General features: G+C 44.0%; 2 protein-coding genes across 6 annotated transcripts; one reads left to right on the top strand and one right to left on the bottom strand.

Moving 5' to 3' along the window:
• Nucleotides 1-14717: 14717 nt before the first annotated feature.
• On the bottom strand, nucleotides 14718-23723 carry LOC131592925 (thioredoxin-like protein 1). The gene is made up of 8 exons (XM_058864857.1): nucleotides 23524-23723; nucleotides 22091-22187; nucleotides 21206-21379; nucleotides 20598-20720; nucleotides 20085-20154; nucleotides 17745-17917; nucleotides 16082-16186; nucleotides 14718-14910 (listed from the first exon to the last, which is right to left on the bottom strand). Exons 1-8 carry the CDS (start codon nucleotides 23619-23621, stop codon nucleotides 14881-14883), a joined length of 870 nt encoding a protein of 289 aa, XP_058720840.1. The 5' UTR covers nucleotides 23622-23723; the 3' UTR covers nucleotides 14718-14880.
• Nucleotides 23724-25258: 1535 nt separating this feature from the next.
• LOC131592923 (WD repeat-containing protein 7) lies at nucleotides 25259-68417 on the top strand. 5 transcript variants are annotated; one of them, XM_058864851.1, is made up of 28 exons: nucleotides 25259-25541; nucleotides 31326-31494; nucleotides 32126-32232; nucleotides 35435-35513; nucleotides 35655-35829; nucleotides 36418-36494; nucleotides 37704-37823; nucleotides 38319-38464; nucleotides 39111-39213; nucleotides 39964-40105; nucleotides 41962-42204; nucleotides 43072-43292; nucleotides 44751-44946; nucleotides 46820-47034; nucleotides 48408-49138; nucleotides 49704-49786; nucleotides 50966-51037; nucleotides 52260-52378; nucleotides 53287-53410; nucleotides 54753-54866; nucleotides 55543-55764; nucleotides 56459-56645; nucleotides 57410-57527; nucleotides 58374-58523; nucleotides 58595-58677; nucleotides 59833-59932; nucleotides 67590-67739; nucleotides 68134-68417. In XM_058864851.1, exons 2-28 carry the CDS (start codon nucleotides 31339-31341, stop codon nucleotides 68335-68337), a joined length of 4437 nt encoding a protein of 1478 aa, XP_058720834.1. In that variant the 5' UTR covers nucleotides 25259-25541; nucleotides 31326-31338; the 3' UTR covers nucleotides 68338-68417. The 5 variants fall into 5 exon arrangements, with proteins under 5 accessions (XP_058720834.1, XP_058720837.1, XP_058720836.1 ...); XM_058864853.1 differs by having other exon boundaries at nucleotides 25262-25541; nucleotides 67635-67739; XM_058864852.1 differs by lacking the exon at nucleotides 25259-25541 and adding an exon at nucleotides 25840-26172.
• Nucleotides 68418-71524: the final 3107 nt, after the last annotated feature.

Genomic DNA, 71524 nt, shown 5'->3' with positions numbered 1-71524 from the left:
AAGGGAAAAAAAGGAAAAAGAATCGGAATTTTTTCCATGTTTTCAGTGCCTGGCTTTTTGTTATAAAGCTTCGTTTGTCCAGTGGTTTTTTGCTATGGAATCCGACGGTAGGAAAAGCGGGAAAAACGGGAAAAGTGGGAAAAAAATGAGGGGTGGGAGGGGGGAAATGAGGGGAAAAAATAGGAAAAATAAATTTATTTGGAGTATTTTTGGTGGGATTTATGGTTTTTTGGGAGGGGGGAAAATGGGGGGAAAAATGGGAATTTTTGTGGGTTTTTGGGGAAAAAATTGGGGGAAAATGGGAGGAAATTGGGGGAAAAAATGGGAAAAATTGGGAAAAAATGGGGAAAAATTGGGGGAAAATTGGGGAAAAATGAGGGGAAAATTGGGGAAAAAATTGGGGAAAAAATTGGGAAAAAATGGGGGGAAAATTGGGAAAAAAATGGAAAAAATTGGGGGAAAATTGGGAAAAAAATGGGGGGAAAATGGAAAAAAAATTGGGAAAAAATTGGGGAAAATTGGGGTGAAAATTGGGAAAAAAAAGGGAAAAAAATGGGGAAAAATGGGGGAAGAAATGAAAAAAATTGGGGAAAAAATGGAAAAAATTGGGGGGAAATTGGGAAAAAAATGGGGGAAAATGGAAAAAAATTGGGGAAAAATGGGGGGAAAATGAGAGGAAAAATGTGGGAAAAATTGGGAAAAAAAATTGGGGAAAAATGGGGAAAAAATTGGGGAAAAATGGGAAAAAAATTGAAGAAAAAATTGGGGAAAAAATTGGGAAAAATTGGGGAAAAATGGGAAAAAAATGGAAAAAAATGGGGGAAAAAATTGGGGGGGAAAATGGGAAAAAAAATTGGGGGAAAATGGAAAAAAAAGCGGAATTGAAGTGGGAAAAATAAATTTATTTGGAGTATTTTTGGTGGGATTTATGGTTTTTTGGGAGGGGGGAAAAATGGGAATAAGCACAAAAAAATGGGAATTTTTGTGGGTTTTTGGGGGGGAAAAAAACAAAAAAAAAGGGGGAGAAATTGGGAAAAAAATGGAAAAAATTTGGGGAAAAAATGGGGGGAAAATTGGGGAAAAATAAGGAAAAATTGGGAAAAAAATGGGGGGAAAATTGGGGAAAAAATGGAAAAAAATTGGGGGAAAATTGGGGAGAAACGGGAAAAAATTGGGGAAAAAATTGGGGAAAAGTGAGAAAAAATTGGGGAAAATTGGGTAAAAATAGGGAAAAAAATTGGGGAAAAAATTGGGGAAAAATGGGAAAAAAATTGAAGAAAAAATTGGGGAAAAATAGGGAAAAAAAAATAGGGGGAAAATTGGGAAAAAACTGCGGAAAAATGGGGGGAAAATGGAAAAAAAAAGCGGAATTGAAACGGGAAAAATAAATTTATTTGGATTATTTTTGGTGGGATTTATGGTTTTTTGGGAGGGGGGGAAAAATGGGCATTTTTGTGGTTTTTTGGGGAAAAGCAGGGGGAAAATTGGGGAAAAATGAGGGAAAAAAGGGGGAAAAATGGGGAAAAAACAAAAAAAATGGGGGGAAAAATGGGAAAAAATGGGAAAAATTGGGAAAAAATGTGGGGAAAAATTGGGGGAAAATTGGGAAAAAAATTGGGGAAAAATGGGGTGAAAATTGGGAAAAAATAGGGAAAAAAATTGGGGGAAAAATTGGGAAAGAAATGGGGAAAAAAAAGAGGAAAAAATTGGGGGAAAATGAAGGGAAAATTGGGGAAAAAATAGGGAAAAATGGGGGAAAAATAAAAAAAATGGGGGGAAAAAATGGAAAAATTTGGGAAAAAATTGGGGGAAAAATGGGAAAAAATTGGGGAAAGTGGGAAAAAAAAGGGGAATTGAAGCAGGAAAAATAAATATATTTGGATTATTTTTGGTGGGATTCATGTGTTTTTGGGAGGGGGAAAAATGTGAAAAAGAAAAAAAAAAGGAGGAATGTTTGTGCGGTTTTTGGGAAAAATGGGGGGAAAAATTGGGGGAAAAATGGGGGGGAAATTGGGGGGAAAATTGGGAAAAAATTGGGGGAAAATGGGGGGGGAACTGGGGGGAAAATGGGGGAAAAATGGAAAAAATGGGGAAAAAATTGGGGAAAAATTGAAGAAAAGGAAAAAATTGGGGGAAAATGGGAAAAAAATGGGAGAAAATTTGGGAAAAAATGGAAAAAAATATGGAAAAATGGGGGGGAAAATGGGGAAAAAAATGGAAAAAATTAGGGAAAAATTGGGGGAAAAATGGAAAAAAATATGGAAAAATTGGGGGAAAATGGGGAAAAATAAAAAAAAATTGGGGAAAAATTGGGGAAAAATGGGGAAAAATAAAAATTTGGGAGAAAATGGGGAAAAAATGGGAGGAGAAAATTGGGGAAAAATGTGGGAAAAAAATTGGGAAAAAAAGAAAAAAAAGGGAAAATTTTCCAACGGGAAAACATCCAAAAAAAACAAAAAAAAAAAAAAAGGGAAAAAAGCTGGAAAAAACAGGAAAAAAAAGGGAAAAATGTTGGAAAAAATCCACTAAAAATGCAAATAAAAAGAATAAAAAGAAATAAAAAGAATAAAAGAATAAAAGACTGGAATTGCAGAAAAATGACAGTTACACTTTGTTCCCAATGTGTGGCTGAGTGCCTCGATTTTTTCCATGGTTTTTTGGTGTAATTCCTGAGTTGTAGATTTGTCCGCTCGGGAGTTGGGAATTCCGGGAATTCCCGGGAATTTTTCCCATTCCCAGCCCCCCGTAGTTCATGTCCATGAGCGTTCTTGTAGCAATAAATGTGGCATTTTTCTAAGCTCGGCAATGTCGTTATTCCAGGGGTTTTTTGGGAATTCTGGAGGGGGAGGGAGGCGTGGGAAGGGTCTGCGCTCGGAATTCCGTGGGAATTTGGGAATCTTCTCCTTTTCCAGCCCAAAATCTGGGAATTTTCCCCTCTTCCAGCCCGAAAATCTGGGGATTTTCTCCTTTTCCGGCCCAAAACCCTGGAATTTTCTCCTTTTCCAGTTCTAAAATCTGGGAATTTCACAATTTTCCAGCCCAAAACCTGGGAATTTTCCCTTTTCCAGCCCTAAAATCTGGAAATTTTCCCTTTTCCAGCCCAAAATCCCACAAAAACTGGAATTTTCTCTTTTTAAGCCCTAAAATCTGGGAATTTTCTCATTTTCCAGCACTAAAATCTGGGAATTTTCCCATTTTCCAGCCCTAAAATCCAGGAATTTCCCCTTTTCCAGCACTAAAATCTGGGAATTTCACAATTTTCCAACGCAAAATCTGGGAATGTTCCCTTTTCCAGCCCTAAAATCTGGAAATTTTCCCTTTTCCAGCCCAAAATCCCACAAAAACTGGAATTTTCTCTTTTTAAGCCCTAAAATCTGGGAATTTTCTCATTTTCCAGCACTAAAATCTGGGAATTTTCCCATTTTCCAGCCCTAAAATCCAGGAATTTCCCCTTTTCCAGCACTAAAATCTGGGAATTTCACAATTTTCCAACGCAAAATCTGGGAATGTTCCCTTTTCCGGCCCAAAATCGGGGAATGTTCCCCTTTCCAGCACAAAAATCTGGGAATTTCCCCTTTTCCAGCCCTAAAATCCAGGAATTTTCCCCTTTCCAGACCCAAAATCCACAAAACCTGGAGTTTTCCCATTTTCCAGCCCGAAAATCTGGGAATTTTCACCTTTTCCAGTCCAAAATCTGGGAATGTTCCCTTTTCCAGCACTAAAATCTGGGAATGTTCCCTTTTCCAGCACTAAAATCTGGGAATGTTCCCTTTTCCAGGCCAAAATCCAGGAATTTTCCCCTTTTCCAGCCCTTAAATCCGAGAATTTTCACCTTTTCCATCCAAAATCCCACAAAACCTGGAATTTTCCCATTTTTCAGCCTTAAAATCCAGGAATTTTCCCTTCCCCCCCCAGAAAAAGAGGGAATTTAGCTGGGAATATTTAAAAAATTCCAAAGTTTTGAATCCTTCCAATTGGATTTGACCTTTCCTTGCTTCAGTATTCCCAAAAAATCCTGGTTTTTATTCCCAGAGTTTATTCCCATATTCCCGGGATCCTGAGGGGGAATAAACCTGGGAATATTCACGAGATAATTCCAGGGAATAAGGAAATAAATCTGGGAATATTCCCGGGATAATTCCAGGGAATCAGGAAATAAATCTGGGAATATTCCAGGGATCCTGGCAGGGAATAAAGAAATAAATCTGGGAATAAACAAATTAATTTGGGAATATTCCCGGGATCCTGGCAGGGAACAAAGAAATAAATCTGGGAATATTCCTGGAATAATTCCAGGAAATAAAGAAATAAATCTGGGAATATTCCTGGAATAATTCCGGGGAATAAACCTGGGAATATTCCCGGGATAATTCCAGGGAATAAAGAAATAAATCTGGGAATATTCCCGGGATCCTGAGGGGAAATAAACATGGGAATATTCCCGGGATCCTGGCAGGGAATAAAGAAATAAATCTGGGAATATTCCTGGAATAATTCCGGGGAATAAACCTGGGAATATTCCCGGGATAATTCCAGGGAATAAAGAAATAAACCTGAAAATAAAGAAATAATTCTGGGAATATTCCCGGGATCCTGGCCCTTGGAATAAAGAAATAAATCTGGGAATATTCCCAGGATAATTCCAGGGAATCAGGAAATAAACCTGGGAATAAACAAATAAATTTGGGAATATTCCCGGGATTCTGGCCCTTGGAATTTTGGGAATAGCAGCTCTGCCCTATCCCACAGCGCCATCTAGCGTGACCCAAGGAGCAAAAATCCTTGGATTTGGCGCAATTCCCAAATTCCCAGCAGCTCTTCCCGAGCCCCTTCGCACCTTGGAAACGCTTCCAGAAGTTCTCAGGGAATTCCCAGCTGGATCCCGGTGAAGATTCCCAAAAGAGCCGGAGGGAGATTCCCGAATTATCCCGAATTTCCAGTTTCCATCCGCCAGGATTTGTTCCACTCCCCCAATTCCGGGATTCCCGGATTCCTTTGGCTTTGGAATTCCCAAAGTTCCCAGGAACGAGGGAATAAAAGAAGGGAAGAAAAATGTTATGGAATTATTCCTAATGGAAGGGAAAGGGAATCAGACAACAAAACAAATCCAGGAAAAATCTGGGAGGAGCAAGGAGGGAAATTGGGGAGAAAAAACACCGGGAATTGCCAAAAATAATCCAGGAAAATTCTGGGAGGAGCAAGGAGGGAAATTGGGGAGAACAACAGGGGAAAAAAACCGGGAATGGCCAAAAATAACCCAGGAAAATTCTGGGAGGAGCAAGGAGGGAAACTGGGGAAAACAGGGAAAAAACCGGGTAACAACTCCAAAAATAATCCATGAAAATTCTGGGAGGTGCAAGGAGGGACATTGGGGAGAACAACAGGGAAAAAACCGGGAAACAACTCCATAAAATTCCAGAGGAAAAATCCCCAAAGCGACGCCCAGTGAGTCATGAAACAGCAAATACCAAAGTGTTCCCAACACCAGCAGCATTATCCATGGGGAAAATCAATATCAATATCAATATCGATATCAATACCAATATCAATATCAATATCACTATCAGTATCCATACCAATATCAATATCAATACCAATATCAGTATCAACATCAATATCAATATCAATACTGATATCAATATCAATATCAATATCAATACCAATATCAATACCAATATCAGTATCAATATCAATACCAATATCAGTATCAATACCAACATCAGTATCAATACCAATTTCAATATCAATACCAATACCAATATCAATCTCAATGTCAATATCGATATCAATATCAATACCAATATCAATACCAACATCAATATCAGTATCAATATCAATACCAATATCAATATCAATATCAATACCAATCTCAATACCAATATCAATATCAACACCAATATCAATATCAATATCATTCCCAATACCAATACCAATATCAATATCAATATCAATACAAATATCAATATCAATACCAAAATCAATATCAATACCAACCTCAATCTCAATCTCAATCTCAATATCAATACCAGTATCAATACCAATATCAATACCAATATCAATATCAACACCAATATCAATATCAATATCATTCCCAATACCAATATCAATATTAATATTAGTATCAATACCAATATCAATATCAATACCAATATCAATACCAATAACAATATCAATACCAATAGCAATACCAATATCAATACCAATACCAATATCAGTATCAATACCAACATCAGTATCAATACCAATAGCAATATGAATACCAGTATCAATATCAATATCAATATCAATACCAATAGCAATATGAATACCAATAGCAATACCAGTATCAATATCAATATCAATACCAATATCAATACCAATATCAGTATCAATATCAGTATCAATACCAATATCAATACCAATCTCAATCTCAATATCAATATCAATACCAATATCAATACCAATCTCAATATCAATATCAGTATCAATATCAATAACAATATCAATATCAGTATCAATACCAATACCAATATCAATACCAATACCAATACCAATATCAATATCAATACCAATACCAATATCAGTATCAATATCAGTATCAATACCAATATCAATCTCAATATCAATATCAATACCAATATCAATACCAATCTCAATATCAATATCAATACCAATAGCAATACCAAAAGCAATACCAATACCAATATCAATATCAATACCAATATCAATACCAATACCAGTATCAATACCAGTATCAATACCAATATCAATACCAATAACAATATCAATACCAGAATCAATATCCATATCAATACCAATATCAATATCAATACCAATATCAATAGCAATAGCAATATCAATAGCAATATCAATAGCAATAACAATACCAATGTCAATACCAATACCAATATCAATACCAATATCAATACCAATACCAATATCAGTATCAATACCAACATCAGTATCAACACCAATTTCAATATCAATACCAATATCAATACCAATATCAATAGCAATAGCAATACCAATAGCAATATCAATACCAATATCAATACCAATACAAATATCAATATCAATAACAATATCAATACCAATACCAATACCAATACCAATACCAATATCAATAGCAATAGCAATATCAATACCAATACCAGTATCAATATCAAAACCAGTATCAATATCAATACCAATACCAATATCAGTAACAATACCAACATCAGTATCAATACCAATAGCAATATGAATACCAGTATCGATATCAATAGCAATATCAATATTAATACCAATATCAATACCAATAGCAATATCAATACCAATATAAATATTAATATCAATATCAATACCAATATCAGTATCAATACCAATAGCAATATGAATACCAATACCAATACCAATATCAATAGCAATATCTATATCAATACCAATATCAATACCAATATCAATACCAATATCAATATCAATATCAACACCAATATCAATATCAATATCATTCCCAATACCAATACCAATATCAATATCAATACAAATATCAATATCAATACCAAAACCAATAACAATATCAATACCAATAGCAATACCAATATCAATACCAATACTAATATCAGTATCAATACCAACATCAGTATCAATACCAATAGCAATATGAATACCAGTATCAATATCAATATCAATATCAATACCAATATCAATATCAATACCAATAGCAATATCAATACCAATAGCAATATCAATACCAATAGCAATACCAGTATCAATATCAATATCAATACTAATATCAATACCAATATCAGTATCAATATCAGTATCAATACCAATATCAATATCAATCTCAATCTCAATATCAATACCAATATCAATACCAATAGCAATACCAATGGCAATACCAATAGCAATACCAATAGCAATACCAATACCAATACCAATATCAATATCAATACCAATATCAATACCAATATCAGTATCAATATCAGTATCAATACCAATATCAATACCAATCTCAATCTCAATATCAGTATCAATACCAATATCAATACCAATCTCAATATCAATATCAGTATCAATATCAATACCAATATCAATACCGATATCAATATCAATATCAATACCAATATCATTACCAATACCAATAGCAATATCAATATCAGTACCAATACAAATATCAATATCAATATCAATACCAATATCAATAGCAATACCAATATCAATATCAATAGCAAGAGCAATATCAATAGCAATAACTATATCAATATCAATACCAATACCAATATCATTATCAATACCAATAGCAATAGCAATACCAATAGCAATAGCAATACCAATAGCAATATCAATACCAATACAAATATCAATATCAATAACAATATCAATACCAATACCAATATCAATACCAATTGCAATATGAATACCAATACCAATACCAGTATCAATATCAATACCAATATCAATACAAATATCAATACCAATATCAATATTAATATCAATATCAATACCAATATCAGTATCAATACCAATGCAATATGAATACCAATACCAATACCAATATCAATATCAATATCTATATCAATACCAATTTCAATACCAATATCAATACCAATAGCAGTATCGATAGCAATATCAATACCAATACCAATATCAATACCAATATCAATACCAATATCAATACCAATACCAATCTCAATCTCAATATCAATCTCAATACCAATATCAATATCGATATCGATATCAATATCAATACCAATCTCAATATCAATATCAATACCAGTATCAATATCAATGTCAATACCAATATCAATATCAATATCAACACCAATATCAATATCAATACCAATATCATTACCAATACCAATACCAATATCAATATCAGTATCAGTACCAATATCAATACCAATATCAATATCAATACCAATCTCAATCTCAATCTCAATATCAGTATCAATACCAGTATCAATACCAATTCAATAGCAATATCAATATCAATACCAATATCAATATCAATACCAGTATCAATACCAATATCAATACCAATAACAATATCAATACCAGAATCAATATCAATACCAATATCAATATCAATACCAGTATCAATACCAATATCAATACCAATAACAATATCAATACCAGAATCAATATCAATACCAATATCAATATCAATACCCATATCAATATCAATACCAATATCAATACCAATATCAATACCAATATCAATACCAATATCAATACCAATATCAATATCAATACCAATACCAGTATCAATACCAATAGCAATATCAATACCAATACCTATACCAATATCAATATCAATATCTATATCAATATCAATACCAATACCAATAGCAATACCAATAGCAGTATCAATAGCAATATCAATACCAATATCAATATCAATAGAAACATCAGTATCAATACCAATAACAATATCAATAGCTATATCAATAGCAATATCAATACCAATATCAATACCAATACCAGTGTCAATATCAATGTCAATATCAATACCAATATCAATATCAATACCAATACCAATAACAATTGCAATATGAATACCAATACCAATACCAGTATCAATATCAATATCAATACCAATATCAATTTTAATATCAATATCAATACCGATATCAATACCAATAGCAGTATCAATACCAATAGCAATATCAATATCAATACCAATACCAATATCAATATCAATATCAATACCGATATCAATACCAATATCAATATCAATATCAATATCAATATCAATACCAATATCAATACCAATATCAATATCAATATCAATACCGATATCAATACCGACATCATCAATCAGGATAAATTCAGAGGAAAACTTGGGGGGAAAACCAGAATAAAATCAGGGGGAAAAAATCAGGGAAAAATCAGGAAAAAATCTGCGAAAAATCAGGGGAAAATCTGCGAAAAATCAGGGAAAAATCATGAAAAAATCAGGTAAAAATCTGGAAAAATCAGGGAAAATATGGGAAAAATCTGGGAAAAATATGAGAAAATGGGATAAAATCATGAAAAATCAGGGAAAAAAAAAGATCAGGAGAGAATCAGGAAAAATTGGGGGGAAAAGGGGGGAAAAAAGACAAAAAAAAAAAAACAGGAACCCCCCTCCAGCTGTTCTCAAATATTATCCATCAGGATAAATTCAAGGGAAAAACTGGGGGGTGGGTGGAAATCTGGATAAAAATAAGAGAAAAAAAAAAAATCAGGAAAAAATAAGAAAAAATCGGGGCGGGGGGGGGAGGAAATGGGATAAAATCAGGAAAAAATATGGAGAAAATCAGGAAAAAATATGGAGAAAATCAGGAAAAAATATGGAGAAAATCAGGAAAAATCAGGGAAAAAAAAAAAAAAAAAAAAAAAAAAAACAAGAAAAAGAATCAGGGGGAAATCAGGAAAAAAATGAGGGAAAATGGGGAATAAGGGGGGAAAAGCAGGAAAAACCAAACCGTTCTCCATCTGAACATAATGACTGAATGTCCAAGCGGGATAAGCACCACACGAGCGGCCCGTACCTGCTCTCCACACGCGGCTCCCGATGGCGGCGGCTCCCTCAGGGCACGGCCGGAGCCCTCGGGGAGTGGCCCCTGCAGGGCCGAGATCCAGCGGCGCTCCGGTCTCCACCTCCGGGCACAGAGAGCCGAGGGAGGCGGCGGAATCATCGGGGGAACCGGGAGGCGGCTCCGGTTCCTTCAGGACAGTCCAAAGGTGTTTCCTGAGGGTCGGGATCCGCTCAGGATCGGGGTCCCCTCAGAGTTTCCCGCCTTTTTCTCAGGCTCATTCTCCTCTCAGGCTCAGGGTCCCCTCAGGTTGGGATCCCCCCAGGCTCGGGATCCCCTCAGGATCGGGTCCCCTCAGGGCTTCCCGCCTTTTTCTCAGGCTTCGGATCCCCTCAGGACAATCCAGATGTTTCCTCAGGCTCGGGTCCCCTCAGGCTCGGGGTCCCCTCAGGCCCGGGATCCCCTCAGGCTCTGGGGGTCCCCTCAGGCTCTGGGGGTCCCCTCAGGCTCTGGGGGTCCCCTCAGGCTCGGGCTCCCCTCAGGACAGTCCAAAGGTGTTTCCTGAGGCTCGGCAATCCCTCAGGACAATCCTCAGGCTCGGGATAACCTCAAATCAGTTCAGAGACGTTTCCTCAGGCTCGGGATCCCCTCAGGATCGGGTCCCCTCAGGGCTTCCCGCCTTTTTCTCAGGCTTCGGATCCCCTCAGGACAATCCAGAGATGTTTCCTCAGGCTCGGGTCCCCTCAGGCTCGGGGTCCCCTCAGGCTCGGGATCCCCTCAGGCCCGGGGTCCCCTCAGGCTCGGGATCCCCTCAGGGTTTCCCGCCTTTTTCTCAGGCTCGGGCTCCCCTCAGGCTCGGGCTCCCCTCAGGCTCGGGGTCCCTTCAAGGCAGTCCAGAGATGTTTCCTCAGGCTCGGGGTCCCCTCAGGCTCGGAATCTCCTCAGGCTCGGGTCCCCTCAGGATCGGGGTCCCCTCAGCGCTTCCCGCCTTTTTCTCAGGCTGGGGATCCCCTCAGGACAATCCAGAGACGTTTCCTCAGGCTCGGGGTCTCCTCAGTCTCGGGATCCCCTCAGGCTCGGGGTCTCCTCAGGACAATCCAGAGACGTTTCCTTAGGTTCTGGGGTCCCTTAGGGTTTCCCACCTTTTTCTCAGGCTCGGGATCCCCTCAGGACAATCCAGAGACGTTTCCTCAGGCTCGGGGTCCCCTCAGGCTCGTGGTCCGCTCAGGCTCGGGGTTCTCTCAGGCTCGGGTCCCCTCAGGACAATCCAGAGACGTTTCCTCAGGTTCGGGGGTCCCTCAGGGTTTCCCGCCCTTTTCTCAGGCTCATTCTCCTCTCAGGCTCTTTCTCCCCTCAGGCTCATTCTCCCCTCAGGCTCGGGATCCCCTCAGGCTCGGGATCCCCTCAGGCTCGGGGTCCCCTCAGGCTCGGGGTCCCCTCAGGCTCGGGGTCCCCTCAGGACAATCCAGAGACGTTTCCTCAGGCTCGGGGTCCCCTCAGGCTCGGGGTCCTCTCAGGCTCGGGGCCCCTCAGGCTCGGGGTCTCCTCAGGCTCGGGATCTTCTCAGGACAATCCAGAGATATTTCCTAAGGTTCGGGGTCCCCTCAGGGCTTCCTGCCCTTTTCTCAAGCTCGGGTCCCCTCAGGCTCGGGTTCCCTCAGCGCTTCCCGCCTTTTTCTCAAGCTCGGGTCCCCTCAGGCTCGGGTCCCCTCAGGCTCGGGTCCCTTCAGCACTTCCCGCCTTTTTCTCAGGCTCGGGTCCCCTCAGGACAGTCCAGAGACGTTTCCTCAGGTTCGGGGGTCCCTCAGGGTTTCCACCCTTTTCTCAGACTTGGGATCCCTCAGGCTCAGGGAAAATTTGGGAATTAGAGCCAGGAAAAAAACACCCAAAAATTCCAGAAAAAACAAAACAAAACAAAGCAAAACAAAACAAAACAAAACAAAATAAAACAAAAAACCCAAATAAACAAAAAAGTCACAAACAAGAAGAAATCCCAAAAAATTTCCTCAGGTTTTCCAGCCTTTCCCTCAGGCCCAGTGTCTCCTCAGACTCGGGGTCCCCTCAGGGTTTCCCGCCCTTTTCTCAGGCTCGGGGTCCCTCAGGCTCGGGGAAAATTTGGGAATAAAAGCCAGGAAAAACTTCCCAAAAATTCCAGAAAAAAACAAAAAAAATTAAAAGAAAACCAAAATAAACACAAAAACTCCACAAAACAAACAAAAAAGTCACAAACAAGAAAAAAATCCCCCAAAATTTCCTCAGGTTTTCCAGCCTTTCCCTTAGGCTCGGGGTCCCCTCAGGCTCAGGGAGAATTTGGGAATTAGAGCCGGAAAAACTTCCCAAAAATCCCAGAAAAAACAAAAAAAAATTTTAAAAAAACCCCAAAATAAACACAAAAACTCCACAAAACAAACAAAAAAGTCACAAAGAAGAAGAAAATCCCCCAAAATTTCCTCAGGTTTTCCAGCCTTTCCCTCGGGGAAAAACGGGGAATTAGAGCCTGGAAAAATTCCCAAAATTCCAGAATAAGAACAAAAAATTCCTGAAATCTCCCCAGAACCCCTTAGGAATTCCAGGGAATGTTCCTCAGGGTTTCCCGTTTTTTCCAAGGCTCGGGGTCCCCTCAGGATGGGAAAAGGAAAGGAAAGGAAAGGAAAGGAAAGGAAAGGAAAGGAAAGGAAAGGAAAGGAAAGGAAAGGAAAGGAAAGGAAAGGAAAGGAAAGGAAAGGAAAGGAAAGGAAAGGAAAGGAAAGGAAAGGAAAGGAAAGGAAAGGAAAGGAAAGGAAAGGAAAGGAAAGGAAAGGAAAGGAAAGGAAAGGAAAGGGAAAAGGAAAGGGAAAAGAAGAAAAGGCAGTGAAAATTAAAATAAAAATAATTAAAATAAAACAAAAATTAAATTATAATAAAAACTAAAATAAAAAATAAAATATACAAAAAATAAAATATAATAAGTATACAAAAAATAAGAATAAAATAAAATTTAAAAAGGAAAATAAATAAAAAAGTAAAAAATAAAGTCAAATAAAAAAATAAAATAATTTTAAAAATTTTTAAAAATTAAAAAATTACCAAGAAAATTAAATACAAAAAATTAAAACCAAAATTTAAAAAACTAAATAGAAACAAATATAGAAAAATAAAACAAATTTAAAATAATATAACATATTTTATGCATGATATAGAAATTAATATATAATTAATATTGAGTAATGTATATATAATATATATTATTTATTATGTTATATTTATTGTATAATATATAAATAAAATTTTATTTTTAAATTTTATTTCGTTTTATGTTGTTTTGCTTTATTTTTTTTCTTTTTTTATTATTATTTCTTTATTTATTTTTTCTTTATTTTTTGTTTTATTTTTCATTTTATTTTTTAATTCTTCAATTTTATTTAAATTTAAATTTTTTTCTTTATTTTTTATATTTACATTTTAAATATTTATAGTTTTTTTGATTTAGATTTCATTCTATTTTTTTATTAAATTTCTTGTATTTTTTTTTCCATTTTATTTTATGTTTGGTTTTAAATTATTTTATTTTAAATTTTTAATATTTTATTTTGTTTTATTTTATTTTATTTTTAATTTTATTTTATTTTTATTTTGTTTTGTTTAAGTTTTATTTTATTTTATTTTATTTTATTTTTGTTATGTTTTATTTTTTTATTTCTATTTTGCTTTATTTTATTTTATTTTGCTTTATTTTATTTTATTTTATTTTATTTTATTTTATTTTATTTTATTTTATTTTATTTATTTTATTATTTTTTATTTGCTACGCTGTCCCCGCCAGGGGGCGCTGCGAGCCCGGGAATGTGGCCCTGGGAATTCGGGAATTCGGGAATTCCACATTTCCCATCCCAAAACCTCTGGAATTCTGCATTTTCCATCCCAAAACCTCTGGAATTCCTCTGGAATTCCACATTTCCCATCCCAAAACCTCTGGAATTCCTCTGGAATTCCACATTTTCCATCCCAAAACCTCTGGAATTCCACATTTCCCATCCCAAAACCTCTGGAATTCCTCTGGAATTCCACATTTTCCATCCCAAAACCTCTGGAATTCCACATTTCCCATCCCAAAACCTCTGGAATTCCACATTTCTCCATGTTTTCATGGGAATATCCCGGATTTCTCCGTGTTTTTGTGGGAATAACGATCCAAAAAAACTCCCCCACCTGGAATTCCAATGGAATAAAAGAGCCACAATTCCTGGAATAACCAAATTCCACCTGGCAAAAAATTGGGAATTTTATTTACAAATCCAGGGAAAAGATTCCAGATTTCTTGGGAATGGCGGGAATTCCAAGTGAGAGTCTCTGGGATGGCCGAGCCGTTCTCCAGGAGTCGGAAAAGTGGGAATTTCGGAGCGGGATAAGGATTCCATTCCTAGTGGCTCTCTCCTTTCTTCCCAACTACCTGGAAATGGGATCAAAAAAAAAACGGGAATGAAAATTCCAAGCTGGGAATTGGGAATTCCAACCTTTGGGAAGCTGGGATTGAGATTCCTGATCCCAGAAATCCATGGAATTCTGATCCCTGAAACCCAAAAAAAGATTCCCAATCCCAGATTCCCAATCCCAGATTCCCAAAATCCAATCCCAGATTCCCAATCCCAGATTCTCAATCCCAGATTCCCAAAATCCAATCCCAGATTCCCAATCCCAGATTCCCAACCCCAGATTCCCAAAATCCAATCCCAGATTCCCAACCCCAGATTCCCAAAATCCAATCCCAGATTCCCAACCCCAGATTCCCAAAATCCAATCCCAGATTCCCAACCCCAGATTCCCAAAATCCAATCCCAGATTCCCAATCCCAGATTCTCAATCCCAGATTCCCAATCCCAGATTCCCAAAATCCAAATCCAGATTCCCACAATCCAATCCCAGATTCCCAAATCCAGATTCCCAATCCCAGATTCCCAAAATCCAATCCCAGATTCCCAATCCCAGATTCCCAATTCCAGATTCCCAATCCCAGATTCCCAAAATCCAAATCCAGATTCCCAATCCCAGATTCCCAATCCCAGATTCCCAAAATCCAATCCCAGATTCCCAATCCCAGATTCCCAATCCCAGATTCCCAATCCCAGATTCCCAATCCCAGATTCTCAATCCCAGATTCCCAAAATCCAATCCCAGATTCCCAATCCCAGATTCCCAAAATCCAAATCCAGATTCCCAATCCCAGATTCCCAAAATCCAATCCCAGATTCCCAAAATCCAATCCCAGATTCCCAATCCCAGATTCCCAATCCCAGATTCTCAATCCCAGATTCTCAATCCCAGATTCCCAAAATCCAATCCCAGATTCCCAATCCCAGATTCTCAATCCCAGATTCCCAAAATCCAATCCCAGATTCCTACAATCCAATCCCACATTCCCAATCCCACATTCCCAATCCCACATTCCCAATCCCAGATTCCCAAAATCCAAATCCAGATTCCCAAATCCAGATTCCCAATCCCAGATTCCCAATCCCAGATTCCCCTGGTGTTTCCAGTTTTTCCCATGGTTTTTGACCACATCCAGATTCAAATTCCGGGAATTCCGGGAGAACATTCCCAGTTTTCCCGGGATCACTCACTCGTTTGAAGTCGTTCATGTTGGTGGCCTGCACCGGGGTTCCGATGAAGGTGAAGTACGAGATGATCGTCGTCTCCTCGTCGCCGTGGTTGGATTGCACAAACAGCTGGAAAAAATCCATGGAAAATTCTGGAATTTCATCCACAGCAAAGAAAAGATTTTCCCCCTCCTCGTTCCCATCTTTTTTTTGGGAATGTTGGGATTTTCCCAGTTAAAAATTCCTACACGCAGGGAGCAAAAGCAGGGATGAGAAATGGAATTCCCATGGATTTATCCCGGGATTCTGGGCTGGAGGAGATCATGGAGATCATGGAGACCAAGCCATGACCTCACATCCATGGATGGTGATGAAGAATGGAATTCCCATGGATTTATCCCGGGATTCTGGGCTGGAGGAGATCATGGAGATCATGGAGACCAAGCCATGACCTCACTCCTCACACCCAGGGATGGTGATGGAGATGAGACCTGGAATTCCCATGGATTTATCCCAGGATTCTGGAAGAGATCATGGAGACCAAGCCATGACCTCACTCCTCACACCCAGGGATGGTGACTCCACCATCTCCTCAGGAAGGACATTCCAGATGTTCATCACCCTTTCCATGGAGAACTTCTGCCTGACTTCCAACCTCAACTTCTCCTGGTGCAGCTTCAGGCTGTGTCCTCTCCTTCTGTCAGTGCTGTCTGGTGAAGGAGACCAATCCTCACCTGACCAAAACCTCCTTGAGTTCCTCCAGGATGAACATCTCCAGATGTTCCTCACAGGGTTTGTGTCCCCATCTCTGGTGAAGGAGAGCTCTCCTGACCAGCCCAGGATGTCCCTGGAGCTCTCCTGACCAGCCCAGAAGGTCCCAGAAGGTCCCAGGATGTTCCTGGAGCTCTCCTGACCATCCCAGGAGATTCCAGAAGGTCCCAGGATGGCTCTGGAGCTTTCCTGACCAGCCCAAGATGTTCTTGGAGCTTTCCTGACCAGCCCAGGATGTTCCTGGAGCTCTCCTGACCACCTAAGGATGTTTCTGGACCTCTCCTGACCAGCTCAGAAGGTCCCAGAATGTTCCTGGAGCTCTCCTGACCATCCCAGGATGTTCCTGGAGCTCTCCTGCCCAGCCAGATGGTCCCAGAAGGTCCCAGGATGGCTCTGGAGCTCTCCTGATCAGCCCAGGATGTCCCTGGAGCTCTCCTGACCAGCCCAGAAGATCCCAGAAGGTCCCAGGATGTTCCTGGAGCTCTCCTGCCCAGCCCAGGATGGCTCTGGAGCTCTCCTGACCAGCCCAGGATGTCCCAGGCAGTCCCAGGATGTTCCTGGAGCTCTCCTGATCAGCCCAGGATGCTCCTGGAGCTCTTCTGCCCAGCCCAGAAGATCCCAGAAGGTCCCAGGATGTTCCTGGAGCTCTCCTGACCACCTCAGGATGTCCCTGGACCTCTTCTGACCAGCCCAAGATGTCCCTGGAGCTCTCCTGCCCAGACCAGGATGTCCCAGAAGGTCCCAGAAGATCCCAGAAGGTCCCAGGATGTTCCTGGACCTCTCCTGATCATCCCAGGATGTTCCTGGAGCTCTCCTGCCCAGCCCAGGATGTCAGAGGAGCTCTCCTGCCCAGCCCAGAAGATCCCAGAAGATCCCAGGCGGTCCCAGGAGCTGTGTGGTGTCCCCAGGCACTCACGGTGACGCTGTTGACGTTCTGGAACTTGACGTAGCGCAGTTGGATGACGCCGTCCTCGCGGATGTCCTCGGGGCCCAGCTGCAGCGCCTGCGTGGGCTCGCTGCGCTCCGCCTCCTCAAAGTCCATGGAGCGAGGGAGGTTGATGAAGATCTTGATCAGCTTGGGGCCCTGGCCTGCAGGAACAACCCAGAAACGCTTTGGGGATCATTCTAGAAATGTTTATAGGAGGAACAACCCAGAAATGGTTTGGGGGAACAATCCAGAAATGTTTTATCTGTGGAACAATCCAGAAATGGTTCCTGGATCAATCCAGAAATGGTTTGTGGATCATTCTAGAAATTGTTTATTTGTGGAACAACCCAGAAATGGTTTGGGGGAACAATCCAGAAATGTTTTATCTGTGGAACAATCCAGAAATGGTTCCTGGATCAATCCAGAAATGGTTTCTGGATCATTCTAGAAATGTTTATCGGTGGAACAATCCAGAAATGGTTTGGGGATCGATCCAGAAATGTTTTATCTGTGGATCAATCCAGAAATGTTTTATCTGTGTAACAATCCAGAAATGTTTTATTTGTGGATCAATCCAGAAATGTTTTATTTGTGGATCAGCCCAGAAATGTTTTATTTGTGTATCAATCTAGAAATGTTTTATTTGTGTATCAATCTAGAAATGTTTTATTTGTGTATCAATCTATAAATATTCCTATTTCTGTACCAATCTGGAAATGCTCCTGTTTGTGCAGCAAACTGCAATAAATAATTGTATTTGTTTAGTTTTGTGTTAATCCAAAATAAACACTTCAATTTGGGGATCAAATGATAATAAATGTTTCTATTTGTGCAGCCAGCTGTAATCAATGCTTTGTGTACCTACAATAAATACTTAAAACTACAGAATAATATAAATAATAATTAATTATTATTTATTATATATTTATATATTATAATAATAATATAAATAATAGAAATAATACAAATAATAGAAATAATACAAATAATAAAAAATATAAATAATATAAAAAAAATAAGTAATACAAATAATATAAATAATAAAATAATTTAAATAATATAATAATACAAATAATAGAAATAATAGAAAAAATAGAAATAATAGAAATAATAAAAATATAAATAATATAAATAATATAAATAATATAAGTAATATAAATAATAGAAATAATAGAAATAATGAAATAATAGAAATAATACAAATAATATAAGTAATATAAATAATATAAATAATAAAAATAATAAAATAAAATAAATAATATAAAAATATAAATAATATAAATAATATGAATATTATAAATAATATTTAAAAAATAATAATAAATAATAAAAACGACAATAAATACTTTTGTGTATCAAACTTTAAATATTTCTATTTGTGTATCAATTAATAAAGATTTTGTGCATCAATCTAGAATTAATCTTTAATTGTACATTTATCTCTAATAAAGTGTATCAAACTCTAATAAATAGTTTTGTGTATCCATCTATAATAAATACTTTATTTGTTTATCAATCAATATTTTTATTTGTGTGTGAGATTAAATATTTCTCTAATATAAATATTTATGTATCAAGCTATAATTAATATTTAATGTATCAAACTGCAATAAATTTTATATCAAGCTATAATTAATGCTTTTATTTGCATATCAAGCTAGAATAAACACTTCTATTTGGGTATCAATCTATAATATTTTATTTGTGCATTAATCTATAATAAATATTTTGTGTATTAATCTATAATAAATACTTTTATTTGTGTATTAATTTATAATAAATACCTTTATTTGTGTATTAATCTGTAATAAATACCTTTGTGTATTAATTTATAATAAATGCTTTTATTTGTGTATTAATCTGTAATAAATACCTTTATTTGTGTATTAATTTATAATAAATGCTTTTATTTGTGTATCAATCTATAATAAATACCTTTATTTGTGTATCAATCTATAATAAATACCTTTATTTGTGTATTAATTTATAATAAATGAATTTATTTGTGCATTAATCTATAATAAATACATTTATTTGTGTATTAATCTATAATAAATGCCTTTATTTGTGTATCAATCTATAATAAATGCTTTTATTTGTGTATCAATCTATAATAAATGCTTTTATTTGTGTATCAATCTATATTACTTTGGGCACCAACCTACAATAAATAATTTATTTGTGTATTGAGCTAAACACAGATGTAAAAATTATAAATAAATATAATTTGTGTGTAAAATAAATATTTTATTTCTGTATCTAACTACAATTTGTGTATTAATCCATGATTTTGGGACAGTACAGAATAATTCTGTGTGGAAAACTCACCATTGTCTGGCCCCTGAAGTTTCATGGAGTAGAGTTTGACAGGCTGGCTGAAAGCGACGGTGATCAGCAGCTGGGGAGAGAAAAATCAAAATTATACCTGGATTCCTGATCTGGAACCAGGAAAAATCAAAATTATACCAGGATTCCTGATCTGGAACCAGGAAAAATCAAAATTATACCAGGATTCCTGATCTGGAACCAGGAAAAAGCAAAATTGCACCTGGGATCTTCCTCTGGAACCAGGAAATTGGGATAAAAAGGAGGAAAAATCCCAATTACACTGGAATTCCTCCTTTGGAACCAGGAAATGGGGATAAAAAGGAGGAAAAATCCCAATTACACTGGAATTCCTCCTTTGGAACCAAGAAAAAACCCAGGAAATCAGCACAAGAGAGCTCAGCAGTAACGAGATTTCTCCTTTCCCCCCATCCCAAAGCTCCTGAGCCTTTCTTTTCCAGGAACAGGAGCTGAATTTTCCCCTGGAATTGTGGATTTTACACCTCTGGATCTCACCTGCTCGTCACAGTCGGACTCCAGGTAAGAGGAATCCTTGCGCAGACAATTCTCGAAGCCGTGCTCGTCGCTCTCGTTCAGGCACTCACAGCCGGCCTTGTTGATGAAAGGCAGCAAATCCATCTAAAAACACAGAATTTTTAATATTTTTGATAAAAATAAATCTCAAAATTTCAGTTTTTCATTTTTTCTATAATGGAAATGCAGCAAATCCATCTAAAAACAGAGAATTTTTAATATTTTTAATAAAAATAAATCTCAAAATTTCAATTTTTCATTTTTTCTGGAATGGAAGGGCAGCAAATCCATCTGGGGACAGAGCTGGGAAAACTGGGATGGCTCAGGACCTTCATCACAAAACTCTCATCACTGGGAAGATTTCCATTTTTAATGAAAATACATGGAAATATTTCAATTTTTCATTTTTTCTGCAATGGAAATGCAGCAGATCCAGCTGGGGACAGAGAATTTTTAATATTTTTTAATGAAAATACATCTCAATATTTCAATTTTTCTGGAATAGGAACAGGAAAAATCCAATTATTTGACCTACAGGATGTTATAAACTCAGGTTTTTTAAACTCCACAATTTTTCTGGTAAAACTCACATATCCTTTGGGAATGTCTGTGTCTTCACTGTTTCCAGGGTCATTTTCCAGGTGTTGTTTGATTTTATCCTCCAAACCCACGGCATCTGCTCCCTGGTACTGATCAATCCTCACTTTATTCCGGAAAAACAGGAACGTGGGAGTTGCTGAGATGTTGTTGGTGGCAGCTGTGCCCTGGGAGAAGAAAAAGATCCTCACTTTAGTCAGCTCCCAAATCACCCCACTGATAAATCCATTTATTCCCCTTTTAATAATAAAATAAAAATCAATTTATTCCCCTTTTAATAATAAAATAAAAATCAATTTATTCCCCTTTTAATAATAAAATAAAAATCCATTTATTCCCCTTTTAATAATAAAATAAAAATCCATTTATTCCCCTTTTTGCCTTTGTGCTTCAAAAACTCCACCCACTCCACCTCTAAAAAGTCTTTTTTCTGTTTCTTTCTTTCTGCTGCATCTCTTTTGTATTTTGCTTTTTATTCTTGGATTTCTCAGCCTCCTTTGGACTGAATTCTTTTGGGATCCTTAATTATTGTTCTCTAAATTAACTTTTTCACCCAGTGATTTAAAAAACTTTCTAATTTACACACTTAGACTTTTAGCTTTTTCTATCTAACTTTGTTTTCATGTATCACCATGAAAACACGCTCATGAATTTCACATTATATGAAATTCAGTGTTTTTCTAGATCTTATAATTAAATATCAGAAACAAGGGCACACACTCTGCATTCCAGACTCCGACAATATTTGGCTTTTAAATCCCGCTCGCGCCGTGTTCGATTAATTGAAGTAATTAATTAATTAATGAGCTTTTGGTGAAAAAGGAAGGAATATTCTCTGGGAGGATTCCACTTCCCTGCTTTTCCAAACCCTTCCAAACCTGGCACTGGTGCACATCCACCTCCAGGAATGTTGCTTGTGGGTATTTGTTGCTCAGGGCGCTGAAGGCGGGAGCGATTCGCAAGCAAGGCCCACACCTGAGGAAAAAATAAATTACACTTCTTAAAAATCTTTATTTTTATTTTTTATTATTTTATTATTTTTTATATTTTTAATTATTTTTAATTTTTTAATTTTTCTTATTTTATTTTTATTTTTTCTTATTTTATTTTATTTTTTCTTATTTTATTTTATTTTTTCTTATTTTATTTTTAATTTTTATTATTTTATTTTTAATTTTTATTATTTTATTTTTATTTTTCATAATTTTATTTTTCACTGCCCGCTCCAAACCTGAGCATCGCTGCTCTTCCCAATTTCAAAAATAACTTTTCTACCCGGCTGCCAGCCGGAGATGCAATGAATAAATGATATTTAGGAATCTGCAACTTATTGCCTTTACTTGAAGCATTTTTACCTCCTCAATAAGAGAACAAAATAATATTATCACCAAAAATTTGTATCATAAATCCATGCTACCTCCTGGAAAAAAATTCTATTTAAACATAACTTAAATATTTAATGATCAACACGTATCAAAGCTTTAGGCATCATAAAAATCTCCTCACAATAAATCTTATTTACACCTGTAACCTGTTATCCCCACATTAACTTAAATATTTAATGGTCAACACATATCAAAGCTTTAGGGATAATAAAAAATCTCCTCACAATAATCTCATTTACACCTGTAACCTGTTAGCCCCATATTTATTTGGCCCTGGGATGACAGAGCTGGTTTATTTGGATTTAATCGCACTGCCTTGGCCGAAAATGTGTATTTTTTATTTATTCCGTGTCAGCAAAAGTGTAGGAAGTGCTCAGCTGCAGCAATTCCTGTAAAGGGAGTTTCTCATTGGGAAACAGAAACGCAAAGTGAAATAAAAAACCCCACAACTAAAGAGGCAGACAATAATGAGGAGCCCTCGACATTAGCACAATTCTCCCTAATTTCACAGATTAACGCGAATAATTCAGATGTTGGGGTGACAAATTCATCCCGATTTCAGGTGGAAAAGGGATGAGCCGCTCATCCTGGACAAACGAGGAGCGGATCCAGCCAAGTTTTATGAGGGTAAAAGATGTTTTCCCAAGTTTTTAGGTGTTTTTAGTGCTGTCCGTGCCTTGTTTCCCAACTTTACGCTTTAAAGCAGCGCAGCTCCCGCTCCCTCGGAGCGCCTGAGGGCTGGAGGCTCCACAGGGCAGCGGCTTCAGGGGAAAAACCGGGAATTTATTCCAAAAACCGGGAATACCGACAAGAATCCAAGCACCCTGTGCTGCCATCGCGGTGACGCGTTCCGGAGCGCCCCGGAGAACCGCGAATAAAAGCCCGGCACCACCGCAGCCCTTCCCCGAGGCACCCCCCTCACTCACCCCCTCATGGTGAACTTCACCACGGCCAGGCGGGAACCGGCGGCGCTCAGCTCGGGCTGGAACTCGGTGTCGTTGGCGATCACCTTGACGCCCGCCATGGCCGCGGGCCCCGGTGGCGGTGCCCGGTGCGATGTGCAGCGTCACGGCGGGCAGGACGCCCGGCATGCACCGCTGGGACGAGCGCAGGCGCTCCCTCACGGCCGCCATCTTAGGGCGGGGCCACCGGCCGCCATTTTGAGTAGGGGTGAGGGCGCGGCCGCCATCTTGGGAAAGGGCGAGCGCGGGAATTCCGTGAGGGGAGAGGCGCCTTTAAACTTTAACATCAACATTTAGTACTGTTATAGATACATTTTATATTGTTGGCTTTTCGCAAATATTAAAATGAATGTTATGTGTATAAGAATGAGAAATTTTTGTTGTGTTAATATAGTTTTATTTCTGTTATTGATGAAATTTAGAAATAGTATAATACATATATGTTAGGCTATGGCATTGTATTAAAATAAAATAATTAATATTAATTAATTAATTAATAATATTTAATATTAAATTAAAATAAAAACTGCTTTTGTTTGTAACCCAAAGACTGAGGAAAAAAAAAAATAGCTAGAGAACTCCTGCATTTGTAAACTATTTTATCCAGATGAAGACAGCAGTGACCATGTTATAGATACATTTTATATTGTTGGCTTTTCGCAAATATTAAAATGAATGTTATGTGTATAAGAATGAGAAATTTTGTTGTGTTAATATAGTTTTCTTTATTTCTGTTATTGATGATATATAAGATCAGAAAATTTAAGAGTAATAATATAGTCTTCTTTATTATAATGAATATTATATGTATAAGATCAGAAAATTGAGCTGTAATAATATAGTCTTCTTTATTTCTGTTATTAATGAAATTAATTAGAAATAGTGGTATCATACATGGATGTTAAGCTATGACATAGCATTAAAACAAAAACTACTTTTGTTTGTGTAACCCAAAGACTGAATAAGATATAATAATAAAATAAAAAATAGTTGGAGACCTTTTTTCATTTGTAAACTCTCCTATCCAGATGAAGCCAGCAGTGACCAGAACTCTGAGGGAGGAATTTATTACATTTCTGGTATCAGGGAATGTAAATTTCGATTTACTAAGAAGATTGATCTATTGGGAAGGGGACAAGAGAAAACTAAACAGAAGAACACCAAAGATCCTCAGAAGAATGTATGAATATGAATAAGAATTTATGGATATATAGCAGGATTCTGTTTTTAAGAGACAATCCTTTGTACGGTGAATGCAGAGACACCCGGCCCTATCTGTATACTTTACTTTATTTTTTTCTCCTAATTGTTTTTTTTAATTAAACTTTTAAATTCTATAAAAATTATGTGAACCTCGTTTTTCACACTACTAGTTTCGTCATTAAGTGGATTTTTTGGTGACTTCATGGGGATGACCCTCCTGTCTTGCAGGCAGGACTGATGTCAGTTTTTGTCACCTTGCTTAAATTATGTTTTTTAAATAAAGCCAAGCCGTCTCCATGCTGAAAAGAATTCTGAAATAAACGCTGAAGCAAAAAGCTGGGGAAATAAGACATGAACTAAGGACTTTCTCTGACCCCTTTTGCAGCGTCATTCCAGACAACTTCCCAACGTACTTTATAACGCGACTTAACAAACGTCACTTCAAGATGTCTCATATTTCCGCCTTTCCTGCTAAAAACCAGGAATATTCCCAGCATTCTGCTCCCGCCCCTTGGAACTGAAAAGCCGCACGGTAATCGCTAATTAATTAATTAAATAAGCGAGTAATCACCGGCTCCCTGCGCGCCCTCAGCGGAACCCGGCCGTTTCCATGGCGGCGGCGCCTGCCGTTAAGCGCGCCGGCCGGAGCTTTACGGCAGTGCCGCGGGAGGCGCTGTCATCCGGCCGCTGCCGCACCGAGCGCGGCGGGGCCGCGGCTCCCGGGACGCGTGAGGGCCGGGAAAGAGACCGGCACCGGCACCGGCACCGGCACCCAACAGGTACTACGGGGAGCGGGAGGATGGCTCGCTCCCTGCGAGATGAGGGGGGGTGAGCTCGCGGCTCTCCGCAGCATCCGCGGTGGGAGCGCTGAGGGGGCTGCGGCGGCCGGAGCGCTGAGGCGGCTGCGGGAGCGCTGAGGCGGCGGCGGGAAGCGCTGAGGCGGCTGCGGTGGGAGCGCTGAGGCGGCGGCGGCGGGAAGCACTGAGGGGGCTGCGGCGTCCGGAGCGCTGAGGGGAAGCGCTGAGGGGGCTGAGGGAAGCGCTGAGGGGGCTGAGGGAAGCGCTGAGGGGGCTGAGGGAAGCGCTGAGGGGGCTGCGGTGGCGGAAGGGACGCGGCGCTGAGGCAGCCCCGGGAGCCCAGGTATCCCTGCCCCTTCTAACAGAGCAGCATTGATTTAGAATTTCACCAGATTTTACCTCCAAACCACCGCCAGGTTATTAATGGACGGAGGTTTCCATCTCTTACCCAAGGAGAGGCTCCTCACGCGTGATTGATCCTTTTAATGCCAATTTTTTTTGCTACCTCGCAGCCCTCCCCGGTTTTATTTCGCTTCCCTGTGCCAGACACGGTGCTCTGGGCGCTCGGGGATGGGATTTAGAGTTCTCCAGCTGCTTTGGATAACTGTCCTCTGTGAGTTTGAAACAGGAAAAAATGAATATGGGTTCAGTGTGTCATCAAATTAAGCACCAGGCAAACCTGCGAGTGGCTTCCAAAGGCGTTAATTAATTCAAATCTCGTCCCAAATTAGCATTTCCTTCTCTGCCTTGGTTTGGAACCTCCTGCGTACCCAGGGAAGGTTTTTCCATTCTATTTTCACTCTCTCAATGGTCCCTTTTCTCCATCCTTCAATAATAAATAGAAGGTCTAATCAGTAATTACATTTAAAATCATTCGATGTTTCTGAATTGCATGAATAGCCCATTCATAGCTATTTTATACAATTTAACGCTCTTTTGTGCTATTTAATAGTATTTTGGGGGCAGATTATTGGAGTGTGCACACATATCCTGAGATTTAATTCCTTATTTAATGGAAATACAAAGAGTTTGGGAAGAGTTACTCTGGTATAACAAAGGTGGAGTTGTTTTTGTTTTGTCTCTTCATGGATTTGTTCTGGCTGTAAAAATCCGTATTGTTGATTTCTGGGCAGACAGCTTGAAAAAGTGTTAAGTACTTGAGTCTTGGAGTCGGCATTTAATGCCTTGTACTTGAAAAAATCTGTTTAGTGGCTTTACTGAAATAGGAATTGATCCGGGATTATTAAATGTGCCTCAATCCCACCTTTAAGCAGAGCAGTTCAAAGAGTCACTGGATTATTCTGTCAGGTTAACGCATTATTTAACATTTTTCTGGTTCCTCATTGAAATAATTGCTTAATTAATATTATCAATACTATTAATCTTAACTTTAAAATTATTAAAATTACTAAAATTATTATTAATAATATTTTATTGATGTTTCTGTTGAAATATTTTTAAAATCCTGGTTTTGGGAAGGTGTTTTCCCACATCCCTGCGTTTGTTCTGTTTATTGTACAAGATTGTTGCGTGTTTTCCCACATCCCTGCACTTATTGTGTGTGTAAGATTAGAATTATTTCTATATTATTCATTTATGGTTATTTGCAAAGTCATATGTTAGAAAATCTAAAGTGAAGGGAATAAATACAAAGATTATGGGATAGATAAATGTATGTGTGTGTATATAAGCAGAATAATCTGCTTATATACTTTATATACTTTATTACATATTTACATACACTTATATACTTTATACCTATATACTGCTTATATACTTATATACTTTATTACATATATACATTTATTACAAATGCTTTATTGTGTTTTGGGAAGAAAACCAGGATTTTGGCACTTGTAGAAGTGATAGAGACAAATTTACCCCCTAGAGCCAGAAGTATTAAGAGGAAGAGCTTTACTGGTGACATTTTCCATTCCAAGTTCCCTTTTCTGCGGGAAATGATGGGTTTGGGGAGTTCTGGATGGCTGTGGAATGATTCCCTGCCTGCTTTTGGGCCCGTTTGCCACTGGGGCAGTGTTGATTTGCTCCTGGACTTTGTCATCACTGATGTCAAAAAATGGAATTATTGATTGTTTCAGACAAAAAGGGATTTTGGTGCTGGCAGGGGCTGCAGTTGGTGTTTGCTGGGGTTAAGCTCTGCAATTGCCTGGGCAATTAAAATGTGGTTTTTCCTGAAAAGGAAGATTTTTATGAAGGCCTTGCGCTGCCATGGTCAAAACCTAGAAGGAAAGAGGTAGTTTTTCTTTTTCCTTTCTCTCCCAGTGCCTTGCTATGAGATATTCTGTGGTTGAAATGGGACTGTCAGGGGGTTGATAATGTGTTTTCCACATGGAGAATCTGGGATTTCTTAGGTTAGTTACGTGCCTTGTTAGTTACATGTCTTGTATATTGTAATATCCTCCTGTGTGTTCCTCTTGAAAATCGCCTTGATTCAGGGTTTGGAAATGTTCAGAAGCAGCTTTAAATGCAGAATGATGAACTGCAGGATCTCAAGCAGTAATTCTGTGCCCTGCCAGGGCACTTTCTGTATTTATTAAAAGATGCAGCTGGTTAGCAGGACAGCAGAGGAGTGGGAAGGGATTTTTGTGTTGCTTATTGGCTTTTCATCTCTGGTTTAGTCATTTTTTGGTTTGTTTCCTCACAAAAATCGGGTGGGCATTTCTGTTTGCTGTGGGTGGTTTTGTTCTCGCTGTTGATCTTTGCATTTGGTTCTTTTGCATCTGGGTGCTTTATTGCTGCTTTTGTGCCATTTTTATGATGATTTCCGAGCCTGCTTTAGTTGTAGCTCTTTGTTTTTTCACCCTGTCGTTTAAAATGCTGAATTAATTTCTCTTTCTGGATTGTGATGATCCAGACAGAGCAATTGATCCAGCATTGCATAACAATTAACTCTGCAGGGCCAGGTGTGGTTTGCAGTGCAGAGAAAGAGGGGATTTTTGCTCTTTATTGAACCTGAGCAGTAAATGTGAGCTCTTAATGAAATAGCTTTTAATGGAGATGGACCAGAAATGAGTTGCTTTACTGAGAAGGCTCATTTGATGTGATATTACTGATTTTGTGCTGTGGATTTTGTGGAAACCCCACGATTGATCCCTGACTTGTCAGGATCCTCTCGGGAGCCATGTGTAATCCTTAGCCATTCATTATCCTGCCCTGGCTCCCTCCCTTCCCCCTTTTTTCCACAGCTCCCTGGCTGCAGAGGGTGGCAGCACTCATGGAGTGGGATCACAATTCCTGTGGTTTTTATGGCTAAGGAATGACAGGAATCTGGGTTGGGATGGATGGGTAGAAACCTCCCAGATGCTGCTGTTTGCCTGTTGGTTCCTTGTATCCATCCCAGGGATACCTGTGCTTATCCCAGCGGGGAGCGGAGCTGGGATCCACACTCACATTCAGGCTGACCTTTATTCTTCTGTCATAATTCACATTTATTCCCTCAGAAGTGCTGTGAAACAGGTTTCCAGACCTGTGAAAAGTGCAAATATTGCTGGCAACCTCAAGGTAGAAGACAGTGAAAAAGAAACAGGAAAACACACATATTTTAAAATAGTTCTCCATGAATCCTGTTTTGGCTCCTCTAAATCAGAGCTCTAGTTTGTGCTGGGGTGAGTTCAGAGCATAAACCCCCACAAGATAATCCACAAGGAGAGTTTGGTTATTTATTTAACATGACCTTTTTACCGATGAGCAAACCTCAGCTCTAAAACCGTGGAAGTGCTCGGTGAGCTGGGAATGTTGCTACCACAAACAAAGGGTTGTTGTGGGGTTTAAATCTTGTGCAAATCCGAGTGGGTTTTATTGCCACAACTTGAGTTTCAATTCCCAGTCATTGAGACCATTTTGGCCTGGGGATGGTTGAAATTCTGCTGTGTTTTTTGTGTCAATACGTTCAGAAGATCCAAAATGTTGCTGTAAAGATAGTGCTGTACCTATTTCCTGCTGGAGAGTGGCCAGGATCCAGTTTAGCAGTGGATTATACAAGGTTGATTTCACCTAAGGCAGGATATTCCATATTCCAACATGAGTGTCTGTGTAGCAGGGACAGAATAACATCAGGAATATAAAAACAACTTCAGCCTTGGGGCTTAAAGCATTTTTTATTTCAAAATTACTCTAGAAAGAGGAATTTGGGCAAAAATCCTTGTGTGTGTGCAGGGATGTGCTGTTTGGCCTCTGCCTTTTACTCCCCTCCCTCTTGGTTTGAAGAACAATATTTTGGATTTTTTATTTACAACTTTTATTTACAAAAGAACAATTGTTTGGATTTTTTATTTACACAGCCCCCTCGTGTGTAAATAAACAGCACCATTGCCTCATACCTAGGGGGTTATGTCTGTCTGTCCATCTGCTGCATCCTGGGATCACCCAAACTGGAGGGGAAAAGGGCAGGAAAAACGTGAGGGGAAAAGAGCAGGGAACATGAGGGAAAAAGGGCAGGAAAAACAGGAGGGGAAAGGGGTGGAAAATATGAGGGGAAAAGATGGCAAAAACATGAGGGGAAAGGGGTGGGAAACATGAGGGGAAAAGGGCAGGAAACATGAGGGGAAAAGATGGCAGAGACAGGAGGGGACAAGGTGGTAGAAACATGAGGGGAAAAGATGGCAAAAACATGAGGAAAAAGGGGCAGGAAACATGAAGGGAAAAGATGCCAAAAACAAAGTTTAAAAGGGTGGGAAACATGAGGGAAAAGATGGTGGGAAACATGAGGGTACAAAATGGCAGAGACGGGCTGGAACAGGATGGTGGAAACATGAGGGGAAAAGATGGCAAGAACGTGAGGAAAAAAGGGTAGGAAACATGAAGGGAAAAGGGCAGGAAACATGAATGGAAAAGATGGCAAAAACATGAGGGGAAAGGGCAGGAAACATGAGGGAAAAGATGGCAAAAACATGAGGAAAAAAGGGTAGGAAACATGAGGAGAAAAGGGCGGGAAACATGAGGGGACAACATGAGGGCAGAGACAGGCTGGAACAAGATGGTAGAAACATGAGTGGAAAAGATGGCGAGAACATGAGGGGAAAAGGGCAGGAAACATGAGGGGAGAAAATGGCAGAGACAGGCTGGAACAAGATGGTAGAAACATGAGGGGAAAAGATGGCGAGAACATGAGCGAAGGGAAGTTTGCTGGTGTGATGATGAAGGGAAGTTTGCTGGTGTGATGATGAAGGGAAGTTTGCCGGGATGTTGCTGGTGTGATGGTGAAGGGAAGTTTGCCGGGATGTTGCTGGTGTGACGATGAAGGGAAGTTTGCCGGGATGTTGCTGGTGTGATGATGAAGGGAAGTTTGGTGGTGTGATGATGAAGGGAAGGTTGCCAGGATGTTGCTGGTGTGATGATGAAGGGAAGTTTGCTGATGTGACGATGAAGGGAAGGTTGCCGGGATGTTGCTGGTGTGACAATGAAGGGAAGTTTGCCGGGATGTTGCTGGTGTGATGGTGAAGGGAAGTTTGCTGGGATGTTGCTGGTGTGATGATGAAGGGAAGTTTGCTGGTGTGATGATGAAGGGAAGTTTGGTGGTGTGATGATGAAGGGAAGGTTGCCGGGATGTTGCTGGTGTGATGATGAAGGGAAGTTTGCTGGTGTGATGATGAAGGGAAGTTTGGTGGTGTGATGATGAAGGGAAGGTTGCCGGGATGTTGCTGGTGTGATGATGAAGGGAAGTTTGCCGGGATGTTGCTGGTGTGATGATGATGAAGGGAAGTTCACCGGGATGTTGCTGATGTTGCCGTGCTGTTGGAGTTGCAGGCGCTCCGTGGCCATGGCTGGGAACAGCCTGGTGCTGCCCATCGTGCTGTGGGGCCGGCGCGCCCCCACGCACTGCGTCTCCTCCCTGCTGCTCGTGGATGGCTCCGTCATCGTCACCGGCTGCCATGACGGGCAGATCTGCCTCTGGGACCTGGCTCCTGACCTGCAGGTATCCTCAATTCACATTCCCAGCCTCTCCTGCCCTTCCCTCAGCACCGGGCCAAGGTACAAAGGGGCATTTTGGCTCATGGATTCCTTGCTGCTCCTGTAAGAAGATTTTTTTGGAGCTGCTCTAAAGTTGCTTTCTAGTTGAGCTGTGTAATTCTGTGTTACGAGGAGGAATTCCTTCCCAATATCCCATCTGGCAGTGGGAAGCCATTCCCCCTTTTCCTGGAGCTCCATTCCCTGTCCCAAGCCCCTCTCCAGCTTCTTGGAGTCCCTTTTGGCACTGGAAGGGGCTCTGAGGTCTCCCCTTATTTATGGATATACAGGGGGAAGCTCTTCATGTGCAGCACAATCTTTTTCATTCAACCAAACTCCATTTCAATTGAATTGAGCCAAATTCAGCCCTTGAGTTGTAAATACCAACAGAGGTTTGCAAAATGCATTTTCCCCCCCCCAAATTCTCATTCCCAAAGTCTCCCAAGATGATCCATGCACTGCTGTGCTAATTAAATGTGTTAATATTTATATATACCACATATTAATAGGTATATAACACAGGAAGGAGAAAGCTGGGATATGGCTATTCCGGTCATTTGTGGGATTTTTCACCCCCTGTTTTCTTTCCCTGATCCCAGATCAATCCCAGAGCTCTGCTCTTTGGTCACACAGCCTCAGTCACTTGTTTATCCAAGGCCTCAGCATCCAGTGAAAAGCAATATATAGTGAGTGCATCAGAGAGTGGGTGAGTTCCTAAATGTTTTTTACTGCAGAGCTGCAATAATGGGAATTTCTCCCCAGTTTATCCCTATGTTCAACACCGTGTTTGATTTTTATCCTCAAGAAAAAAACTCTTCAGCAAATACATTTTATTTTTTGATTTATTTATTAGTCATAGAGCAGCAGTTTAGGGGTAGAAGCAGCAATTGATACCCAAATAGAGATTTTTTTTTTTATGCAGAAAAGATGGGGAATGATTCCTTTTAGCAAGGAATTTGAGGAGAAAATGTGTCAAAATTCAGAATTTCCACCTTGGGCAGATTTCAGCGCTAAATAATTCTTCCCATGGGATTTAAAACCAAATTGAGTTTTCACAGGGAATTTATTTTTCTGATGGGAAGGAAAGCACCTCCCAGATTCTGTTCTGATTCAGTTCAAATATAAAATTTTAAATGAAAAAGCACCGTGAGGGGGATAAAACAGGTAAAGAACAGGAGGTGCTGTGGATTTAGGAGGACTGGAAAGTCCAGTTAATTTGGAGTTTCCCTACAAACAAGGGCTAAAATCCCTAGAAAATGGTTCAGAGGAAGATGCTGTAGGTGGCAGGGGGCTGGGGAGGCTGGCACGTTTTCCCTGTGTGTGTTTTCCATGTGTTTCCATGTGTTTTTCATGTTTCCATGTGTTTTCCCTGTGTGTGTTTTCCCTGTGTGTGTTTTCCCTGTGTGTGTTTTCCCTGTGTGTGTTTTCCCTGTGTGTGTTTTCCCTGTGTGTGTTTTCCCTGTGTGTGTTTTCCCTGTGTGTGTTTTCCCTGTGTGTGTTTTCCCTGTGTGTGTTTTCCCTGTGTGTGTTTTCCCTGTGTGTGTTTTCCCTGTGTGTGTTTTCTGTGTTTTCCATGTGTTTTCCACGTATCCCTGTGTTTTCCTGTGTGTTTTCTATGTGTTTCCCTGTGTGTGTTTTTCCTGTGTTTCCACGTGTTTTCCCTGTGTGTGTTTTCCCTGTGTGTGTTTTCCCTGTGTGTGTTTTCCCTGTGTGTGTTTTCCCTGTGTGTGTTTTCCCTGTGTTTTCCACGTGTTTTCCATGTGTGTGTTTCCCATGTTTTCCCTGTGTTTTCCCTGTGTTTTCCCTGTGTTTTCCCTGTGTTTTCCCTGTCTTTTCCCTGTCTTTTCCCTGTGTTTTCCCTGTGTTTTCCCTGTGTTTTCCCTGTGTTTTCCCTGTGTTTTCCCTGTGTTTTCCCTGTGTTTTCCCTGTGTTTTCCCTGTGTTTTCCCTGTGTTTTCCCTGTGTTTTCCCTGTGTTTTCCCTGTGTTTTCCCTGTGTTTTCCCTGTGTTTTCCCTGTGTTTTCCCTGTGTTTTCCCTGTGTTTTCCCTGTGTTTTCCCTGTGTTGTTTTCCCTGTGTTGTTTTCCCTGTGTTGTTTTCCCTGTGTTGTTTTCCCTGTGTTGTTTTCCCTGTGTTGTTTTCCCTGTGTTGTTTTCCCTGTGTTGTTTTCCCTGTGTTGTTTTCCTTGTGTTGTTTTCCTTGTGTTGTTTTCCTTGTGTTGTTTTCCTTGTGTTGTTTTCCTTGTGTTGTTTTCCTTGTGTTGTTTTCCCTGTGTTTTCCCTGTGTTTTCCCTGTGTTTTCCCTGTGTTTTCCCTGTGTTTTCCCTGTGTTTTCCCTGTGTTTTCCCTGTGTTTTCCCTGTGTTGTTTTCCCTGTGTTGTTTTCCCTGTGTTGTTTTCCCTGTGTTGTTTTCCCTGTGTTGTTTTCCCTGTGTTGTTTTCCCTGTGTTGTTTTCCCTGTGTTGTTTTCCCTGTGTTGTTTTCCCTGTGTTGTTTTCCCTGTGTTGTTTTCCCTGTGTTGTTTTCCCTGTGTTGTTTTCCCTGTGTTGTTTTCCCTGTGTTGTTTTCCCTGTGTTGTTTTCCCTGTGTTGTTTTCCCTGTGTTGTTTTCCCTGTGTTGTTTTCCCTGTGTTGTTTTCCCTGTGTTGTTTTCCCTGTGTTGTTTTCCCTGTGTTGTTTTCCCTGTGTTGTTTTCCCTGTGTTGTTTTCCCTGTGTTGTTTTCCCTGTGTTGTTTTCCCTGTGTTGTTTTCCCTGTGTTGTTTTCCCTGTGTTGTTTTCCCTGTGTTGTTTTCCCTGTGTTGTTTTCCCTGTGTTGTTTTCCCTGTGTTGTTTTCCCTGTGTTGTTTTCCCTGTGTTGTTTTCCCTGTGTTGTTTTCCCTGTGTTGTTTTCCCTGTGTTGTTTTCCCTGTGTTGTTTTCCCTGTGTTGTTTTCCCTGTGTTGTTTTCCCTGTGTTGTTTTCCCTGTGTTGTTTTCCTTGTGTTGTTTTCCTTGTGTTGTTTTCCTTGTGTTGTTTTCCTTGTGTTGTTTTCCCTGTCTTTTCCCTGTCTTTTCCCTGTCTTTTCCCTGTCTTTTCCCTGTCTTTTCCCTGTCTTTTCCCTGTCTTTTCCCTGTCTTTTCCCTGTCTTTTCCCTGTCTTTTCCCTGTCTTTTCCCTGTGTGTCTTTTCCCTGTGTGTCTTTTCCCTGTGTGTCTTTTCCCTGTGTGTCTTTTCCCTGTGTGTCTTTTCCCTGTGTGTCTTTTCCCTGTGTGTCTTTTCCCTGTGTGTCTTTTCCCTGTGTGTCTTTTCCCTGTGTGTCTTTTCCCTGTGTGTCTTTTCCCTGTGTGTCTTTTCCCTGTGTGTCTTTTCCCTGTGTGTCTTTTCCCTGTGTGTCTTTTCCCTGTGTGTCTTTTCCCTGTGTGTCTTTTCCCTGTGTGTCTTTTCCCTGTGTGTCTTTTCCCTGTGTGTCTTTTCCCTGTGTGTCTTTTCCCTGTGTGTCTTTTCCCTGTGTGTCTTTTCCCTGTGTGTCTTTTCCCTGTGTGTCTTTTCCCTGTGTGTCTTTTCCCTGTGTGTCTTTTCCCTGTGTGTCTTTTCCCTGTGTGTCTTTTCCCTGTGTGTCTTTTCCCTGTGTGTCTTTTCCCTGTGTGTCTTTTCCCTGTGTGTCTTTTCCCTGTGTGTCTTTTCCCTGTGTGTCTTTTCCCTGTGTGTCTTTTCCCTGTGTGTCTTTTCCCTGTGTGTCTTTTCCCTGTGTGTCTTTTCCCTGTGTGTCTTTTCCCTGTGTGTCTTTTCCCTGTGTGTCTTTTCCCTGTGTGTCTTTTCCCTGTGTTTCCATGTGTGTTTTCCCTGTGTGTGTTTTCCATGTGTTTCTCATGTTTCCCTGTGTGTGTTTTCCCCATGTTTTCCACATGTTTTCCACACGTTTCCCCACATTTTAGGGAGATGTGCCTGTGGGACGTGAACGACGGGCGGTGCATCGAGTTCACCAAGCTGGCCTGCGCTCACACAGGCATCCAGGTGAGGGATGGCAGGCTGGGAATGCCTCCTGCAGCCTTTGGCAAATCCACCCCAGCTCCAAAACCAGCTGGGAATCCTCAGAATTCCCGGGAAATCGCTGTTTTCCATGGATTCTAACGCGTGCTTGCTCCATCGGGGCAGTTCTATCAGTTCACAGTCGGCTCGCAGAGGGAAGGGAGGCTCCTGTGCCACGGACATTATCCTGAAATCCTGGTGGTGGATGCAACCAGCCTGGAAGTTCTTTATTCCTTGATATCCAAGATTTCTCCTGACTGGATCAGCTCCATGACCATCATCCGCTCCAACAGGACACAAGGTGAGTATTTCCCACAGAGCCCTGTCCAGCCTGGCCTTGGACAGATCCAGGGAATCCAGGGACAGCTTTTCTGGGAATCCTGTCCCAGCTGGATCACCTGGAAGTGTCACCTGAGCACTGAAGGTTTCTTCTGCTCACTGCTGGTGATTCCCTGGTGGCAGAGCAGCCTCTTGTTCGGGTGGTGTGGAATTCCTGAGGGGTTTGGGGAGCTCTGAGGAGAAAATCCCAATTAAAGCACTTCTCTCTTGAGTTGTAAACTGGGAATTCCCAAAATCCCAATTAAAGCATTTCTCTCTTGAGTTGTAAACTGGGAATCCCAAAATCCCAATTAAAGCATTTCTCTCTTGAGTTGTAAACTGGGAATGGGAAAGCTCAGCTCTTATCCCCACAACAGCTGGAACAACTGGAAATGAGCTCTGCTGCAAAGTGTTTCCTGCTCATGCCTTTATTTATTCCTCATTCCATGAGCATCTTGGCAAATAAACATTCCATGGGGAACCAAACACTCTGGGAATGCTGGGATCAGGTTTCCATTCCTGCTCAGGTGAGGAAATCCCTGTGCCTCAGGCTGATTTTTGTGTTTCCCAGAGGACACCGTGGTGGCCGTGTCCGTGACCGGCATCCTCAAGGTGTGGATCATCACCTCGGAGCTCAGTCGGGCACAGGTAGGTGACTCTTCCCACTGGGATTCAGGATCCTGCTCCTGATATCCTGCTGCTCACAGCCTCTGGAAAATCTCTGCATTTCCCTTCACTGATGGGAATTGCTGCCAGAATTCCTAATCCTTCTCAGAAATCTGATTTCCAAATGAAGTGTGGGATTATATCCCATTTGTCCAAATCTGGTTTTTATTTGGGTTAATGTTTTGCTGAGCAGACATGAATATTTTAGGAATATTCATATTATTCTGTTATTTGGCATCTCCTGGGTACTAATGAATAAAAGGAGAATGTTTTAGAGGAGATGAGGTAAATCAGCTCCTCACAGAAATCTGTTGTAAGAGCTGTTTATCATCTGAGGAGAAGTCTCCTGCTGGTTATTAATTATTAAACTGACATTGTTCTATTTAAGCATTGTTTTTACCCAAGCATGGATTTCCCCCAGCCCCCTAACATTGTTCCTCATGTTCTTTAAACAATAATTCTATCTAATCACAATAATTCTATCTAATCACAATAATTCTATCTAATCACATCTAACAATTGTATCATTTATCATTTATTGATTCCACAGGTGAAGTTTGACCTGACATTTCCAGGTCCTGCTTTTCCCAGGGCTTTCCAAACCCAACTTTCTTTCTAAATCCCTGAATTTTCTAAGATTTTAAAGCCTTTTACTATCAAAAGGTGGAAACCCTCGTGGGTTCTGTCCCTCAAAAACCCCTGCTGTGCCTCTGTTCTGGATCTGAGTTTGTTCCCATGCTCAATAAATGGTTCCATGAACTGGGAGCCCATTCCATGCTACTCCCCAAAATCCTGCATCTCCCCTGGATGAGATCCTGAGGTTGCTGATTGCAACAATTAAATTTACATTGTTCTATCGTGTGCATTGTTTTTAGCCAAACATGGATTTCTCATCATCCCCCCAGCCCCCTAACATTGTTCCTCGTGTTCTTTAAACAATAATTCTATCTAATCACAATAATTCTATCTAATCACATCTAAAAATTATATAATTTATCATTTATTGATTCCACAGGTGCAGTTTGACCTGACATTTCCAGGTCCTGCTTTTCCCAGGGCTTTCCAAACCCAACTTTCTTTCTAAATCCCTGAATTTTCTAACATTTTCAAACCTTTTGCTATCACTTGGGCTTTCCATGTGACACCTGCAGCAGGCAGGAGCAGGCTGAGCATCATTTCTCTTTGTTTCAGGACACCAGCCCAGTGTTTGAGGAGGAATCCAAACCCATCTACTGTGAGAACTGCCAGAGCATTTCCTTCTGCTCCTTCACGCAGCGCTCGCTCCTCGTCGTGTGCTCCAAGTACTGGAGGGTAAGGCACAGCCCCTGGCTCATTCTCCTTGGGAATCACAGTTAAACCACATGGAAACATTTGGATTTCTGGATATTTCACAGCCCCTGGCTCCTTTTCCCAAGGGAATCAGAGTTAAACCACATGGAAACATTTGGATTTCTGGATATTTCAGAGCCCCTGGCTCCTTTTCCCAAGGGAATCAGAGTTAAACCACATGGAAACATTTGGATTTGTGGATATTTCAGAGCCCCTGGCTCCTTCTCCCTTGGGAATCACAGTTAAACTCTCTCATGTGTCTCTGCTGTGTATTTAAATATTTCTGGATATTTCACCCAAATCTCTGCCTGTGCTGAGGGTTTGGAACAAAATGATCCTTGAGGTCTTCTCCAACCCAAAGCATTCCAAGGTTGTGTGGAATCCAAAATCTGCCTGGGCAGTGTGTGATGTGAGCCACATTCCTCATTTGTTAATTGTAATTAATTTTTTAACACTTTGTTTTCTGTTTCCTCACAGGTTTTTGATGCTGGAGATTATTCCCTGTTGTGCTCAGTGCCCAGTGAAAATGGGCAGACCTGGACTGGTGGGGACTTTGTGGCAGCTGATAAAGTGATTGTGTGGACAGAGGATGGACAAAGTTTCATCTATAAATTACCAGCCAGGTACTCAATTAAAAAAAATACCCCATTTATTTAATTTTTGATTGGTTGGAATTAAACTGAATTAATTGGAGAGCACCGAGATGTTGGTCAGATTTTCATTTATAAATTACCAGCCAGGTACTCAACAAAAAAAAAACCCAAATATTTAATTTTTGATTGGAATTAAACTGAATTAATTGGAGAACTGCTGAGATTCTGTGTTTAACTTTTCTCAAACTTTTATCAAAGTTTCATCTATCATCATTCATTTGAACTGAATTAATTGGAGAACTACTGAGATGTTGGTCAAAGTTTCATCTATAAATTACCAGCCAGGTACTCAACAAAAAAATAACCCATTTATTTAATTTTTGTTTGGAATTAAACTGAATTAATTGGAGAGCACCGAGATGTTGGTCCAGTAAGGGAAGATGTGTAAATACAAAACCATAAAATCAAAATTTGGCATCGAAGAGGTTGAAAATAACAAGAGTAAAAGCAATAAAAGTTTCTTTCCTCTTCCTGGGTGGCCATGGTGTCTCACCTTGAACATTCCCAGATAAACCATGGGAATTCCATGGGATTCCTGCCGTGATCAGAGCACCAGGGTGCCAACAACAGCTGGAAATTCCATGATTTTGAGTCTTTTCTTTGTTTTTCCACCCAGCTGCCTGCCAGCCAGCGATTCCTTCCGCAGGGATGTGGGGAAAGCCCTGGAGAATCCCATCCCACCTTTGCTGTCCAGCGTCTTGGACCGAGCAGAGAAGCAGGTTTGGCTCTTCCCACGGAGATTTCCCTGTAGGAGACACTTTCAGAGACACAGCAAAGAGCTCTATAAATCGAATTAGGTGTCAAAAGTTTATTTCAGGGGGTGGGATAGAGACAGAGAGAGCCTGATATCAGCCAGCAGATAAAGCTCAAAGCAGGCTCGGAGAGAACAATAAAAATGAGGGTAAAATATGAGTATGTGAGTTCAAGACTTAAGATTGGTAAGAAAGAGAGGAACAGAACAGAAGTGAGAGAGCTGGGAAAAAGGATAAAGAAGAGCAGGAAAGAGCAGCAAGAGAACGTAGTAAGAGAGAGAAGAGGAAACGAGACCAAGAGAGAACAAGAGAAAACAAGAGAATGAAGAGAGACCAGGAGAGACCAAGAGAACCAAGAGAGACCAAGAGAGCAAACTCTCTTTTACAATTATTTATATAACCTATACATTTGAATATTCTATTCCTTCACTAACAAATCTTTCTAAGTATCCTAATACAGCAACATTTGTGTGTGACCTATAGAAATCACTGTTTTTGCATATTTTTAGTTATCTCAGGGTCCTTCAGACCTTTCCTTATAAGGTTGGGGAGAGGGGTCTCAGCTTGGTTTTATTGCAGGAAAGAATATTCAAACCCTGCTTTCATTTGTATTTCTTTAGCCTTTCTGGCTACAGAGTCATATTTATAATTCCTTTCTAATTCTACCTTCCCAACATTTCCTGCTGGGCTCTGAGCTTGTCCCTGTTCTCCCCACAGCTCCTGATTTGTCCTCCTGTCACTCGATTCTTCCATGGCCACACAGATCTTGGATCCAGGCTCTTAATCCAGGGGGATTCCTCAGGGAGATTGAGCATTTGGAGCATTCCTGACACCCCTGAGCAGCAGGAGGGTGCAAAAGGTACCCCACAACCTCTTCTGCTGCTGCTTCTCCTCCACATCTCCAACTTGGATCCTCTCCTCCTTGGAAAAATCTTCATTTTCAGGGATTCATTTCCACTGGATCATCCAGTGTTCAGCTGCTCCAAGGGAGGAATAACTTGGATATAAGGGAAAAGTATTTTACAAAAAGTTGTGGTGCAGTCACCATCCTTGGATAAGTTTCTAAAAGATGGGATGTGAGGGTTGGCTCCATGATCCCAGAGATCAATAACATTTAACAATATTAAATTAACATTAATATGATTAATACATGTTTTTATAATTAATATATATTTATAATTAATGATTAATAAATTAATTAATAATTATTAAATTAACAGTATGTAATTTTTTTACCTTTACTTATTTTTACCCAATTAACAATAGTTAATTTTTTATCGTTATCCTTATTTTTACCTAATTAACAATAAGTAATCTTTTACCTTTATACTTATTTTTACCTAATTAACAGTAGTTAATTTTTTGTCTTTATCCTTATTTTTACCTAATTAACAATAAGTAATCTTTTACCTTTATACTTATTTTTACCTAATTAACAATAGTTAATTTTTTATCTTTATACTTATTTTTACCTAATTAACAATAGGTAATTTTTAATCTTTATCCTTATTTTTACCTATTATCCATAGGTTGTCTTTTATACTTATTTTTACCTAATTAACAATAGGTAATCTTTTGTTTTTATCCTTATTTTTACCTAATTAACAATAGTTAATTTTTTATCTTTATACCATTTTTTACCTAATTAACAGTCAACATGTTAATTGTTTTTCTTCATGACCCAATGACCTGTGTGCTGCTCTGATTTATTCTCTATCCAATCACCTCCTGCTTCCTAAAAACCTCCAGAAGAAGATGAAGAGACAACACCTTAAATCCTCCATCTTCCCTTCCCTTCCCGCACCTTCCCTTCCCTTCCCGCACCTTCCCTTCCCTTCCCTTCCCTTCCCTTCCCTTCCCTTCCCGCACCTTCCCTTCCCGCACCTTCCCGCACCTTCCCTTCCCGCACCTTCCCTTCCCGCACCTTCCCTTCCCGCACCTTCCCTTCCCTTCCCGCACCTTCCCTTCCCTTCCCGCACCTTCCCTTCCCTTCCCTTCCCTTCCCGCACCTTCCCTTCCCGCACCTTCCCTTCCCGCACCTTCCCTTCCCGCACCTTCCCTTCCCGCACCTTCCCTTCCCTTCCCTTCCCTTCCCTTCCCTTCCCTTCCCTTCCCTTCCCTTCCCTTCCCTTCCCTTCCCTTCCCTTCCCTTCCCTTCCCTTCCCTTCCCTTCCCTTCCCTTCCCTTCCCTTCCCTTCCCTTCCCTTCCCTTCCCTTCCCTTCCCTTCCCTTCCCTTCCCTTCCCTTCCCTTCCCTTCCCTTCCCTTCCCTTCCCTTCCCTTCCCGCACCTTCCCGCACCTTCCCGCACCTTCCCTTCCCTTCCCTTCCCGCACCTTCCCGCACCTTCCCGCACCTTCCCGCACCTTCCCGCACCTTCCCTTCCCTTCCCTTCCCTTCCCTTCCCTTCCCGCGCCTTCCCTTCCCGCGCCTTCCCTTCCCTTCCCTTCCCTTCCCTTCCCTTCCCTTCCCTTCCCGCGCCTTCCCTTCCCTTCCCTTCCCGCACCTTCCCTTCCCGCACCTTCCCGCACCTTCCCTTCCCTTCCCTTTTTTCCCCCAGAAATCTCCAGTTTCCACACTTTTAGCTTTCCTAACCAACTTTTCCAGCTGTTTCCACGTAACACCATGAGAACCATCCCATAAATGTCACGTTGTCTGAAGTTGGGTGTTCTCCTGGATCTCAGGGGCTGCCATTCCCTCTCTCTTTTCTCTCCCAGGCCTGCGTGCCACCACCTCAGTGTCCCTGCAGGAAGCCTTTGACCAGCTTTGTCCCCATCCTGCCGGGATCATCGACCAGCTGAGCGCTCTTCCTGACGATCCCCTGCGCGTCACCGCCAGCGTCTACATGCCGGCACACGGGCGGCTGGCGTGCGGCCGCGAGGACGGCAGCATCGTCATCGTCCCCGCCACGCAGACCGCAATCGTGCAGCTGCTGCAGGGGGAGCACACCCTGCGCAGAGGTGAGTGCAGAGCTCGGGATCTCAGCCAGGGGAGACGCAGGATTCTGGGGATCAACATCAAACACAAATAAGATGGGATCCCAGTTCATAAAACCATTTATTGAGCATTAGAACAAACCCAGATCCAGAACAGAGAGCTCCAAACAGAGGCACAGCAGGGGTTATTGAGGGACAGAACCTTGTCCACCTTTTGATAGTAAAGGGTTCTAAAATCTTAGAAAATTCAGGGATTTAGAAAAAAAGTTGGGTTTGGAAAGCCCTGGAAATCTTAGGCCTTGTGCTTGCTAAAGATCAGGTCAAGCTGCACCCGTGTAATCAATAAATGATAAATGATCATTTATCATATATTTTATTTATAATTGTTAGATGTGATTAGATAGAATTATCGCGATTAGATAGAATTATTGTGATTAGATAGAATTATTGTGATTAGATAGAATTATTGTGATCAGATAGAATTATTGTTTAAAGAACATGAGGAACAATGTTAGGGGGCTGGGGGGATGATGAGAAATCCATGTTTGGGTAAAAACAATGCTTAAATAGAACAATATAAGTTTAATAATTAATATGTGATTGACTCCTGAGAGTCTGTGTCGTTCTCCTCACTGACCCAGGGGTTTTTGAGGGACAGAACCGAGGGTTTCCACCTTTGAGGGTGGAGTTGAGGCTCAGAAACACCCCAAGGATGAACCCCCAGGGACACAAACCCCATCAGAACCCCTGAACCTTCACAAGGGGTTTGGGGTGGAACAAATTAACTCTTTGTCTCCCTGAGGCCACAGAGGTGGGTGGGGAGAGCCGATCCAACCCAGCCAACACCCCCTGCTTGTGCTGAATTCCCATTTTTCCTCTCTTTTTGGGCAGGCTGGCCCCCTCACAGGACACTTCGAGGCCACAGGAACAAGGTCACCTGTTTGCTGTACCCTCACCAGGTGTCCTCCCGCTACGACCAGAGGTTCCTGATCTCTGGAGGCGTGGATTTCTCCGTCATCATCTGGGATATCTTCTCTGGAGAGATGAAACACATCTTCTGTGTGCATGGAGGGGAGATCACCCAGCTGCTGGTTCCACCAGAAAACTGCAGTGTGAGTTCTGCAGGATAACAGTTCCTGCACCAGGGGAATGCAGGAGCTGCCACCTGCACAGCTCTGTCACTTTTATCTACAAAATCCTTTTTCTGTTTCTGCTGCATCTCTTCTGTATTTTGCTTTTTATTCTTGGGTTTCTCAGCCTCCTTTGGGCTGAATTCTTTTGGGGTCCTCCCTGGTGGGGAGCTCTGCTTATCTCAGTTCTTCTGTATTCCAGACTCCAACAGCAGCTCCCCATCCCAAATCCATCCCAAATCCATCCCAAATCCATCCCAAATCCATCCCAAATCCATCCCAAATCCATCCCAACCCCCATCCCAACCCCCATCCCAACCCCATCCCAACCCCATCCCAACCCCCATCCCAACCCCCATCCCAACCCCCATCCCAACCCCCATCCCAACCCCCATCCCCAACCCCCATCCCAAACCCCATCCCAGCCCCATCCCAAACCCAGGTTACAGCAGGGGAATTAATTTAATAAATTAATTAATTTAATCCCAATTTAATAATCCCAGGTTACAGCAGGGGAATTAATTGAATCCCAATTAAATAATACCAATTTAATCTCAGTTAAATAATCCCAATTTAATAATTCCCAGATTCCAATGGAATTTTTCCTGCTTTTCCTGCAGGCGAGGGTGCAGCAGCGCGTGTAGGGGAATTAATTAATATTAATTAATAAATGATCCCAGGTTTTCATGAAGTTTTTCCTGCTGTTTTTTCCAGGCGTGGGTGCAGCAGTGCGTGTAGGGGAATTTATTGAATCCCAATTTAATAATCCCAATTTAATCCCAATTTAATAATCCCAGGTTACAGCAGGGGAATTAATTGAATAAATTAATTAATTTAATCCCAAATTTAATAATCTAAATTTAATAATCCCAGGTTTTAATGGAATTTTTCCTACAGGCCAGGGTGCAGCAGTGCGTGTAGGGGAATTAATTAATATTAATTAATAAATAATCCCAGGTTTTCATGAAGTTTTTCCTGTTTTTCCTGCAGGCCAGGGTGCAGCAGTGCGTGTAGGGGAATTAATTGAATCCCAATTTAATAATCCAAATTTAATAATCCCAATTTAATAATCCCAGGTTACAGCAGGAGAAATCTCAATCCCAGGTTCCAGCAGGGGAATTAATTAATATTAATTAATAAATAATCCCAGGTTTTAATGAAGTTTTTCCTGCTGGTTTTTCCAGGCGCGGGTGCAGCAGTGCGTGTAGGGGAATTAATTAATATTAATTAATAAATAACCCCAGGTTTTAATGAAGTTTTTCCTGTTTTTCCTGCAGGTGCGGGTGCAGCAGTGCGTGTAGGGGAATTAATTGAATCCCAATTTAATAATCCCAATTTAATAATCCCAGGTTCCAGCAGGGGGATTAATTGAATAAATTCATTAATTTAATCCCAATTTAATAATTCCCATGTTTTAATGAAGTTTTTCCTGTTTTCCAGGCGCGGGTGCAGCAGTGCGTGTGCTCGGTGGGCAGCGATCACTCGGTGGGGCTGCTGAGCCTGAGGGAGAGGAAGTGCATCATGCTGGCCTCCCGCCACCTGTTCCCCATCCAGGTGATCAAGTGGAGACCTGCTGATGATTACCTGGTGGTGGGATGTTCCGATGGATCCGTCTACGTCTGGCAGATGGACACCGGTGAGTCCGGACGCGCCGGGGACGGGAGCAAGAGGAATCCAGGGAGCTTCAGGTGGAATTCCATCATTTCCACATTTCTACCTGGAGTGAGGAGCTCCAGGTGTTCAGCACAGGATCACCCTGAGGGAAATCCATGGAGCTTCAGGTGGAATTCCATCATTTCCACATTTCTACCTGGAGTGAGGAGCTCCAGGTGTTCACTGCAGGATCACACTGAGGGAAATCCATGGAGCTTCAGGTGGAATTCCATCGTTTCCACATTTCTACCTGGAGTGAGGAGCTCCAGGTGTTCACTGCAGGATCACACTGAGGGAAATCCATGGAGCTTCAGGTGGAATTCCATCATTCCCACATTTCCACCTGGAATTCCTCACTCCATGTGCTCAGCACAGGATCACCCTGAGGGAAATCCATGGAGCTTCAGGTGGAATTCCATCATTTCCACATTTCCACCTGGAATTCCTCACTCCAGGTGTTCACTGCAGGATCACCCTGAGGGAAATCCACGGAGCTTCAGGTGGAATTCCATCATTTCCACATTTCTACCTGGAGTGAGGAGCTCCAGGTGTTCACTGCAGGATCACCCTGAGGGAAATCCACGGAGGTTCAGGTGGAATTCCATCGTTTCCACATTTCTACCTGGAGTGAGGAGCTCCAGGTGTTCACTGCAGGATCACCCTGAGGGAAATCCACGGAGGTTCAGGTGGAATTCCATCGTTTCCACATTTCCACCTGGAATTCCTCACTCCAGGTGCTCAGGAGAGAACCACACTGAGGGAAATTCCCAGAGGTTCAGGTGGAATTCCATCATTCCCACATTTCTACCTGGAATTCCTCACTCCAGGTGTTCAGCACAGGATCACTCTGAGGGAAATCCATGGAGCTTCAGGTGGAATTCCATCATTTCCACATTTCTACCTGGAGTGAGGAGCTCCAGGTGTTCAGCACAGGATCACCCTGAGGGAAATCCATGGAGCTTCAGGTGGAATTCCATCATTCCCACATTTCTACCTGGAGTGAGGAGCTCCAGGTGTTCACTGCAGGATCACCCTGAGGGAAATCCATGGAGCTTCAGGTGGAATTCCATCATTTCCACATTTCTACCTGGAGTGAGGAGCTCCAGGTGTTCAGGAGAGAACCACACTGAGAGGAATTCCAGCCTTTTCCACATTTCCACCTGGAATTCCTCACTCCAGGTGTTCAGCACAGGAGGACACTGAGGGAAATTCAGAGAGGTTCAGGTGGAATTCCATCATTCCCACATTTCTGCCTGGAGTGAGGAGCTCCAGGTGTTCAGCACAGGATCACCCTGAGGGAAGCTCTCAGAGGTTCAGGTGTAATTCCATCCTTCTCCACATTCCTGCCTGGAATTCCTCACTCCAGGTGCTCAGGAGAGAACCACACTGAGGGAAATTCATGGAGGTTCAGGTGTAATTCCATCCTTCTCCACATTCCTGCCTGGAATTCCTCACTCCAGGTGTTCAGGAGAGAACCACACTGAGGGAAGTTCATGGAGGTTCAGGTGGAATTCCATCCTTTTCCACATTTCCACATGGAGCTCCTCACTCCAGGTGTTCAGCACAGGATCACCCTGAGGGAAGTTCATGGAGGTTTAGGTGTAATTCCATCCTTTTTCACATTTCTACCTGGAGGTGGGAGCTCTGGGTGTTCAGTGCAGGATCACACTGAGGGAAATTCCATCCTTTTCCACATTCCTGCTTGGGAATCTCCCAGAGGTTCAGGTGGAATTCCATAATTTCCACATTTCTATCTGGAGCTCCTCACTCCAGGTGTTGAGGAGAGAACCATCCTGAGGGAAATTCCCAGAGGTTCAGGTGGAATTCCATAATTTCCACATTTCCATTTGCCGCAGGAGCTCTGGATCGCTGCGTGATGGGAATCACAGCCGTGGAGATCCTCAGCGCCTGCGACGAGGCCGTGCCCGCCGCCCTGGACGCGCTCAGCCACCCCGCCGTCAACCTGAAGCAGGCCATGACCCGCCGCAGCCTGGCCGCCCTCAAGAACGTGGCCCAGCAGAAGCTGCAGACCTTGGCCACCAACCTGCTGGCCTCAGAAGCCTCGGATAAGGTGGGTGGTGAGCATGGTTGGATGGAGAGAATGGAAATTTGGGAGGTTTTCCATGGTGGTTGTGATGGTCTGGAGCTCCTCAAGGTCACCCAGGTGGCACCCAGGGTTTGGGGACACCTCCTGATCCATGAGGAGATGTTCCTGAGGTTCTCATGGTGTGGATGTGGCCAGAAGAGAACAGCAGAGCTCCATTCCCAGCTCCTCCTCACGTTCCTGAGAGATCCACCACCATGGAAAACTTGGAAAAATGGAAAAATGCTCAGGAATGTTGTGTTTGTCACTGTTCCCTGTCCTGGTGAAGGTGTCAGGGAGAACAATGTTCCAGAAGTGGAGTTTTGAGCAGGGATTGAGGGTGAGAAGGGAAATCTGGGAAGTTTTCCATGGTGGTTGTGATGGTCTGGAGTTCCTCAAGGTCACCCAGGTGGCACCCAGGGTTCCATCCTGTTCCTTGAGATGTTCCTGAGGTTCCTGTGGTGATGATGAGGCCAGCAGAGAGCAACAGAGCTCCATTCCCAGCTCCTCCTCACATTCCTCAGAGATCCACCACCATGGAAAACTTGGAAAGATGGAAAAATGCTCAGGGATGTTGTGTCCAGGTCACCCAGGTGGCACCCAGGGCTTGGGGACACCTCCTGATCCATGAGGAGATGTTCCTGAGGTTCTCACGGTGTGGATGTGGCCAGCAGAGAGCAACAGAGCTCCATTCCCAGCTCCTCCTCACGTTCCTCAGAGATCCACCACCATGGAAAACTTGGAAAAATGGAAAAATGCTCAGGGATGTTGTGTTTGTCACTGTTCCCTGGGTGTTTCCTGTCCTGGTGAAGGTGTCAGGGAGAACAACGCTCCAAAAGCTGAATTTTCCTTTGGAACACTGCTCAGATCTCCCGGGATCAGGAGAAGGAGATGTGAACTTGTGCCTCAGTTTCCCTTTGAACACCTGTAAATTGAGTTTCTGTGGGTTTTGAACACCTGTAAATTGAATTTCTGTGGGTTTTGAACACCTGTAAATTGAATTTCTGTGGTTTTTGAACACCTGTAAATTGAATTTTTTGAACACCTGTAAATTGAATTTCTGTGGATTTTGAACACCTGTAAATTGAATTTCTGTGGGTTTTGAACACCTGTAAATTGAATTTCTGTGGTTTTTGAACACCTGTAAATTGAATTTTTTGAACACCTGTAAATTGAATTTCTGTGGTTTTTGAACACCTGTAAATTGAATTTTTTGAACACCTGTAAATTGAATTTCTGTGGATTTTGAACACCTGTAAATTGAACTTCTGTGGGTTTTGAACTCCTGTAAATTGAATTTCTGTGTTTTTTGAGCTCAGCTCTCCCGATGGAAATTCCAATCCTTTCTCTGTCTTTTCCAGGGGAATTTACCCAAATACTCCCACAACTCCCTGATGGTTCAGGCCATCAAGACCAACATCACAGACCCTGACATCCACGTGCTGTTCTTTGACGTGGAGGCTCTGATTATCCAGCTGCTGACCGAGGAGGCGGCGCGGCCCAACGCCGCCCTGCTGGCCCCCGACAGCCTCCAGAAACCCGCGGGGAGCTCCGACAAGGGCGGCTCCTTCCTCACCGGCAAGAGAGCGGCCGTGCTCTTCCAGCAGGTGAAGGAAACCATCAAGGAGAACATCAAGGAGCACCTGCTGGACGATGAGGATGAGGATGAGGAGGCCACGAGGCAGAGGAGGGAGGACGGCGATCCGGAATATCGCTCCAGCAAATCCAAACCGCTGACTCTGCTGGAATATAACCTGACCATGGACACTGCCAAGCTCTTCATGTCCTGCCTGCACGCCTGGGGCCTCAACTCCGGGCTGGACGAGCTGTGCCTGGATCGCCTGGGCATGCTGAAGCCTCACTGCTCCGTGTCCTTCGGCCTCCTCTCTCGGGGCGGCCACATGTCCCTGATGCTGCCGGGCTACAACCGGCCCGGGGGCGCGGTGACGGAGGGCTCGGGCCGGGGGACGTACGGGGTGTCGCGGGCGGTGACCACGCAGCACCTGCTGTCCGTCATCTCGCTGGCCAACACGCTGATGAGCATGACCAACGCCACCTTCATCGGGGAGCACATGAAGAAAGGGCCTGCCAGGTACCCAGCAGGGTCATTGTGGGGTTCTGGCCTTGGGGGCCCCAAACTGGGGTGATGGGGTCCCAGAACTGGGGTGATGGGTTCCCCAAACTGGGGTGATGGGTTCTCCAAACTGGGGTGATGGGGTTCTCCAAACTGGGGTGATGGGTTCTCCAAACTGGGGTGCTGGGGGTCCCCATGGTGCTCCAGCCTTGGGTTCTCCAAACTGGGGTGCTGGGGGTCCCTGAGATGCTCCAGCCTTGGGTTCCCTGAGCTGGGGTGCTGGGGCTCCTGAGCTGGGGTGATGGGGCTCCCCATGGTGCTCCAGCCTTGGGTTCTCCAAACTGGGGTGATGGGGTCCCCACGGTGCTCTGGGCTTGGGTTCTCCAAACTGGGGTGCTGAGGCTCCCTGAGCTGGGGTGCTGGGGCTCCCAGAGCTGCTCCAGCCTTGGGTTCCCTGAGCTGGGGTGCTGGGGCTCCCCAAGCTGCTCCATCCGTGGGCTCCCCACCCCTCTCCAGCCTCAGTTTCCCCACCCCAGGCTCTGGAGCTCACCTCTGTCCCTCCCCTCACCTGTCTCCTGTTTAGGCCACCCAGACCAGGCACCCCCGAGATGGGCAAGGGGAAGCCTCCGACCACCGGCCACGCTGCGCAAGGACAGATCAAACAAGGTAATGAAAAACTTCCTTAGGACAGATCAAACAAGGGAATCAAAAACTTCCTTAGGGTAAATCAAACAAGGGAATCAAAAACTTCCTTAGGGTAAATCAAACAAGGGAATGAAAAACTTCCTTTGCAGGAATATTAATTTTGAATATTAATTTAAATATTAATATTAATTTTGAATGGAATTAATTTTCCTGTGCTGCTCTCCTGGCTCTGCTCTCACTTTTATCTCTTTTATTTCCTCTTCTTTCTGAATATTAATTTGGAGCCGAATATTAATTTGGAATTGAATATTATTTTAAAGCTGAATATTATTTTTAAGCTGAACATTAATTTTGAATTGAATATTATTTTTTAATCTGAATATCAATTTTAAATATAATATTCATTTTAATTTGAATATTAATTTTAATTTGAATATTAATTTTGAATGGAATTAATCTTCCTGTGCTGCTCTCCTCGCTCTGCTCTCACTTTTCGCTCTCTAATTTCCTTTTCTTTCTGAATATTAATTTTGAATTGAATATTCATTTTGAATTTAATATTGATTTTGAATGGAATAATAATTTTGCATTGAATATTAATTTTAATATGAATATTAATTCTAATTTGAATATTAATTTTGAATTTAATATTAATTTTCCTGTGCTGCTCTCCTGGCTCTGCTCTCACTTTTCTCTCTTTTATTTCCTTTTCTTTCTGTATATTAATTTTGAATTGAATATTAATTTTTATTTGAATATTAATTTTGAATTGAATATTAATCTTAATTTGAATACTAATTTTAATTTGAGTATTCATTTTGAATGGAATATTAATTTTGAATTGAACATTAATTTTGAATTGAACATTCATATTGAATTGAATATTACTTTTAATTTTAATATTAATTTTGAATTGAATGTTAATTTTAATATTTATTTTGAATTGAATATTAATTTTGAGCTGAATATTAATTTTAATTTAAATATTAATTTTCCTGTGCTTCTCTCCTCACTCTGCTCTCACTTTTCTCTCTTTTATTCCCTTTTCTTTCTGAATATTAATTTTAATTTGAATATTAATTTGGAATTGGATTTTAATTTGAATATTAATTTTTAATTTGAATATTAATTTTCCTGTGCTGCTCTCCTGGCTCTGCTCTCACTTTTCTCTCTTTTATTCCCTTTTCTCTCCTGCTGAAGCCGCTGCTCCCGGCGCGGATTCCGGCCCCGCCGACAGCTCCGCTTTCCATCCCTGTTTCTTGGTCAATGAAGGTATTCCCTCCTTCCTCTTCCTCCTCTTCCTCCTTTTCCTGCTCACCTCACATCTCATTCCGGCTTCATCTGCAATTTATTCATTTGAAACACATTTATTTGCATATTGTAATATTTTAAATTTGAATTTAACAGCTGCCGGGGGATTTTTGGGATTTTTTGGGATTTTTTGGGGATTTTTGGGAATTTTTGGGGGGGATTTTTGGGGATTTTTGCGATTTTTTGGGGAGTTTTGGGGGGATTTTTTTTTATTGTGGGGGGGATTTTTTTGGATTTTTTGAGATTTTTGTGGATTTTTTTAATATTTTTTGTGGATTTTTTTTTTATTTTTTGAGGGACTTTTGGGGGGATTTTTTGGGATTCTTGGATTTTTTGGGCGATTTTTTAGGAATTTTGGGGGGAATTTTTTGGGATGTTTGGGATATTTGAGGGGATTTTTTGGGGAATTTTTTGGGGATTTTTGGGAAATTTTTGGGATTTTTGGGAATTTTTTGGGGATATTTTGGGATTTTTGGGGGGATTTTTTTGGGGGATTTTTTGTAGGATTTTTGGGGATTTTTTTTAAATTTTTTTTTTATTTGTTTTTTGAGTTTTGGGGATTTTTTTGAATTTTTGGGGGATTTTTTGGGGGATTATTTTGGATTTTTTGGGATTTTTTTGGAATTTTGGGGGGGATTTTTTGGGGGGGATTTTTTGGGAATTTTTTTGGATTTTTGGGGGGAGTTTTTTTGGGATTTTTGGGGGGATTTTTTTGGGATTTTCTGGGGGATTTTTTTGGAATATTTTGGGATTTTGGGGGGATTTTTGGGAATTTTTGGGGGGAGTTTTTGGGGGGAGTTTTTGGGGATTTTAGGGGATTTTTTTTTTTTGGGGGGGAATTTTTTTGGATTTTTGGCGGGATTTTTTTGGAGATTTTTGGGATTTTTGAGGATTTAGGGTGGGATTTTTTTGGGGGGATTTTTTTGGAATTTTTTTTTATTTTGGGGGGATTTTTTGGGGGATATTTTAGGATCTTTGGGGGAATTTTTTGGGATTTTTGGGGGGATTTTTGGGGGGATTTTTTAGGATTTTTGGGGGGATTTTTTTGGGATTTTTTGGGGGATTTTTTGGGGGATTTTTTGGGATTTTTGGGGGGATTTTTTTAGGGATTTTTGGGCTGGATGTTTGGGATTTTTGGGATTTCAGGGATGGATTTTTGGGATGAGTTTTCCATGTTTTCCAGGCTGGAGCCAGCTGGCTGCCATGCACTGTGTGATGCTCCCGGAGCTGCTGGGGCTGGAGCGATTCCGGCCGCCGCTGCTGGAGATGTTGGCTCGGCGCTGGCAGGATCGGTGCCTGGAGGTGAGCTGGGAATTCTGGGAATGCTCTTCCCAAAGTTTTTATCCAGGAATGTTCCCTCTGGAATGGCTGGAGTGGCGCTCACGGCCCGTGGGGAACTGTTCCCAGTGTTCCCAGTGGAACTGTTCCCAGTGTTCCCAGTTTGTTTGGGATGTTTCCCAGTCATTCCCAGTTTCCTGGGGATGTTTCCCAGTCGTTCCCAGTTTGTTTGGGATGTTTCCCAGTGTTCCCAGTTCATGTGGGGATGTTTCCCAGTGTTCCCAGTTCCCCAAGAATGTCTCCCAGCCGTTCCCAGTTCACGTGGGAATGGTTCCCAGTGCTCCCAGTTCATGTGGGAATGTTTCCCAGTGTTCCCAGTTTGTTTGGGATGTTTCCCAGTCAGATCCCAGTCTAACTGGAATGTTTCCCAGTCATTCCCAGTTTATTTGGGATGTTTCCCAGTGTTCCCAGTTTGTTTGGGATGTTTCCCAGTGCTCCCAGTTTGTTTGGGATGCTTCCCAGTGTTCCCAGTTTGTTTGGGATGTTTCCCAGTCATTCCCAGTTTCCTGGGGATGATTCCCAGTGCTCCCAGTTCCCCAGGGATGATTCCCAGTGCTCCCAGTTTATTTGGGATGGCTCCCAGTTTATGTAGGATGATTCCCAGTGGTTCCCAGTGTTCCCAGTGTTCCCAGTTTAACCAGTTTGGGTTCTGCAGGTGCGGGAGGCAGCGCAGGCGCTGCTGCTGGCCGAGCTGCGCAGGATGGAGCAGCCCCAGGGATGATTCCCAGTGCTCCCAGTTTATTTGGGATGGTTCCCAGTTCCCCAGGGATGATTCCCAGTGCTCCCAGTTTAACCAGGAATGATTCCCAGTGGTTCCCAGTGGTTCCCAGTGGCTCCCAGTGTTCCCAGTTTAACCAGTTTGGGTTCTGCAGGTGCGGGAGGCAGCACAGGCGCTGCTGCTGGCCGAGCTGCGCAGGATGGAGCAGTCGGGGCGGAAGGAAACCATCGACGCTTGGGCTCCGTACCTGCCCCAGCACATGGACAGCCTCATCTCCCGTAAGGATCCGCCGGGAAATATCCCGGGAATCGGGAATTCCCAAAAAATTCCACCGGGAATCGGGAATTCCCAAAAAACCCCACCGGGAAAATGCCTCGGGAATTGGGAATTCCCAAAAAACCCCACCAGGAAATCCACCATGAATTGGGAATTCCCAAAAACCCTGCCCCAAAAGTGCTCCCAAAAACCACCCTGGGAATTCCTGTATTATTAATATTAACATTAATATTAATGTTAATATTAACATTAATATTAATGTTAACATTAATATTAATGTTATCATTAATATTAACATCATTATTAATGTTAGTATTAATATGGCTATTTTAGTAATAATAGTGATATTATATTATTAGATTATTAATAATATTTAGATTATTAGATTATTAATAATATTGATGTTATTAAATTATTATATTATTCCTATTATTATATTACTACATTATTATATTATTACATTATTCATATTATTATATTGATGTATTACTATATTAACTTATTTATATTACTATATTATCATATTAATATTAATATTATTAATGTTGATTAATTAAATAAATTAATAATAATTTGATTAATATTAATTAAATAAATAAATATTAAATAATAAAGACATAATTAAATATTAATTGAATAAATAAAGTATTAATATTATTAAATATTAATAATATTAGTCATATTATTGATATTATTATATTATATTATTCCTATTATTGATATTATATTATTACATTACTCTATAATTATGTTATTAATAATGTATTATATTATTACTTCATTATTATATTATTTATATTATTATTAATAATATTATTCTTAATAGTAATAATTATTATTACGTGATAATAATTAATGATGGTGTTAAATGGGAATGGAATTCCTGGAATTCCGTGGATGTTGGGATTTGTTTTGGAATTTTTATGGGAATTCCTGGAATTCCAGATCCAGCTCACACCAATTCCCAGTCTGGCTGTTCGTGCACACACCAATTCCCAGTTTGGCTGTTCGTGCACACACCAATTCCCAGTTTGGCTGTTCCAGCACACACCAATTCCCAGTCTGGCTGTTCCAGCACACACCAATTCCCAGTCTGGCTGTTCCAATGGACACCAATTCCCAGTCTGGCTGTTCCTGCACACACCAATTCCCAGTCTGGCTGTTCCAGCACACACCAATTCCCAGTCTGGCTGTTCCAGCACACACCAATTCCCAGTCTGGCTGTTCCAGCACACACCAATTCCCAGTCTGGCTGTTCCAGGCTCATCCTGTGCCTCTCAGGATCAGGATCTGGGATCAGGGATCCATTCCCGGTGTCTGATCCGTGTTTCCGGTGTTTTCCAGCGGGAGTGACCTCGGAATCCCTCCAGGCTCCCTCCGGCGCCGCGGATCCGTCGGGAGTGGAGGCCAAAGCGCAGGAGGAGGAGCCGGAGCTGGCTGATGATGACATGGCAGCGGGTGAGTGATCCCGGCATTCCCATCCATGGGATAACATTCCCAGCATTCCCGGGCCTGGGATAACATTCCCAACTTTCCTGTGCCTGGGATAACATTCCCACCTTTCCCACCATTCCCATCATTCGCAGCATTCCTGGGATAACATTCCCACCATTCCCATCATTCCCACCATTCCCACCATTCCCTCCATTCCCACCGTTCCCATCATTCCCATCATTCCCATCATTCCCACCATTCCCATCATTCCACCATTCCCACCATTCCACCATTCCCACCATTCCAGCTGGAGAGGAGAGAGAACAGAGCTCACCTGGAGATTTTTAGGGATAACCACGATCATTTCCGTGCCTGGAAATCCCAATTAATGTTCTTTATTTGGGAATTCCAGCACTCAGGTTGTTCACACCCCTCTCCTCTGGATTTTTCCGGAGTTTTTGTCAGGATTGGGAATTCCCTGGACTCAGGTTGTTCACACCCCCAATCCTGTGGATTTTTCCCGAGTTTTTGGCAGGGTTGGGAATTCTGGGGCTTTTCCCTGGAGTTTTTGTCAGGATTGGGAATTCCAGCACTCAGGTTGTTCACACCCCCTCTCCTCTGGATTTCCCCTGGAATTTTTGTCAGGATTGGGAATTCCAGCACTCAGGTTGTTCACACCCCTCTCCTGTGTTATCCCCAGGCTGCCTGGCGGGGCTGGCCCAGCCCAAGAAGGCGTCGTCGTCGTACGAGGAGCGGCGCAAGCAGGCGACCGCCATCGTCCTCCTCGGCGTCATCGGGGCCGAGTTCGGCGCCGAGATCGAACCCCCCAAGCTCCCGACGCGGCCCCGCAGCTCCGGCCAGGCCCCCGAGGGCTTCGGCCTCAGCAGCGCAGGGTCCAACTATTCCCTGGCCAGACACACCTGTGAGTACCTGAGACTGACTGACAGGTGTCAGACTGACATCCTCTGGGTGTTCCCTGGCCAGACACACCTGTGAGTACCTGAGACAGACTGACAGGTGTCAGACTGACATCCTCTGGGTGTTCCCTGGCCAGACACACCTGTGAGTACCTGGGACAGACTGACAGGTGTCAGACTGACATCCTCTGGGTGTTCCCTGGCCAGACACACCTGTGAGTACAACGGGACAGACTGACAGGTGTCAGACTGACATCCTCCGGTTGTTCCCTGGCCAGACACACCTGTGAGTATCTGAGACTGACTGACAGGTGTCAGACTGACTGGTGTCAGTCAGATCCTCCAGTTGTTCCTGGGGCACATCCAGAAATTCTGGAGAGTTCCTGGGGCACATCCAGAAATCCCAGTAATCCCAGAAATCCCAGAGTGTTCCTGGGCACACCCAGCTCCGAGAAATCCCAGAAATCCTGGAGTGTTCCTGGGGCACACCCAGCTCCCAGAAATCCTGGAAATCCCGGAGTAATCCCAAAAATCTCAGAGTGTTCCTGGGGCACATCCAACTCCCAGAAATCCTGGAGTAATCCCAGTAATCCCAGAATTCCCGGAGTGTTCCTGGGCACATCCAGCTCCCAGAACTCGTGGAAATCCCAGGATTCCCGTCATGTTCCCGGCTCTGATCCGTTCCCGTCACCGTTCCAGGCAAGGCTCTGACGTTCCTGCTGCTGCAGCCGGGCAGCGCTCGGCTCCCGGCTCACAGCACCGTGCGCAGAACCGCCATCGACCTCATCGGCCGCGGCTTCACCGTCTGGGAGCCCTTCATGGACGTGTCGGCCGTGCTGATGGGGCTGCTGGAGCTCTGTGCTGACGCTGAGAAACAGCTGGCAAAGTAATTCCATGGGATAATGGGATCCATGGGATAATGGGATCCATAGGATAATGGGATCCATGGGATCCATGGGATAATGGGAGCCCTTCATGGACGTGTCGGCCGTGCTGATGGGGCTGCTGGAGCTCTGTGCTGACGCTGAGAAACAGCTGGCAAAGTAATTCCATGGGATGGGATCCATGGGATAATGGGATCCATGGGATAATGGGATCCATAGGATAATGGGATCCATGGGATAATGGGAGCCCTTCATGGACGTGTCGGCCGTGCTCATGGGGCTGCTGGAGCTCTGTGCTGACGCTGAGAAACAGCTGGCAAAGTAATTCCGGAGGGATAATGGGATAACGGGATCCATGGGATAATGGGATCCATGGGATAACGGGATCCATGGGATAATGGGATAACGGGATCCATGGGATGGGATGGGGGCCGTGCTGATGGCCGTGGTTCTGATCCCTTCTCTGTGTCCCTTTGTCCCCTGGGCTGAGGTTCTGGGCTGGTTCTGATCCCTTCTCTCTCTGTCTTTGTGTCCCTTTGTCCCCTGGGCCGAGGTTCTGGGCTGGTTCTGATCCCTTCTCTGTGTCCCTTTGTCCCCTGGGCTGGTTCTGATCCCTTCTCTGTGTCCCTTTGTCCCCTGGGCCGAGGTTCTGGGCTGGTTCTGATCCCTTCTCTTTGTGTCCCTTTGTCCCCTGTCCTGAGGTTCTGGGCTGGTTCTGATCCCTTCTCTCTGTCTTTGTGTCCCTTTGTCCCCTGTCCCTGTTCAGTGTCACCGCGGGGCTGCCCCTGAGCCCGGCTGCCGACTCCGCGCGCTCCGCTCGCCACGCGCTGGCGCTCATCGCCACTGCCCGCCCGCCCGCCTTCATCACCACCATCGCCAAAGAGGTGACACTTGGGGACACCTGGGGACACCTGGGGGCTCTGGGGACACTGCAGGGACACCTGGGGACACCTGGGGGTGTGGGGACACCTGGGGACACTGTGGGGACACTGCTGGCGCTCATCACGACCGCCCGCCCGCCTTCATCACCACCATCGCCAAAGAGGTGACACTTGGGGACACCTGGGGACACCTGGGGGCTCTGCAGGGACACTGTGGGGGCACCTGGAGGTTCTGGGGACACTGTGGGGACACCTGGGGGCTCTGGGGACACTGTGGGGACACCTGGATCCCATGGACTGAGATCCCCTGGCTCAGGATCCCATAGATCAGGATCCCATAGATCAGGATCCCCTGGACTGAGCTCCCCCAGCCCAGGATCCCCTGGATTGAGCTCCCCCAGCCCAGGATCCCCTGGATTGAGCTCCCCCAGCCCAGGATCCCCTGGATTGAGCTCCCCCAGCCCAGGATCCCCTAGACTGAGCTCCCCCAGCCCAGGATCCCCTGGACTGAGCTCCCCCAGCCCAGGATCCCCTAGACTGAGCTCCCCCAGCCCAGGATCCCCTAGACTGAGCTCCCCCAGCCCAGGATCCCCTAGACTGAGCTCCCCCAGCCCAGGATCCCCTAGACTGAGCTCCCCCAGCCCAGGATCCCCCAGCTCAGGATCCCCTGGATTGAGCTCCCCCAGCCCAGGATCCCCTGGATTGAGCTCCCCCAGCCCAGGATCCCCTGGATTGAGCTCTCCCAGCCCAGGATCCCCTGGATTGAGCTCCCCCAGCCCAGGATCCCCTGGATTGAGCTTCCCCAGCCCAGGATCCCCCACTCAGGATCCCGTTGGATCCCCACTGCAGGTGCACAGGCACACGGCTCTGGCGGCCAACACGCAGTCGCAGCAGAACATCCACACCAGCACCCTGGCCCGCGCCAAGGGCGAGATCCTGCGCGTCATCGAGATCCTCATCGACAAGATGCCCACGGACGTGGTGGATCTCCTGGTGGAGGTGAGGATCGGCCCAGGAACGCGATCCCCACCTCAAACCCGCCCAGCCTGACCATCAACCTTGTCCCCAAGGTGATGGACATCATCATGTACTGCCTGGAGGGATCCCTGGTGAAGAAAAAAGGGCTGCAGGAATGTTTTCCAGCCATCTGCAGGTGAGCTCTTCCCCTGGGAGTGAACAGTGAGAGGTGATTTATAAAATGGGAGCATTCCCAGTATCCTGGATAAATAAATATCCCAGTCATCCTCTTAAATAAATCCTAATAATCACCTGTCAGCCGCTGCATTTTCATTTAAAATATTAAAATATTAATAAATATTATTAAAATAAATAAATATTAATAAATATTTATAATATATTTACTATATATTTAATATATAATTTATAGATTAAATATATAAATGTATTAATAAATGTATATAATAAATATTAATATAAAATATTAAAATATTGAATGGTTTCAAGGGAAGAACAGGCTGGATGGTGATGGAAGCGATCTTCCTCCTTCCTGAGCCTTTCCTGCAAACACAAAGGCATAAATGGGAATTAGTGCCCAATCTCCCTATTCCTCTGGATGTATTTATAGCCAATCCAGGGTTTTAAAATTCCCTGCAATCACTGGGAATTTCTCTGCAGAGATTCCAAGTGGAAGCTCTTGTCCTGCATGCCATTGTTAATCCCTCTCGTGTCCCAGCATTCCTTGAAAATCCTTGGATCAAAGGAGCAGGAAAAGCAGGGGCAGCACCTCAGGGAGGGACTGCAGCTGAGCTGAGTTTTCCCTTTTCCCTGCACCAAAACTCAGGATTTTTTCTCCATTATTGGTTTTTCCCGGTGTTTTTTCCCAGCTCCATCCTGTGCAGTTGCCATGGCGCTGGGAATCTGCAGGATGGCTCCTTTGAAGCCCTGGGTGTGCTCAGCAGCACGGCTCTGGGAGACTGATCCCAGAAATTCCCAGTTTTTCAGTAGAGGATGGAAGGGCAGTGAGGATTTAGTGGTTTGGAGGTGCTGGAATTCCATGGATTTGGCATTCCAGAAAATTCTTTGCTGTTCAGAACTATTGCAGCTTTTCCCAAGGGGGTTATTGGAGTGGAGAGCGTTTGATGGGCACTTTTCCTTCTCCTTTTAAGTTTGGCTTTCCCAGGAAACACCCCAGGGTCACGGAGGGTTGTGGAAGGGCACTGAGGTGTTCCAGCACTCCCAGGGATGGGGGATCATCCCAGATAAATAAATCCCATCCTGTTCCTGCCAACCCACTCCTGTCTATCCCAAATTTCATTAATCCCCCTCTGCTTTTCCCTGTTCTCCTCAGGTTCTACATGGTGAGCTACTACGAGCGCAGCCACCGCGTGGCCGTGGGCGCTCGCCACGGCTCCGTGGCGCTCTACGACATCCGCACCGGCAAGTGCCAGGTGAGAAATTCCCGGGAAGGTCGGGATAACTCAGGGGGGATCCTGAAGGACTCCAGGGGAAAAACTCAGGTGGATTTCCCGAGCTGAAAGGTTGGGAGTTAAGTCCTCCAAAATTCCCGATTTTTATTTACTCTGTGCTGGGGAATATTCACAGCACGTGGTTCCTTACTTTTCTTAATGATCTTCCACATTAATCCTGGAAAACAGAGCTGGGGGTGAGCAGAGGGGCTCCTGGGACAGGTGGGTTTGGCTCCAAAACAAATCTGCACTCAGCTTCTGTGCCAGGGGAACAGCCCTGATCCACATTCCCCTCTGCATTCCCATCCATGCTCCCGACCACATTCCCACTCATCTTCCCTTCATATTCCCACTTATATCCCCACATATCCCTCATATTCCCTCATATTCCTCATATTCCCCTCATGTCCCCATCATGTTCCCTTCATATTCCCCCTCACACCCCCTTATATCCCCTCACATTCCCCTCGTATTCCCCTCACATTCCCCTCATGTTCCCCTCATGTTCCCTTCATATTCCCCTCATATCCCTCACATTCCCCTCACATTCCCCTCACATTCCCCTCACATTCGCCTCACATTCGCCTCACATTCGCCTCACATTCCCCTCACATTCCCCTCACATTCCCCTCACATTCCCCTCACATTCCCCTCACATTCCCCTCACATTCCCCTCAATTCCCCTCACATTCCCCTCAATTCCCCTCACATTCCCCTCACATTCCCCTCACATTCCCCTCACATTCCCCTCACATTCCCCTCACATTCCCCTCACATTCCCCTCACATTCCCCTCACATTCCCCTCACATTCCCCTCACATTCCCCTCACATTCCCCTCACATTCCCCTCACATTCCCCTCACATTCCCCTCACATTCCCCTCATATCCCTCACATTCCCCTCACATTCCCCTCAATTCCCCTCACATTCCCCTCAATTCCCCTCAATTCCCCTCACATTCCCTCAATTCCCCTCACATTCCCTTCACTTCCCCTCACATTCCCCTCACATTCCCCTCACATTCCCTCACCTTCCCCTCACCTTCCCCTCACCTTCCCCTCACCTTCCCCTCACCTTCCCCTCACCTTCCCCTCACCTTCCCCTCACCTTCCCCTCACATTCCCCTCACATTCCCCTCACATTCCCCTCAATTCCCCTCAATTCCCCTCACATTCCCCTCAATTCCCCTCACATTCCCCTCAATTCCCCTCACATTCCCCTCAATTCCCCTCACATTCCCCTCACATTCCCCTCAATTCCCCTCACATTCCCCTCACATTCCCTCACATTCCCCTCACATTCCCCTCACATTCCCCTCACATTCCCCTCACATTCCCCTCAATTCCCCTCACATTCCCCTCACATTCCCCTCACATTCCCCTCACATTCCCCTCAATTCCCCTCACATTCCCCTCACATTCCCCTCACATTCCCCTCACATTCCCCTCACATTCCCCTCAATTCCCCTCAATTCCCCTCACATTCCCCTCACATTCCCCTCACATTCCCCTCAATTCCCCTCACATTCCCCTCACATTCCCCTCACATTCCCCTCACATTCCCCTCACATTCCCCTCACATTCCCCTCACATTCCCCTCAATTCCCCTCACATTCCCCTCAATTCCCCTCACATTCCCCTCACCTTCCCCTCACATTCCCTCACATTCCCCTCAATTCCCCTCACATTCCCTCACATTCCCCTCACATTCCCTCACATTCCCCTCACATTCCCCTCACATTCCCCTCACATTCCCCTCACATTCCCCTCAATTCCCCTCACATTCCCCTCAATTCCCCTCACATTCCCCTCAATTCCCCTCACATTCCCCTCAATTCCCCTCACATTCCCCTCACATTCCCCTCACATTCCCCTCAATTCCCCTCACATTCCCCTCACATTCCCCTCAATTCCCCTCACATTCCCCTCACATTCCCCTCAATTCCCCTCACATTCCCCTCACATTCCCCTCACATTCCCCTCACATTCCCCTCAATTCCCCTCACATTCCCCTCACATTCCCCTCACATTCCCTCACATTCCCCTCAATTCCCTCACATTCCCTCACATTCCCCTCACATTCCCTCACATTCCCCTCACATTCCCCTCACATTCCCCTCACATTCCCCTCACATTCCCCTCAATTCCCCTCACATTCCCCTCACATTCCCCTCACATTCCCCTCACATTCCCCTCAATTCCCCTCACATTCCCCTCACATTCCCCTCAATTCCCCTCACATTCCCCTCAATTCCCCTCACATTCCCCTCAATTCCCCTCACATTCCCCTCAATTCCCCTCACATTCCCCTCAATCCCCTCACATTCCCCTCACATTCCCCTCACATTCCCCTCACATTCCCCTCACATTCCCCTCACATTCCCCTCACATTCCCCTCACATTCCCCTCACATTCCCCTCACATTCCCCTCAATTCCCCTCACATTCCCCTCAATTCCCCTCACATTCCCCTCAATTCCCCTCACATTCCCCTCAATTCCCCTCACATTCCCCTCACATTCCCCTCACATTCCCCTCACATTCCCCTCACATTCCCTCAATTCCCCTCAATTCCCCTCACATTCCCCTCACATTCCCCTCAATTCCCCTCACATTCCCCTCAATTCCCCTCACATTCCCCTCAATTCCCCTCAATTCCCCTCACATTCCCCTCACATTCCCCTCACATTCCCCTCACATTCCCCTCACATTCCCTCACATTCCCCTCACATTCCCCTCACATTCCCCTCACATTCCCCTCAATTCCCCTCACATTCCCCTCAATTCCCCTCACATTCCCCTCAATTCCCCTCACATTCCCCTCAATTCCCCTCACATTCCCCTCACATTCCCCTCACATTCCCCTCAATTCCCCTCACATTCCCCTCACATTCCCCTCAATTCCCCTCACATTCCCCTCAATTCCCCTCACATTCCCCTCAATTCCCCTCACATTCCCCTCAATTCCCCTCACATTCCCCTCACATTCCCCTCACATTCCCCTCAATTCCCCTCACATTCCCCTCACATTCCCCTCACATTCCCCTCACATTCCCCTCAATTCCCCTCAATTCCCCTCAATTCCCCTCAATTCCCCTCAATTCCCAATTCCCCTCACATTCCCCTCAATTCCCCTCAATTCCCCTCAATTCCCCTCAATTCCCCTCACATTCCCTCACATTCCCTCACATTCCCTCACATTCCCCTCACATTCCCCTCACATTCCCCTCAATTCCCCTCAATTCCCCTCACATTCCCCTCAATTCCCCTCACATTCCCTCACATTCCCTCACATTCCCTCACATTCCCTCACATTCCCCTCACATTCCCCTCACATTCCCCTCAATTCCCCTCACATTCCCCTCACATTCCCCTCACATTCCCTCACATTCCCCTCAATTCCCCTCACATTCCCTCACATTCCCCTCACATTCCCTCACATTCCCCTCACATTCCCCTCACATTCCCCTCAATTCCCCTCACATTCCCTCACATTCCCTCACATTCCCTCACATTCCCTCACATTCCCTCAATTCCCCTCACATTCCCTCACATTCCCCTCACATTCCCTCACATTCCCCTCACATTCCCTCACATTCCCCTCAATTCCCCTCACATTCCCCTCAATTCCCCTCACATTCCCCTCAATTCCCCTCACATTCCCCTCAATTCCCCTCACATTCCCCTCAATTCCCCTCACATTCCCCTCACATTCCCCTCACATTCCCCTCACATTCCCCTCACATTCCCCTCACATTCCCCTCACATTCCCCTCACATTCCCCTCACATTCCCCTCACATTCCCCTCAATTCCCCTCACATTCCCCTCAATTCCCCTCACATTCCCCTCAATTCCCCTCACATTCCCCTCAATTCCCCTCACATTCCCCTCACATTCCCCTCACATTCCCCTCACATTCCCCTCACATTCCCTCAATTCCCCTCAATTCCCCTCACATTCCCCTCACATTCCCCTCAATTCCCCTCACATTCCCCTCAATTCCCCTCACATTCCCCTCAATTCCCCTCAATTCCCCTCACATTCCCCTCACATTCCCCTCAATTCCCCTCACATTCCCCTCAATTCCCCTCACATTCCCCTCAATTCCCCTCACATTCCCCTCACATTCCCCTCACATTCCCCTCACATTCCCCTCACATTCCCCTCACATTCCCCTCACATTCCCCTCACATTCCCCTCACATTCCCCTCACATTCCCCTCAATTCCCCTCACATTCCCCTCAATTCCCCTCACATTCCCCTCAATTCCCCTCACATTCCCCTCAATTCCCCTCACATTCCCCTCACATTCCCCTCAATTCCCCTCACATTCCCCTCACATTCCCCTCAATTCCCCTCACATTCCCCTCAATTCCCCTCACATTCCCCTCAATTCCCCTCACATTCCCCTCAATTCCCCTCACATTCCCCTCACATTCCCCTCACATTCCCCTCAATTCCCCTCACATTCCCCTCACATTCCCCTCACATTCCCCTCACATTCCCCTCAATTCCCCTCAATTCCCCTCAATTCCCCTCAATTCCCCTCAATTCCCAATTCCCCTCACATTCCCCTCAATTCCCCTCAATTCCCCTCAATTCCCCTCAATTCCCCTCACATTCCCTCACATTCCCTCACATTCCCTCACATTCCCCTCACATTCCCCTCACATTCCCCTCAATTCCCCTCAATTCCCCTCACATTCCCCTCAATTCCCCTCACATTCCCTCACATTCCCTCACATTCCCTCACATTCCCTCACATTCCCCTCACATTCCCCTCACATTCCCCTCAATTCCCCTCAATTCCCCTCAATTCCCCTCACATTCCCTCACATTCCCTCACATTCCCCTCAATTCCCCTCACATTCCCCTCAATTCCCCTCACATTCCCTCACATTCCCTCACATTCCCCTCAATTCCCCTCACATTCCCCTCACATTCCCCTCACATTCCCTCACATTCCCTCACATTCCCTCACATTCCCTCACATTCCCCTCACATTCCCCTCACATTCCCCTCAATTCCCCTCACATTCCCCTCACATTCCCCTCACATTCCCCTCACATTCCCCTCAATTCCCCTCAATTCCCCTCAATTCCCCTCACATTCCCCTCACATTCCCCTCACATTCCCTCACATTCCCCCCAGAGATCACAGGAATTCCATTCTGCAGCTCAGAATTCCTCTCTAAACCAGCCAAACTCTGGCAATGACAATGGCAATGGGAATGGGAATGGGAATGAGGATGGGAATGAGGATGACAATGGCAGTGACAATGGCAGTGGGCTCTGGTGTCTCCGTATCCAGAGGAGCAGCAGCTGCAGGAATTTGGGATTCTGGAACATTCCCAGCAGAATGCTGGGGTGAGGGATCCCTGTGGATTCCCAGGTGTGTGGGGTGCCCCATTCCCGGGATCTCCCGCGGGATTCCCGTGCCGGCATTTTCCCGGGATTTGATGCGGGATGCCAGCAGGGCAGGGCTGGAACGTGATCATCTTCCCAAAATCCGTGTGGAGCTTCCATCAGATCCTGGCTCCATGAGGATCATGGATCCCATTAGGGTTCCATGCCGCAAGATCCCGGGATTTGATAAAGGGAATCGATGGCTCTCAGGAATCGGAATCGGTTCCGAAAGCTCTGCCTTTGTTTTCCTGCCTTTAAACCCCAGCCAGAGGCACAGAGGGAGGCTTTTATCCCAGAATAAAGAGCTGGGATTAATCCTTGCCACTGCAATTAATTTATTATTAATTGACATTAATTAATTAATTAATTTTATATTTAATTTATAACGATATCAAAAGGATCAGGCATCAGGATTGCGAGCTCTGCGTGCCCAGTTAAACACTGAAATTATATTAAATTACAATATTTAAATATTAATATTAGATATTATAAATATTAATTTTAAATATTATAAATATTATAACTATAAATATTATATAATAATAATAATATTAAATGGTTCATGTTGGGCCCGAGGTTCCTGATTATTAACACCCAAAATCCCCCCCAATTAATTCCTCAGCAGGGGTAATTTAATTATCTCCTTTTCCTTGAGGAACATCTTTGGGTCTGTAAGGAAAGACTCTGAAATATTCCATTTTTATTGATCAAATCTTGGCCTTCATCATAAATATTTAGAGCTGCATTTCAGAAATACGTGTAATTTTTGTGCCTAAAACCTGGGTCATGTGCAGCAGAAGATTAAAGAGAAATAGAAGTTATTTTGGGTTTATTTCAAAGCAAAAACTGCTTCTAAGCCTGGGCTGGAACCGATAATGTTTGGTCCTGGCTCCTTCCAGAATTAAAATCCCAGGAATCTGAGCATTAATTGGATTTTCCTTGGCAAAGTTTGATTTATGTGGGATTGAATATTCCATTTGGAATAATGGTGGCTTGGTTTAACGAGTGACCCAGTGAAAGGTGCTAAAGGTGCTCATCTGCAATCCACACCTGCATTCCAGGCACAAAATCCTGGAAATCACCGGAAAACACATCCCTCAATTCCTGAAAAACCTCCAGAAACCATTCCTGACTATTCCTAAACGTGGCAAATAACAGGGATGTTATTCCTGGATTAATAAATGAATTTCCATCCATGGGTTAATAAATGAATTCCCATCCATGGATTATTAAATGAGGAAAGGTGCAGGAATTTCCATCCATGGATTATTAAGTGAGGAAATGCAGGAATTCCCATCCATGGATTAATAAATGGAATGAGGAAATGCAGGAATTCCCATCCATGGATTAATAAATGAATTTCCATCCATGGATTATTAAATTAATTTCCATCCATGGATTATTAAATAAGGAAACTGCAGGGATTTCCATCCATGGATTAATAAATGGAATTTCCATCCATGGATTATTAAATGAGGAAATGCAGGAATTTCCACCCATGGATTAATAAATAAGGAAACTGCAAGAATTTCCCAGCACAGTGGGAACATCCCTGGCTGCTCTGGCTCCTGCTCTGGTGCTCTGGAAAAGCGAGGAAACGCAGGAAAATCCTGCCTGGGAAGGATTAGCATCAATCAGAGCAGCATTCCCATTAAATCCCAGTTCCCTGGAGGATTTGTACCTCTCCAAACAGGAGGAAAGGAGCTCCAGGTGTCACCCTGAGCTGTTTTTCCTGAGGATTTCCCTGCTGGGGGAGCCTCCAGGGAGAGGGATTTGCCCTTGGATCCTTTTCCAGGAGGAATCCATGGATTTCTGGCTGGGTTTTCAGGGAATGGGATTCCCAGGAGCTTCCTGATCCTTTTTGGCTCCTTGGGAGCCTTTTCCATGGGGTTCCCCCCTGATCCAAAACATTCCCATAAGGAGCCATTCCCAGGAGCTTCCCCCCTGATCCAGAACATTCCAGTTGTTTCCCATTCCCAGACTTTCTATGGCCACAAAGGAGCCATTCCCAGGAGCTTCCTGATCCTTTTTGGCTCCCTGGGAGCTGTTCCCAGGAGCTTCCCCCCTGATCCAGAACATTCCCATTGTGTCCCATTCCCAGACTATCCATGGGTTTCCCCCTGATCCAGAACATTCCTTTTCCCGGACTATCCATGGGTTCCCCCCTGATCCAGAACATTCCTTTTCCCAGACTATCCATGGGTTCCCCCTGATCCAGAACATTCCTTTTCCCAGACTATCCATGGGTTCCCCCCTGATCCAGAACATTCCTTTTCCCAGACTATCCACGGACACAAAGGAGCCGTCACCGCCGTGTCCTTCGCCCCCGACGGCCGCTACCTCGCCACCTACTCCAACTCGGACAGCCACCTGTGCTTCTGGCAGGTGGGGACAGAATTCCCAAAGGAATTCCAGGGAACACCTGGAGCAGGGCAGGCGGATCCCTCTGGATCGTTAACACGGGCATTAATTATCCCACAAGGGTGATTAGTGGGGATGATTGAAATTGGAGCCTTCCCAGCTCCGGGGAGGTGATGATTTACAGCCCTGGGAGCGGGAGTCGGGATTTGGGGTATGGAAAACACCCCAGGGATTGTCCTGGGAACAGAAATCCGATTGTCCTGGGAACAGAATTCCCGGTTTGCCAGCCTGGGGATGCACAGGGAGCTCCTGGGAACGGGAGTCAGGATTTGGGATTCGGGATTCAGGATTCAGGATCTGGGATTGAGGATTATTCAGGATTATTTGGGATGTGGGATGATCTCCCGTGTCTCCCCAGATGAACACGTCTCTGCTGGGCAGTATTGGGATGCTGAACTCGGCCCCTCAGCTGCGCTGTGTCAAGACGTTCCAGGTTCCGCCGGTGCAGCCGGCGTCCCCCGGCTCGCTGGGAGCTCTGCGCCTGGCGCGGCTCATCTGGACCTCCAACCGCAACGTCATCCTCATGGCCCACGACGGCAGGGAGCACCGCTTCATGGTCTAGGGCTGCAGCTCTCCTCATCCTCCTCATCCTCATCCTCCTCATCCTCATCCTCCTCATCCTCATCCTCCTCATCATCATCCTCCTCACAGCCTCTGGGGATGGAGCCCAGAGCAGGTTCCTGCCCCGGCTCCCCAGGCTGCAGCTCTCTTCCTCCTCCTCCCTCTGGGGATGGATGGAGCCCAGAGCAGGTTCCTGTCCTCTGGGTCATGGGGCTGCAGCTCTCCTCCTCCTCCTCCTCCTCCTCCTCCTCATCCTCCTCACAGCCTCTGGGGATGGATTCACCCCAGAGCAGGTTCCTGCTCTCCTCCTCCTCATCCTCCTCACAGCCTCTGGAGATGGAGCCCAGAGCAGGTTCCTGCCCCGGCTCCCGGGCTGCAGCTCTCCTCCTCCTCCTCCTCCTCCCTCTGGGGATGGATGGAGCCCAGAGCAGGTTCCTGTCCTGGGTCATGGGGCTGCAGCTCTCCTCCTCCTCCTCCTCCTCCCTCTGGGGATGGATTCACCCCAGAGCAGGTTCCTGCCCCGGCTCCTGGGCTGAAATTCCATCTCCCAGGAGCTTGGGAATTCTGCCCAGGCGAAGGATAAACCATAATTCCCGTGTAAATAATTTAAAAATCCTGTTGTATGGCAGGCTTGGAGAAAAAAGCAGTATTTATATAGAAAGGTGGTTTTTGCCACCAGTGCAGGTATTTATTTAAATAAAGGACCAAGGGGACTGTGGTGGAAAAAGTGAATTCTTTACTGGATGTAAAAAAGTGAATTCTTGACTGGAATGTTTCCTTCAGGAGGAATATTCTGTGTGACACTCGCTGTGACCGTGTTTCCTTCTCACATATCTGAATTTGTGGAGTGTTTTGTGTGAAATTTGCTGGTTCCTGCTCATGGGAAAGAGGAAAAAAAACCTCTGAAATCCTCTTTTATTTCAGTTTCTCTGTTTGTGCAGCTTTTCCCTGGCTGCAGAGCTCAGCCTGAGGCTGGCACTCCCTGCTAAGCTAAAAATGGTACCTGGGAGCTGCAAAATGAAGGAATTAATTTTCCCTGTGGCTCTAAAAGAGAAAATGAATGAATTTTGTTGGGATTGGGGTTGTTTGAGCAGCCCAGGGCTCGGTGTCTGTGCACGGCTCCGCTTGAACCCCGGTGATGTTGAACCCGGAGCTGTTCCCATCCCGATCCCGCTGCTCCTGCCGGAGCTCCCGGTGTTTCCTCATCCCTGGGAATGTGGAGGCTCCCTGGGGGGATCCTGCCTGGCTGGGGGTGCTGAGGGCTGGGATGGTTCCAGTGGCTGCTCCTCCACAAATCCCTGCCCTGCTGTAAATAACGCTGGTGGAATAAAACCCGAATAAAACCTGACTGAAACCTCTGGGCTCTCCTGAGTGTGGCTGATCTGATCCTCTCCCAACCCTCAGGAATCCCTCCCTTGAACAAATCCCTCCTTTTCCTTGGAATGAGAGCGCTGGGGTCAGGATTGCAAGGGTTTGTTCCTGGAGCCCCTTCAGGCCCTGCAGGAGCTCTGAGGTTCCCCTGGATCCTTCTGCAGGTGGAACATTCCCAGCTCTCCGTGCCAGAGGGGCATTTCCCATGGAATAATGCAGGGGATAACGGGATCTGGGACATCACAGGAGCTGTGGGGTGATCTGGGTCAGGAATTTCCTGCTGGGTCTCCATTTCCCATGGAATAATGCAGTGGATAACGGGATCAGATGGGATATCCCTACACAGGATCCTTGGGATGGATCAGGAATCACCTGCTGGGTCTCCATTCCCCATGGAATAATGCAGGGGATAACGGGATCAGATGGGATATCCCTACACAGGATCCTTGGGATGCTCCAGGTCAGGAATCACCTGCTGGATCCCCAAATCCTGCAGGAACTGTGGGATTTTCCCTCCCGAGTGTGGCTGTGCCCAGCAGGGTCAGCTCTGACCCCTGGCACAGGAGCCTCCATCCCTCTGGATTTCCCCTGGGTCCCCAAATCATTCCCAATTCCTGCCTTCCCTCGGGATAACCGTGGCTGGAGGCACCAAAAGAGGCTTTGCTTCTGTTCCCAGCTTTTAGAAAACTTCCCCAGCTTTAATTCTTGTGGCTGAACAAAAAGAAAAAAACAGAAATGGGGAAGAATCTGGGAAGAATTTATCCGTGTGATAAATTGCCACCGCAGCCAGCGGCTGCCTGGAGCGCGCTTTGAAGCGGGAGAGGCTCCTGGGGAACTTCCCCCCCTCTCTCTGATGTCTGAAAATTAAAAATTAATCCGCTATGAAAAATTAAAAGGTGAAACTTTCTGCTCTTTCAGCAGCAGAGCTTTTGGAATGCTGATGTGGGGCTTGGAATGGAGGCTGAGTGACATCTCCGGGAACATCACCGGGGGCTGCTGCATTCCAAGATCAGATTTTAATGGCTTGGGGGGGATTGGGAAGCTGTTTGTAAAGGACTCGAGATGCTTAAGGAGGGGTAAATATTTATTTATTGATGTAAATAACCTTAAACAGGCATTTACTCACTCCTGCAGAGCTACTCACGCTTTCCAGCCTGGGAGTGATCCTGGAATCCGCACAGGTTTCATTCGGCTTCTTTATAAAACAATAATTTGATATAAAACAAAATGGATTCGGGCAGAAAAATGGGTTACTATGGGAAAATTCCTGGGAATTTTATTCCAGGAGCAAAGAGCGAGGGTGCTGCTGGTGGGAGGGGGCAGAGGCAGGAGGATGAGGATGAGGATGGTCCCGGGGTGCCAGAGAGGATTCCTGGACTTTGTCCAGGGAAACTGAGGGAATTTGGGAAGTGGGAACCGGCCCAGCCCTGTTTTCCTGAGGGAATTTGGGGAGTGGGAAGCAGCGGGTGGGTTCGATGGGAATCACATCCCTGTTTTCCAGAGGGAAGAGCAGAGCGTTCCAGGTTGCCGAGCTGCAGGAACAGGAGCAAACCGAGGCACAGAGCCCGAATCCCGTCCCAAACCGCGCTCCGGGGCTCGGCCAAGCCGAAATTCCCAGGCGGGATCCGCAGGGAGGAGCGGAGATGAGCGAGCTCCCATCGAGCGCATCGGCTCGGAAAATGGGGAAGCTTTGGGGTCAGGCGCGCACGGTCCCCGGGGAAATGGAAAGATTTGCCAGGGGAAATGGGAAGAGCTGCCGTGATTGCTCCTTCCAGCCTCAATTTGCTGCACTTTCCCGTTTTCCAGAGCTTTCCACC

Source organism: Poecile atricapillus, chromosome Z (genome assembly GCF_030490865.1).
Source record: "Poecile atricapillus isolate bPoeAtr1 chromosome Z, bPoeAtr1.hap1, whole genome shotgun sequence".
NCBI classification, from domain to species: Eukaryota; Metazoa; Chordata; class Aves; order Passeriformes; family Paridae; genus Poecile; species Poecile atricapillus.
The sequence above is the reverse complement of the archived record's forward strand: the minus strand, read 5'-3'. Positions and strand labels throughout refer to the sequence as shown.

What these genes read in the sequence shown, in the direction of transcription:
- LOC131592925 (XM_058864857.1), bottom strand. Translation starts at nt 23,621, where the DNA reads ATGGCGGGCGTCAAGGTGATCGCCAACGACACCGAGTTCCAGCCCGAG. An exon ending in GTGAAGTTCACCATGAGGGG is followed by an intron (nt 22,188 to 23,523) that starts GTGAGTGAGGGG and finishes TTTTTTCCTCAG; the next exon opens with GTGTGGGCCTTGCTTGCGAA. An exon ending in ACATGAACGACTTCAAACGA is followed by an intron (nt 14,911 to 16,081) that starts GTGAGTGATCCC and finishes TCCCATTTCCAG; the next exon opens with GTAGTTGGGAAGAAAGGAGA.
- LOC131592923 (XM_058864851.1), top strand. Translation starts at nt 31,339, where the DNA reads ATGGCTGGGAACAGCCTGGTGCTGCCCATCGTGCTGTGGGGCCGGCGC. An exon ending in GCGCTCACACAGGCATCCAG is followed by an intron (nt 35,514 to 35,654) that starts GTGAGGGATGGC and finishes CCATCGGGGCAG; the next exon opens with TTCTATCAGTTCACAGTCGG. An exon ending in ATCTATAAATTACCAGCCAG is followed by an intron (nt 38,465 to 39,110) that starts GTACTCAATTAA and finishes TTTTCCACCCAG; the next exon opens with CTGCCTGCCAGCCAGCGATT.